At 43.1% G+C, this 69,615-nt stretch overlaps 7 protein-coding genes across 8 annotated transcripts; 2 read left to right on the top strand and 5 right to left on the bottom strand.

Moving 5' to 3' along the window:
• Positions 1-2,614: 2,614 nt before the first annotated feature.
• slc25a45 (solute carrier family 25 member 45) lies at positions 2,615-6,116 on the bottom strand. 2 transcript variants are annotated; one of them, XM_030792770.1, is made up of 6 exons: positions 6,035-6,116; positions 5,766-5,809; positions 5,064-5,135; positions 4,019-4,207; positions 3,174-3,408; positions 2,615-2,995 (listed from the first exon to the last, which is right to left on the bottom strand). In XM_030792770.1, the coding sequence occupies exons 1-6, from the start codon at positions 6,069-6,071 to the stop codon at positions 2,724-2,726; spliced, it is 849 nt and encodes a 282-aa protein (XP_030648630.1). In that variant the 5' UTR covers positions 6,072-6,116; the 3' UTR covers positions 2,615-2,723. The 2 variants fall into 2 exon arrangements, with proteins under 2 accessions (XP_030648630.1, XP_030648631.1); XM_030792771.1 differs by lacking the exon at positions 4,019-4,207.
• A 6,058-nt stretch (positions 6,117-12,174) lies between these two features.
• Positions 12,175-16,290, bottom strand: LOC115828698 (solute carrier family 25 member 45-like). The gene is made up of 4 exons (XM_030792772.1): positions 15,728-16,290; positions 14,688-14,876; positions 13,256-13,490; positions 12,175-13,080 (listed from the first exon to the last, which is right to left on the bottom strand). Exons 1-4 carry the CDS (start codon positions 15,809-15,811, stop codon positions 12,809-12,811), a joined length of 780 nt encoding a protein of 259 aa, XP_030648632.1. The 5' UTR covers positions 15,812-16,290; the 3' UTR covers positions 12,175-12,808.
• A 2,056-nt stretch (positions 16,291-18,346) lies between these two features.
• Positions 18,347-23,238, bottom strand: LOC115828695 (cytochrome P450 2J2). Its single transcript, XM_030792769.1, has 9 exons — positions 22,802-23,238; positions 22,163-22,325; positions 21,542-21,691; positions 21,252-21,412; positions 20,662-20,838; positions 20,232-20,373; positions 19,796-19,983; positions 19,313-19,454; positions 18,347-19,006 (listed from the first exon to the last, which is right to left on the bottom strand). The coding sequence occupies exons 1-9, from the start codon at positions 22,982-22,984 to the stop codon at positions 18,831-18,833; spliced, it is 1,482 nt and encodes a 493-aa protein (XP_030648629.1). The 5' UTR covers positions 22,985-23,238; the 3' UTR covers positions 18,347-18,830.
• A 2,061-nt stretch (positions 23,239-25,299) lies between these two features.
• Positions 25,300-32,489, top strand: LOC115828941 (pre-mRNA 3'-end-processing factor FIP1-like). Its single transcript, XM_030793041.1, has 16 exons — positions 25,300-25,389; positions 25,757-25,796; positions 26,155-26,218; positions 26,466-26,578; positions 26,710-26,768; positions 27,016-27,126; positions 27,912-28,042; positions 28,583-28,719; positions 29,103-29,202; positions 29,582-29,723; positions 29,854-29,877; positions 29,997-30,054; positions 30,312-30,373; positions 30,721-30,913; positions 31,358-31,522; positions 32,263-32,489. The coding sequence occupies exons 1-16, from the start codon at positions 25,302-25,304 to the stop codon at positions 32,390-32,392; spliced, it is 1,617 nt and encodes a 538-aa protein (XP_030648901.1). The 5' UTR covers positions 25,300-25,301; the 3' UTR covers positions 32,393-32,489.
• A 2,152-nt stretch (positions 32,490-34,641) lies between these two features.
• On the top strand, positions 34,642-37,479 carry si:dkey-251i10.1 (ADP/ATP translocase 2). Its single transcript, XM_030792099.1, has 4 exons — positions 34,642-34,854; positions 35,823-36,309; positions 36,610-36,750; positions 36,916-37,479. Exons 1-4 carry the CDS (start codon positions 34,744-34,746, stop codon positions 37,071-37,073), a joined length of 897 nt encoding a protein of 298 aa, XP_030647959.1. The 5' UTR covers positions 34,642-34,743; the 3' UTR covers positions 37,074-37,479.
• Positions 37,480-40,961: 3,482 nt separating this feature from the next.
• On the bottom strand, positions 40,962-44,106 carry LOC115828812 (putative defense protein 3). The gene is made up of 5 exons (XM_030792911.1): positions 43,908-44,106; positions 42,569-42,681; positions 41,489-41,601; positions 41,279-41,343; positions 40,962-41,068 (listed from the first exon to the last, which is right to left on the bottom strand). Exons 1-5 carry the CDS (start codon positions 44,104-44,106, stop codon positions 40,962-40,964), a joined length of 597 nt encoding a protein of 198 aa, XP_030648771.1.
• A 2,628-nt stretch (positions 44,107-46,734) lies between these two features.
• On the bottom strand, positions 46,735-58,894 carry LOC115828502 (U3 small nucleolar RNA-associated protein 14 homolog A). The gene is made up of 15 exons (XM_030792507.1): positions 58,658-58,894; positions 58,002-58,104; positions 57,447-57,517; positions 57,146-57,210; positions 56,552-56,700; positions 55,848-56,003; positions 55,160-55,279; positions 53,559-53,653; positions 52,503-52,626; positions 52,301-52,378; positions 51,678-52,065; positions 50,804-51,192; positions 50,235-50,419; positions 49,898-49,997; positions 46,735-47,471 (listed from the first exon to the last, which is right to left on the bottom strand). The coding sequence occupies exons 1-15, from the start codon at positions 58,708-58,710 to the stop codon at positions 47,193-47,195; spliced, it is 2,355 nt and encodes a 784-aa protein (XP_030648367.1). The 5' UTR covers positions 58,711-58,894; the 3' UTR covers positions 46,735-47,192.
• Between the last annotated feature and the right edge of the window lie 10,721 nt (positions 58,895-69,615).

Genomic DNA, 69,615 nt, shown 5'->3' with positions numbered 1-69,615 from the left:
AAACCCTACCTACACTCAAACCCTACCTCCTGTCAAACCCTACCTACTGTCAAACCCTACCTACACTCAAACCCTACCTCCTGTCAAACCCTACCTACACTCAAACCCTACCTACACTCAAACCCTACCTACACTCAAACCCTACCTCCTGTCAAACCCTACCTACTGTGAAACCCTACCTACACTCAAACCCTACCTCCTGTCAAACCCTACCTACTGTCAAACCCTACCTACACTCAAACCCTACCTACACTCAAAACCTACCTCCTGTCAAACCCTACCTACTGTCAAACCCTACCTACTGTCAAACCCTACCTACACTCAAACCCTACCTACACTCAAACCCTACCTACACTCAACCCCTACCTCCTGTCAAACCCTACCTACTGTCAAACCCTACCTCCTGTCAAACCCTACCTACACTCAAACCCTACCTCCTGTCAAACCCTACCTACACTCAAACCCTACCTCCTGTCAAACCCTACCTACACTCAAACCCTACCTACACTCAAACCCTACCTACACTCAACCCCTACCTACACTCAAACCCTACCTCCTGTCAAACTCTACCTACACTCAAACCCTACCTACACTCAAACCCTACCTACACTCAAACCCTACCTCCTGTCAAACCCTACCTACACTCAAACCCTACCTACACTCAAACCCTACCTACACTCAACCCCTACCTACACTCAAACCCTACCTCCTGTCAAACCCTACCTACACTCAAACCCTACCTACACTCAACCCCTACCTACACTCAACCCCTACCTACACTCAAACCCTACCTCCTGTCAAACCCTACCTACACTCAAACCCTACCTACACTCAAACCCTACCTACACTCAACCCCTACCTACACTCAAACCCTACCTCCTGTCAAACCCTACCTACTGTCAAACTCTACCTCCTGTCAATACCCAACCTACCCTCACTCTCTACCTACACTCAAACCCTACCTCCTGTCAAACTCTACCTACACTCAAACCCTACCTACACTCAAACCCTACCTACACTCAAACCCTACCTCCTGTCAAACCCTACCTACTGTCAAACCCTACCTACACTCAAACCCTACCTACACTCAAACCCTACCTCCTGTCAAACCCTACCTACTGTCAAACCCTACCTACACTCAAACTCTACCTCCACTCAAACCCTACCTATATGTTCCAATGTACTACTCACTGTTCTATGATGTATATCTCATGTCTTTTGCATAACATTACTGTAAGTCTATGCTGATGCTTAGATCGTCCTGTGTGCACTGACTTTTGTGATGTAGAGTTCCCTCCCTCTATGACTGGTACGTTCTTGCATTTGTAACGGGTCTGATACTGAACTTAGCACTGGCACTTATAAAACAGACATTCTCCTTAATGGCTATAAGCTTAGTTTCTACTCTGCCAGTCTTGGACATTTCTTTGGGTAGCACCACCACCTGCTAGATGAATAAGTGTGAATGTAACGGAGACGGCACGGCGATGAGCACTCTGAACATACTAAAATGAACGGAGTGTGTCAAGACCGTTTACACAGAAAACGTATAAAAGGCATGGGTGTTCTCTATAGTCTCTCTTCAACACGTTTTGAAGATCTTATAGAATGTCAGCAGATGGCTGCTGGAGACAGTGTGTTAGAGTGCAAGAGAGTTAACTCCCAAAGTATTTTACACCCAAGTCACTCTTCAATTCACTGTGTCATAAACCAGGGGCATGAACTTATCAAGTTCACTCACAGGTCATGGACACACATAGCAGCGACCAGCTCAACTTATCCCTAATCTCAGGGTGAGCTGTGCGCCTAAGGACAAACTTTTTTGCAGAGTCAACATCTATAGAAGTATTTTATTTAAAGAGAAGGCACTGATTGCCAAAGAAGCACGTCACTTTGAGGTATTAACTGGTTTCCATGTTGTACAGAAAAGTACAACTGACTCAACAATATAATGAAAAAAAAAAGTGAAAAATGTTTTCTCTTACATTGTTCTGCCTCACATATCACAGAAATGGACCGGTCCATATTAGTGCTTTAAGTGCCATAAACCATGCATATACATCAGACACTTTCTGCCTTTTCCACGGAAATGAATATTTTCGGAATGTGAACTTGCAGTAATTACACACAAATATTAATATACATCTCAGAGCTTGAATTAGCCCTACAAGTTCTGAGGTACTGGAACACTCCCAAAGGTCTTCATTTTCTTAATATTTGATTTCAAATGCATTTATTATGCTTTTTAAATGCATTTTCCAAGACTTAGTCCTACAACACATCTATGAATGAGGTCTCAGATGTGTTATTTTGATTCTCTTCAACGCTGTGATGTTTGTGTCTGAAAAAAAACAACAAAAAAAAAAACGCTTTCCTTCTCAGAGGTCACCTCCATGTGAAGAGTTGCAGAGTCTCTTGTGGACTCTGGTAATATAGACCTTCCCCCATAACACAGCCCAGCCCTTACACTACTCTCACTGAGTAATGAGTATAAAACAGAAAGGAGTGGGGCATGTCATGTGGAGGGCACAGGAGGTAAAAAAAAAATGTAGAGTAACACTGGAATGAGCTGAAGCTTCCACTCCCACTATAGTGGATGTTCACCTTTAGAATCTCAGAATGCCTTTGTGTTCTATTACCGCGCTTCTGGAACACGTGGGCCAGAGATACTGCAGGATCTCATTTGCTGCTGGATGTCATCAGTCTGGTGCAGAGCGTGTAGTTTATCGTGTAAACGTTCTGATGAGGCTCTCGTAGCTGAGGAAAGTGGCAGCGTTCACTGGGAAAGCTCTGAGGCTGTTTAAGAGCAAACCTTTGAAGAAAACCCGAATGCCTTCCTCTCTCAGGCTGACCGTCACGCAGTGTAGAGTCCCTCTGTACACTCGACCCCCTCCTCCTGACATCTGAAGGCGAGTTTTAACCACATCCATGGGTGTAGCAAAAGCCCACGTCACCACGCCCGCAATGCCTCCTGCCATTAACACAGCAAACGAACCTGTGAGAACAGAGACAGGATCTGTCACACAAGACATGCCACAAAAGGAGTGTCTGTGTGTGTGTGTGTGTGTGTGTTATACACTTTAATCCCCTGTAAACCTGGGACGTTTTGCCTGACCTGTGACTGTCACTGTGGTCCATATCTGTGTTATCTACTTCCTGCTTTACTGTCTTACCAGGCTCTTTGCCTTTTTCTGTCAACATCCTGCATGTGACCTCATATGGCAGAAAGTAGAGTCCATAACAGGGGATGTCTCGCAACGCAAGTGCCCACATTCCTCGAAACAGACCCCTAAACCCGTCCTGTCTGAAAATGACTGACAGGCAGTGCACTGGGCCTCGATACTGGTCCATTCTCGTCTGGTTTTGGAGTCGCACCTTCACCAGGTCAATGGGGGCGGTCACAAACACCTTGGAAAATAAGGGATGGATTACACGTGAGTCTGGGTTTGGAGTCGCACCTTCACCAGGTCAATGGGCGCGGTCACAAACACCTTGGAAAATAAGGGATGGATTACAGGTGAGTCTGGGTTTGGAGAGACAGGAGATGATTTAATTTTTAGGATGTGATTCCACTTCTCCATTTAGTTAGTGCACCTTTTGTCCAATCAGTTCTACCTAAAATAACCAGAGTAACCAAATGCACAGAAAGAAAAACTTGTTTTCATGCCCCCTTGGAGAAAATTTCATTTTGTGTTCTTTTGGAATCCCCGCCACTGACAAAAGATGTAAAACAGCTTTGATTTAAACCTGTGACCCCAAATAAGGGACCACATTTACCTAGAGCTACATTTTACCTAAACCAGGTGAATCACAAAAGGTTTGCTTTTTAACAACCCACGATACTCTTACACCAGTGTTCCTGTCCATCATTCTAATTGCTCTACTCCAGAAATAAAAGGATCAAATCTTATATTGGTTTTGCAACATCTGTTTCTCAACATTTCAGTACCAATGTGACAGTGCTGTTGAGGTGATAGAGCTAAAAATACCACCGATGTTCTGCTTTTGTCACGGTTACCTGTGTAAACCCAGAGAAACACCCAGCTGTGAACACAGCTGTTAGGGACGCTTGCTTGTCTTGGTTACGCTCCCTGCTTCGTGACTGTGTAAGGTAATCCAAAGCGTTGCTATAGGAGCCAAAAACCACGGCATTGCTAATGGCAACGGTGAGGACAGGAAATGCCATGCCCTTGAAGAAGCCATGGAGCTGGTTATGTGCAGGGCAAACAGACAAAAGGTTAAAGATCAGTCCAGTGTCTGAGTAACATCTCAGGCAACAAAAACAGAAATCGGGATTTTTAACAAATAACCATGTATTTGAAACAGATATCAGGATTCTGTTTCAAGTTTTTGCATTCACGCAGAGCTCCAACACAGATACGCTCAGACACTCGTAATTTCGCTCACTGTAATGTAGCATAGCTAGTTTTGGCAATTCCACTTGCCATGACCAAGTTCTGATTTCCCCATTCTTAGTTATCACCCCTGCAGATTTGGGGCGTAAACCCCTAGTCCCCTTCCTAGTTCTGCACTAGTGTCCCAGCGCTAGGTTGCCTAGTTCACAAGTTCATTGTAAAAAGTAAATTATATATTGTATATGAGTTACTGAACACCTCTGTGATGTATGTACCACTTGAAAAAAAGCTCGATTTCTAATTCAGAGTTGATTAGCACATTCTCTTTGGTTAACTTTGCTCCCACTGTTGCGTACGTTAGCATGTTTTACGCGGAACCATGAGATGATGTTCACCTGAGAGGATCCTCATTGCTTTACGTGTAGGCTATACTCCGAGTTGATCCTTAAACAACAGATGATCCAACATGACTCGTAACGTTCATTCAAAACAGCACAACGCAGAACAATACCATTATACACATAACACAGATAGATCTTACTTCAATACGAAACATTCAACATTACTCCTTAATTAATCTCAAAAGAGCACTTCCCTTTTACCATTATTAATTTACTATTTCTTGATGATGCTATTTTAAAAACACCAGAATCGTAAGATAGTTTTAATATTTTTAATTATTCCAAAGCACATTATTCTGACACTCACCCCCTCGTGTGTGTAGGTTCTTGCCACGCAGTCAAAAATCCCTTTGTACTTGGACTGGCTCTGAAGACGTACCTGCGTCCACATACATCAAATAGTGCATTTCATTTACGACTGAAGTTTATTCATTTGTAGTCGCTTTTATTCAAAGCGACTTACAAGTGAGGCAAAGTACAGTTCAAGCACATTGTCGATAAGCAGCTGGCTGTATAGGTGCAGTGGACAAGTTCAGTAATTGACCTGATCCAAGTGCAAGAATAGCTGAGGTTGGTAAAAGAGTGAACTATAGACAGATACAGGTAGAAACAGCGTAAATGAACAGGGGCAACAAAAGTGTACGAGAAGAAGCGATTGCCCAGCATGAGGTATGAAGCATCGCTGACAGATGGGATGCTACGAACACAACAAAATCGCTTTAGTGTCGCAATGACAACACAATGGGTGTGTTGCACCATAACCTAAAGCTATAATTTGCTATTCAAAGTAGAGTTTTTCAAAAGTGCTGGGTTATACCCGCTATAGAGTACCAGTAATTTACAACGTAAACAGTAAATGGACACCGGTCAGCGTAAGCATCAGTATTTAAAAGGGATGCCAAGTAATATACATACATCATAGAGACACAAGTACATTTTTACGGCATCAACATTCAAACAACAGGACATGAAATGTGCATTCATAAGACCATGACAGAGGGTCTCTGACCTTCACTGTGTCCATAGGGTGTCCCACGACCAGACCCACGGCTCCTACAGCACACACACAATAAAAATGACCTTTTCTCTTATCAAGGGGGTCTGAAGCACAGAGTTCACAGCCTTGCAAAGATTTAGGCTGAGTGAGTTATTGCGTTTAACTTACGAGGCTACACATTCCAAATGCTAACACACTATTGAACAAAACTATTTTGCTACAACATGAACACAAAATGTATTGAAGATTTGGTCTTCTGCTCAACTGGAATTCGTTTTTACCTGAAATCCATCCTGCGATGAACTCGACAAAAGGCATGACACGGTCACTCCAGCTACGCGAGAATGAGGAGAACGAGGGGAGTACATTATAACGACTGCCTAATCACTGGTCAAAGTGCACTGGTCAAACAATGAGTGACACTTTGAGCCAAAACAAGAGAAAAGTGTAAAAGTACCATATACAGCATCTTGCAAAAAAATTTATTTCAGTAAACCGATGGCACGTTCCTTATCGTATTCAAAACGGATGACGTTTTCTCCTGGTATTTAAATCACAACGTGAACAGTGCAGATTTGTGGAGGAGTTCGTGGAAACGTAAACGTTTACGGATATAGCTATAACTCCAAAGTACGTGATGTAACCTATGTCTTAAGAAACAGTGTCACGCTGTCATTTACAAATGCACGCTGTACTGAAACCAGGCCTGCAAGTAGGCTTCTGATGGATTTTTCATGTTGTACTCTTCGGACACAAACCAAATTAAAAGGAAGTACCACAGAAGACCTACAATCTATATACCTGATTCGCCGCCTGTGGTGTGAAATGTTTACTTTTTTGTGGTATCGCTGGTCGTTGTTTGCCTGGAGTCTCGGAGTCCTAAGAAATGCTCTCTACCACCACTCTGTGGTTTGAATACGCGCAGACAACCAAGACTAAACGTGCCTTAAACAGATGTTTCAGGTCTGCATTGGTTGAAGTTAACCATTGGGGGCCAGATGGGTGGTGCTTGTCTCATTCAGCAAGGAACAATAACATCTAAAACATCGTGATTATTCACGTAAATTGACCTTGATTTGTCCATGATTTAAATTGAATTCATATGTCACATGACACAGCAGTTGTTTTGCTCGGTCCTCCTCAGGGCATAACTTTTACAACTGGCAGAACATATTGCAGAAAAAAGATGTACCATTATTCTGAACCCCTTGAGCTCTTGATTAATGTCTCCTTTAGGCCACCAAAGGAAACAAAGGTCCTTGTCGGATGGTGTTACTTTAGCTTGACAGAACATGTTCTCAACGTCTGCCATAACGGCCACAGGTTCTTGCCAGGAAGCATAGCACAACACCGGAAAGTGCGTTGGTGAGCTCAGGTGTTTGAAACAGTTGATTATTTAAGTACTTGCCTTGGGATGATATTGAACAGTGAGATACAGCCTGAAGCTTGCCCCTTTTGGGATGGTACACCTCATAGTGTGGGGTGTACCTCATCTTTCTGTTTTCCATATCAATATGATGCTGCAGCAAAGGTTCTGTGTAGCCCTTTTTAAATTACATTTACATTTAAATTAATTACAGTTACATTTAAATTTCATTTTCAAACACATTTCTGGGTGCACTGCAGGATGACGATTATTTGGCATGTGTTAGACATTGTACCTGAGAAGAAGATTGAGGCAGTAGTGATCATCTTTAAGTTCAACAGTTGTTACCATTATCTCCATGAATGGTATATCTTAAACTGACATCTCTGCCTTTTCATTGTATTGCTTTTCAGGGAAGTCATGACTAAGCTACTGTGTGAGAAGTTCGAAGCTGCTACTCGATTAGAATAAATCTGTGGGTTTTTTTGCTTTTCGCTGCAAGCATTAGCTTCGCTAAGAGGACCATTTACTACCCATCCTCAAAGGGTTTTTACAGCATAGGGCTGTTAATAACCTTCCAAGGGTCCAGTAACTTTAATGTGCTCATTCCAATGACCAGTCCTATGTTTGCATGTCTTCTGTCTGGAGTAAGTGAGCGTCCTTCAAATGAATCCAGCCTTCTTTAGCCTCCTGTGTTGGACTCTGGGCTCAGGTGACAGGGATTTCCTATTGGGTATAGATCTGCGGGAGTCTACTTAACTCACTTCCATTCAAAGCCCACATTGTTACAGTCAATGAGATACCCCAAACGTCGGACACAGACTCAGCCTTAAAATGAAACAGAGTGCGTTTATTGTAGATTTTGATAGTGGAGATGAAATGGGGGTAGCGGGGGTGAAGGCAGACAACAAACGGAAGGTGGAGGCAGGTGAAGTTGACAGAGCAGGTGGATGAAGTCTGAGTTGAGAGCTTGGCTGGAGGAACGGACGGCGGAGACAGAACCGTGAACGTGGCGGGCAGGCGAGGGACAAGCAGGTGAGATGGGTCGCCGCGGGAAACGAACCCGAGCATAAAGAGATGAGGGGTCAGTTCAAACATAAACTCGAAAGAACTCGAGAGCACATTGAATTCACAATTCAGTGACCAAGAAGCCAGCTGTACCACACAGGCCGAGGTAACGATCTGACAGCGAGTGGGTGAAAAATCAGGGGTTGATACGCTGTTGAGTTTATGAGATGATGGACTGATGAGTAATGTAGAGAGAGAGTGTGGCACCACGCCCACAACGCAGACACACAACAAACACAGAAAGAACGAAACAACAGAGGGAGCACAGGAGACACCGGGGAAGGAAAAACACTAGAAACACAGGGACTACACATAGACCACGGCCGCGACTGTGACACACACACACCTCTAAACCATTTGTAATTGAACTGTTTACTAACCTTTCATGTCGCATTGCGTGCAATAAAATTCTTGTTCTTTTTTCCTTCACAAATTAGCCGCTCCTTTAAAGATTCTGTACAAAAACCGTTCAGAACTTCCTGGGTCCAGAAGGTGTATGTCTGAATTATTTTGTTATTATTTTCGTAGAGTGGTGTGCACTGAGAAGCTGCAGCCCCCACATCACATTGCGAGAGAGACAAGTGTTCCATTTGCCGACGTTTCATCTGGCGTCTTGTCCTCCATCTTTACTTTGTGCAAAAACCTTGAAAATCATGAATTTTTGGCAATTTTCACTGAGATGTCCTTTGGCCTGGCAACCAAAACATATCCCATTCTTTTTCAGAAATGTGATTTGGTCATTTTGTTCTTTCCTATTCAGTTCTTTGGAAGCTTCCAGTCCATGGTTACCTTTGCAGCAAAGACAGGGTGTACTTTCTCCAAAATGTAGGCTAAGAGGGTTTAACCTTGGTTTGTTCTGTTTCTATTATGGTGGGTGTGGCTATAGTGGCAAAACTGGTTCCTTTCTGACTTGGTGCCCTAAGTTTGGGCTTTGATGGCTTTACATTCTTTTTTAGTGGTGGATTTTGGATGTTACCATGTATGGATTCTGACATTATGCTTGCATGTCACCGTACAAGCTAAACCAATTTTTTTGAATTTCGTTCTTTTACCTGGGTGTTCATGAGAGCCATAAGTAGATGTTCTCCACTGTTCTCTAAGTGTATATGGTAGCTTAAAGATAACAGCCCTTTAATGTAAACTGAATGGTTCATCTCATGTAATACCTCGACAACCTTCACTGTATTACAATGGCCCCTTGGGAACAGTGCATACTCATGTAATAGCTTGGCATCTTGTGACACTATTTGATTCCAGTTGACTGCTTTCTGCTGGTATGCATTAGCAATCAGTTCAGCAATCACTTCATTTTCCTAAATATTTCTTTAGCAGTCGCTGAATGAATTGACAGCTCTTTACCAAAAACTCTAGGCTGCCCTTCAGAGAACTTTTCGAAAAGTATAATCTATCTCGGTTGTCATCAGTCTTTGCTTCTGCACAATGTCCAAATACTGTGATAAATCTGTAATGTTTCAAAGCATCTCTTTTAAAGACGGCAAGTCTGTGTTGTGTGCTCAGTATGCTAAGTAGGTCGCCATCATTATGTTTGATTAAACTTTGTTGGTAATGACATCTCAGGTGTTTTGAGGTTTTGAGAGTTTTGTATGACCATGAAAAGGAGCTGGATCTAAAGAGATGCTTTCAGCATCACTACAGTCATAATTTTCATCAAAATCATAAGGATCACTGTCATAGTCTTTCAGTGCATCTATTTGTCCAGATATTCACTCATCACGTCCACATGTGATGCTGCGGGAATTTGAACAAGATCATCCAGTGCATCCATTGCTTTAGTGTTGGCATTTATCGTGGCAATCTCTGTCTGAATCTCCAGCCTTTCTTTTCTTGCCTTTAATGCAGCTTCAAAGTTCAAGTTTTTTTCTCCAATGCATCAGCTCTCGTTTTTGAGTGCAACCTTTTCAACTTCTGCCTTGCGACAAACAGATGATCCAGTTGACGAACTTGTAGACGACTTCCCACTAACAAAAAATGCTCTCTCATTATTCATTCAGAGGCATGTGAGTCTGGTCTAAGGCTGCTGCGATTAGTTGATATAATCGATGACGTTGACACTGAAAATGCGTGGACATCAATATTTTAAACCAACGGATCGTGGTTTTTTTTGTTTTTTTTTTATTAATCTATCTCAATGAACTGGCGAGTAATTGTGGAAAGATATCATGCTACTGCAAGTCTACAAGCACCTGTAGACCTAGATACTGCATTAAATGAGGAAATGAGCATTTCTTTATAAAAGAAGTAAGAAAACAGTACCTGCGTGACTTTGCCTCGTTGGACGACATTTTAATGGAACGCTCTGTTAAACCTGTCTGTAGATGTGGGTTGTTAAAAGCCGATGTAAGGTAGGAGCAATAGAGGAGGAAGTGCTTTGTGAGGTCCACGCGGAATTAAGCCTCTCTCAGCAATTCACTGTGGAGGTTATATGGCCATAAACAACAGCTACTTTTTATACTGATGCAGTTGGATGATGCATTAGGTGACGGCAAACATTTGGCTGATTCGTACTCACTTGGACAACATTCAGATTATAACACATCCACACATCTCTCCTAACAGCCCGTCAGATTATAACACATCTACACATCTTTCCTAACAGCCTGTCAGATAATAACACATCCACACATCTCCCCTAACAGCCTGTCAGATTATAACACATCCACATATCTCTCCCACAGCCTGTCAGATTATAACACATCCAAACATCTTTCCTAACAGCCTGTCAGATTATAACACATCCACACATCTCTCCTAACAGGCTGTCAGATTATAACTCATCCACACATCTTTCCTAACAGCCTGTCAGATTATAACACATCCACACATCTCCCCTAGTAGCCCGTCAGATTATAACACATCAACACATCTCCCCTAACAGCCTGTCAGATTATAACACATCCACACATCTCTCCTCACAGCCTGTCAAATTATAACACATCCACACATCTCTCCTAACAGCCTGTCAGATTATAACACATCCACACATCTCTCCTCACAGCCTGTCAGATTATAACACATCCACACATCTCTCCTCACAGCCTGTCAGATTATAACACATCAACACATCTCCCCTAACAGCCTGTCAGATTATAACACATCCACACATCTCCCCTAACAGCCTGTCAGATTATAACACATCCACACATCTCTCCTCACAGCCTGTCAGATTATAACTCATCCACACATCTCTCCTAACAGCCTGTCGGATTATAACACATCCACACATCTCTCCTCACAGCCTGTCAGATTATAACACATCCACACATCTCTCCTAACAACATGTCAGATTATAACTCATCCACACATCTCTCCTCAAAGCCTGTCAGATTATAACACATCCACACATCTCTCCTAACAGCCTGTCAGATTATAACACATCCACACATCTCTCCTCACAGCCTGTCAGATTATAACACATCCACACATCTCTCCTAACAGCCTGTCAGATTATAACTCATCCACACATCTCCCCTAACAGCCTGTCCGATTATAACACATCCATACATCTCTCCTAACAGCCTGTCAGATTATAACACATCCACACATCTCCCCTAACAGCCTGTCAGATTATAACACATCCACACATCTCCCCTAACAGCCTGTCAGATTATAACTCATCCACACATCTCCCCTAACAGCCTGTCAAACAAGTGCAGCCTCCTCAGACCTAGTCTTCCACCTCGGCATTTCCTGAGAAAGATAAAACCAAAGAATAAAAGAGCAGAGTGGTTCAGAAGTTTGGACTCTTGCAGATAATTCAGTACTAATACAAACCGCACTTTGCATTGTTTCACTACAAATAAACCTCCTGTGCGTACTCTCAGATTATGTCTGACATTAAATTACTTTTTAAAGATGCTAAAACTTGAAGTGAAAAAAGTCAAGCACTTGGCATGTCTTGAGAGAATATTCCACATATCCAAAAGGTTTTAGGGTTAATTATATAAAAATGCCTTTTAAAAATGTCTTTTATTGAGTGAATTCTCAGAAACAGCTAGCTTTAAATTTATCAGCTACTCAAAACTACGGGTTTGCTAAGTTAATGGGGGAGTGTGAGATAGAGTTTGTTGTTGTCAAAATAAAATGAACTTAAACAAAATGGTCAGTTTGATTTTTGGAGGGAAATTAATCGTTTAGATTAATCGACTAATCAGTAAATAGTCGATAGATTAATCGATAGAAAAATAGTCGTTAGTGGCAGCCCTCATTCTGACGTGTAAGCATTTCCAGCCTAGACATCATGGTATTAAAGCACATCTCAGAGATTGAATAAGCTCTGCAAAGATTTTTAAATGCATTTTACTACAACACGTCCATGAATGAGGTCCCAGGTGTGTTATTTTGATTCTCTTCAGTGCTGTGATGTTTGTGTCTGAAAAAAACAACAACACCGCTTTCCTTCTCAGAGGTCACCTCCACATGAAGTTGCAGAGTCTCTTTTGGAATGAGCTGAAGCTTCCACTCCCACTATAGTGGATGTTCTCCTTTAGAATCTCAGAATGCCTTTGTGTTCTATTACCGCGCTTCTGGAACACGTGGGCCAGAGATACTGCAGGATCTCATTTGCTGCTGGATGTCATCAGTCTGGTGCAGAGTGTGTAGTTTATCGTGTAAACGTTCTGATGAGGCTCTCGTAGCTGAGGAAAGTGGCAGCGTTCACTGGGAAAGCTCTGAGGCTGTTTAAGAGCAAACCTTTGAAGAAAACCCGAATGCCTTCCTCTCTCAGGCTGACCGTCACGCAGTGTAGAGTCCCTCTGTACACTCGACCCCCTCCTCCTGACATCTGAAGGCGAGTTTTAACCACATCCATGGGTGTAGCAAAAGCCCACGTCACCACGCCCGCAATGCCTCCCGCCATTAACACAGCAAACACACCTGTGAGAACAGAGACAGGATCCGTCACACAAGACATGCCACAAAAGGCATGTGATTTTCAAATTGATTTTCTTCATACACTTTAATCCCCTGTAAACCTGGGACGTTTTGCCTGACCTGTGACTGTCACTGTGGTCCATATCTGTGTTATCTACTTCCTGCTTTACTGTCTTACCCGGATCTTTGCCTTTTTCTGTCAACATCCTGCATGTGACCTCATATGGCAGGAAGTAGAGTCCACAACAGGGGATGTCTCGCAACGCAAGTGCCCACATTCCTCGAAACAGACCCCTAAACCCGTCCTGTCTGAAAATGACTGACAGGCAGTGCACTGGGCCTCGATACTGGTCCATTCTCGTCTGGTTTTGGAGTCGCACCTTCACCAGGTCAATGGGGGCGGACACAAACACCTTGGAAAATAAGGGATGGATTACACATGAGTCTGGGTTTGGAGAGACAGAAGATGATTTTATTTTTAGGATGTGATTCCACTTCTCCATTTAGTTAGCGCACCTTTTGTCCAATCAGTCCACCCTAAAATAACCAGAGTAACCAAATGCACAGAAAAGAGAAACATGTTTTCATGCCCACTGGACAAAATTTCACTTTGTGTTCTTTTGGAATCCCTCCCAAATGACAAAATATCAGTGAAACAGTAAAACAGTTTTGATCCAAACCTGTGACCCTACTCGAGGGACCATATTACCTATAGCTCTCCAGTGCTGCCTTGGTGCCTTTTTAGAACCGGCCCACATTTCCACAGGTTTGGGATCCGAACGTTATGTAGCAAAAGTTTGGGTAATTTCAGTGGGGAAAAAATAATGTCGGACAGAACGCATCTGCTTGCTTTTTATAAATTTACTTTTACGCTAGGCTCACCTCACGAATTTTGCCCTAAAACTTTTTGCTCTGGGGGCAATATTCATAAAAATAGTAAGTCTGTCACCTAGCTAAAAAGTTTAAATGAGTGTTTAAATGAAGGTCTGCAGTGGTCTATTTGTACCAGCCAGAGCCGAGAGAGAGAGAGTTTTTTCTACCGCTCTGGGTTGGACTACGTTTGTGTAACATGTAAACAACAACCCTTGTTGATATAAACACAAAATGTTACCTATACATCTTTTAATCATATACATATTTCATGCTACATATAGCCTTTAGCTTACCGCTATCTTTTTGTTACTCCCGCCTCTCTAGAGAACGTCACGTATCAAACACATCAAACGCCGATCTGATTGGTTCTCGGTTTTTATTTGCATAGTCCCTGACGTCAGCGGTTCCAACTTTTGGGACCAGCAATTCTGCGGTGCCGTGCCGGTGCCAGCTTTTTGGCACCGGCACCAGTCTTTTTTCAGAGGAAAAGGGGTACTAGAGCTACATTTTACCCAAACCAGGTGAATCACAAAAAGGTTTGCTTTTTAACAACCCACAATACTCTTACACCACTGTTACTGTCCATCATTCTAATTGCTCTACTCCAGAAATAAAAGGATCAAATCTTATATTGGTTTTGCAACATCTGTTTCTCAACATTTCAGTACCAATGTGACAGTGATGTTGTGGTGATAGAGCCAAAAATACCACCGATGTTCTGCTTTTGTCACAGTTACCTGTGTAAACCCAGAGAAACACCCAGCCGTGAACACAGCTGTTAGGGACGCTTGCTTGTCTTGGTTACGCTCCCTGCTTCGTGACTGTGTAAGGTAATCCAAAGCGTTGCTATAGGAGCCAAAAACCACGGCATTGCTAATGGCAACGGTGAGGACAGGAAATGCCATGCCCTTGAAGAAGCCATGGAGCTGGTTATGTGCAGGGCAAACAGACAAAAGATTAAAGATCAGTCCAGTGTCTGATTAACATCTGACAATAAAGACAGAAATCTGAATTTTTAACACATAACCATGTATTTGAAACAGATATCAGGATTCTGACTGAAGTTTTTGCATTCACGCAGAGCTCCAACACAGATACGCTCAGACACTCGTAATTTCGGTCACTGTAATGTAGCATAGCTAGTTTTGGCAACTCCACTTGCCATGACCAAGTTCTGATTTCCCCATTCTTAGTTATCACCCCTGCAGATCTGGGGCATAAACCCCTACCTCCCTTCCTAGTTCTGCACTAGTGTCTCGGCGTTAGGTAGCAGAGTTCACAAGTTCAACTATTATAGTAGTAATTTATTGTAACAAGTAAATTATATATTGTATATGAGTCACTGAACACCTCTGTGATGTATGTACTGCTTGAAGAAAGCTCAATTTGTAATGCAGAGTTGATTAGCATATTCTGTGCTGTGGTTAACATGGTCCTGCTGTTGGGTACATTAGCATGTTTTACGCGGAACCATGAGGAGATGGTCACCTCTGAGAGGATCCTCATTGCTTTATGTGTATACTCTGAGTTGATCCTTAAACAACAGATGATCCAACATGACTTTTGTGACATTTATTCAAAACACATAGACCACAGACAGATCTTACTTCAGTAAGAAATATTCAACATTACCCCCTAATTAATCTCAACAGAGCACTTGTTTTTTTTACCATTATTAATTTGTTAATGTCTTTATGATGCTATTTTAAAAACACCAGAATCAAAAGATAGTTTTAATATTTTTAATTATTCCAAAGCACATTATTCTGACACTCACCCCCTCGTGTGTGTAGGTTCTTGCCACGCAGTCAAAAATCCCTTTGTACTTGGACTGGCTCTGAAGACGTACCTGCGTCCACATACATCAAATAGTGCATTTCATTTACGACTGAAGTTTATTCATTTGTAGTCGCTTTTATTCAAAGCGACTTACAAGTGAGGCAAAGTACAGTTCAAGCACATTGTCGATGAGCAGCTGGCTGTATAGGTGCAGTGGACAAGTTCAGTAACTGACCTGATCCAAGTGCTAGAATAGCTGAGGCTGGTAAAAGAGTGAACTATAGACAGATACAGGTAGAAACAGCGTAAATGAACAGGGGAAACAAAAGTGTACGAGAAGAAGCGATTGCCCAGCGTGAGGTATGAAGCATCGCTGATATTGCTATGAGCAATAATCAACAAAACCGCTCTACTGTCGCAATAACAAGAAAATGGGTGTGTTGCACCATAACCTAAAGCTTTAATTTGCTATTCAAAGTAGAGTTTTTCAAAAGTGAGTGCTGGGTTATACCTGCCACAGAGTGCCAGTAATTTACAACGTAAACAGTAAATGGACACCGGTCAGCGTAAGCATCTGTAGAGAGTATTTAAAAGGGATGCCAAGTAATAGACATACATCATAGGGACTAGAGGTGTACAGAGACATCATTATCTGTATCTGTCGCTGCATCTGTATTTGCATAGCATACCGGAAGTGGGCGTGGTTTGTACCGGAAGTCGCGTTAACAGGGCAAATTGTCTAACCTAATATTCATTGGCAGTGCAATTTTTGTGCCTTCAAGGCATCAAACTGATTTAGTATTGGCATATAATTAAATACATTTCCACATCCTCATACTGAACTTTTCATCTCTCTTTCTCTCTCTCGCTCTCTCTCTCTCAATTTCTATTTTTATTTTTAACTACTGTGATACAACATGAACACAAAATTTATCGGAGATTTGGTCTTCTGCTCAACTGGAATTCGTTTTTACCTGAAATCCATCCTGCGATGAACTCGACAAAAGGCATGACACGGTCACTCCAGCTACGCGAGAATGAGGAAAACGAGGGGAGTACATTTTAACAACTGCTTAATCACTGGTCAAAGTGCACTGGTCAAACAATGAGTAACACTTTGAGCCAAAACAAGAGAAAAGTGCAAAAGTAGCCTACAATCCTGTCCACCCTGCACTGGCTCCCAATCCAATTTCACATTGATTATAAAATACTACTGTTGACCTATAAAGCACTAAATGCTCTCGCGCCACAGGACCTGACCAAACTCCTGGTGTTTTATGATCCGCTACACCTATTTAGATTCAAGGGTGCAGGCTATTTGCTGGTACCTCAAATTGTGAAGGCTACAACAGGGGGCAGAGCCTTCTCTTATAAAGCCTCACAGTAATGGAACAGTCTCCCGATTAGTGTTCGAGACTCAGACACAGTCTCAATATTTAAGTCTAGGTTGAAAACAGATTTGTTTAATCAAGCCTTTTGTTAACAGATTTTTAATTAGGTAAAGGAGCAGATCTGGAGGGTTCTGAATAGTTGATGGCGTTCATGGAAGGCTATCTAGACGGATAGACTGATCAATGAGCCCAAAGTCAGGTTGTCATCACCACAGACGAGTTGCATTTGAATGTCCACTCTGAGGTCTACAAGGTTCCAGTCCCTAGCATCTGCTCCCAGAATGGGGTCTATACACTGCTGTCCCTCCTGCCCAGACCTCCTGCAGGCCCCTGGTCTGAGCCAATGGCCCACCTGTGACGCAACTCAACCTGACTATGAACCGAGAAACAACCTGTCCTCTACAGCCACACCAAAATCTCAGTTTTAACTATAGCGAACCAATCACTCTCAGCTTTTATACGGTTGGTCTTAAAGACAAACTCACTGATAAGAACACTGCTTGGTTATCAAATTAATCTATATCTGATACCACCTAGAGCTCCTAGAACCCTGTACATAAACTATTTCATATTATAAACAAATCACTGTACAGACTTTATATTATACTAGGGATGGTTAGATTCACCGATTATATCTATGCGCCGGCATAAATGTTCATGATGCGATTGCCCAGATTAAAAAAGTGTGCACCGATACAATTTGGGATGAACTCGGGATACATCGTTTCCAACATCTTTGCATCGGTAAAATCTAATATATATAATTATTAGTAGAGGCCCTGTGCCTTTGTTATTTAGAAATGTGACCAATCATTTGTGACCAATAACTTTATATTTAGATTCCCGTCAAGTCTCTCGGTTTTGCGCGTCCTGGCAAATCACAGATTAGCATGGAGGAGAAACGTTCCAACGAATTGCTACAAATCAAATGTTTGGGGAATCGTCGGATTTTTCAAGAGTGACGGACAATTTGACAAGAAAGACGCATGCAATTTGCAAAATATGCCGTGCCGCTATAAAGTACACCACCGCTTTCTGCTCACTGCTGAGTTAGCCTACCTGCTGATAGTGTAAAGCACACCAGTCTGCTGGCAGTAGTTACGGCACGTTGCACCATGCTTCATTGTTAATCCTGAGAATCCTAAATTGTTTAACGTTAAATGTGTGAGGTGTTATAAAAGTGTAACTGGAGACAGCGAAAAGGAAAGAAACCGATGAAGCAAAAATCATTTTTGTACAAACTTTTATGTGAGTGTTGAAGTATGTGCGTGTTTGTCTGTCCGTGACGGACGGATGATAGCTCCGTACCATTTGGACATATTAGCTCAGTAATTAACTCACAAAGCCTGTCTCTAGAAAGCGCTGCAGTAGAGCAAAGAGGGAAGGTAAGCACAATACAGAAAGGAATCACAGGTTAAAGAAAATGACACTTTTGGCAAATAAACAATTACAAAATTAAAAAAAGAAATAAATCATTTACTACACTGCTTGCAGTTGACTACATGTTTAACTGTAATCTGATAACTTCAGAATAATGCAAACTGAACTGTACTCTAATTCAAAACTACTTGCAGCTTTTAGTGTTGTCCTGTGATCAGTCACCTGGGTCAAAGTGTGAGTGGTGGGTAGTCAATTAAATGTGACAGACTGCTCGAAACCAGAGTGAGATCTCAGCTCTCACAGTTAAGGACAACAGACTTATCAGTGCTATTAGCGTAAAGACAAGTGGATGAGGAAAGGTTTGGGAGACAGGACCCCCGTCCCCTGGGGTTCCAGAGTGGGCTCCACCCCATCTGCTGGGGAGAAGGAGAAGCGCTGGAGTAGAGAGGTGAAGAACAGAAACAGCTCCATCTGTGCCAGCTGCTCCCCAAGGCACATTCTCTTCCCTGGAGAACCACAGAAGGTGTTAGGAAACTGGAGCATGTATATGAACAAACACGTGTACACACACTCACACACATACAGCATTTTCCTGAGATAAACTTAAATGACTCTTTGTGGGCTGTGCTTACGCAGTATCTCATACAACAAGACGCTATAACATCTAAAAGATTATGATGTTTCGCATAAAATTGACCTTGATTTGTCCATGCTTTAAATTATATTCATATGTCACATGACATAGCAGGCTCACAGGACACATTTATCAGTGTGCTCCTGAGTGTCAAAGGAAGGCCCACAGTAAGAGGTACCTGCTGCAAATGGAAAGAAAGCCTCCCTTTTCCGAAAGAGGCCCTGCTCATTGAGGAAGTGTTTAGGATTAAACTGGTCAGGTGTTTCCCACTCCGATTTGTCTCTCAGCACTGAGGACAGGTTAGTGATGACCATCGTACCCTGTGAATGTGGAAGAGAAGCAAAGAAAATGTGATGATTATCTTGCAGCAGCAGCCAAAGTTGTCGCTGGTTTTGATCCAATCATTTAATCAGTGTTTGGTTGCAGTCCACATTTTTAAACCTCTTTTAAACCATAGTAAATCCATGACTCTAAGACTGTTATCCAAGACGGCTCTTGAAATAACTTATGTTGTTTTTTGCATTATTTATCCTAAAGCAAACATTAAATCTCATCTTGAGAGAAATCTAATTTGAATTAAATAAGAAAAGTTATATAGTTGTAACAGGGAAAAAGCAAAGTTTGGATTTTAAAACTTTCCCTTTTCTTTGTTTTGTTTTACCTTTGGTATAAAATATCCGCACAGTGTGGTGTCTTTGCTGGTCAGACGGGGTATAGTCAAAGGGAGGAGGTTGGCAAATCTCTGGGTTTCATGAATCACTGCCTCAGTAAGGGGCATGTTAACTCTGTCTGCCAAACATGGCTGGCGAGAATCACCAATCACACGGTCTATCTCTGCCTGGACCTGCCCTGGAAAACACACGGGACATTTCACTTCAGTTTCCAGCTCAGTCATTCACATTTTAATGATGCTAACATTGTCTAATGTGTTGCGTCACTGAATGTGTTCTTGCTTGTACCGAGCCTAACGCAGGTTTTGATAACCCTGCTTTTATGGAAGAGTTACGACCTTATTGATGTCTTTCCGTTTGAGTTGAAACGACCAGGTTGGTTACTTTATGAGATGAATCATGGTGCTAATGTGTAAGTATTCCTACCTTGGACATCAGGGTATTTCATCATGAGAAGGAGAGCCCAGCGCAGAGTGGTGGTGATGGTCTCGGTTCCGGCTTCAAACAGGTCCAGAGTGCAGAACGCTAAGTTATCCACATTGAATGCTGCCTCAGTGTCCTTCTTCCTCTGAAACGATTGGTCATCAGAGAACGGAGATGGGTTTTTTTTTAGCTCTATAACACTAAGCCATGGGTGTCAACTCAAAGAAACACTGAATGGTGTTCCAATGAATAGAAAAACAGAGGAAATAAAAGGGGCCATTGACTTGATTAGTATGTAAGAGATATGTAAACAGCTTAGAGGAAAACAACAGGACTGTCAGGGTTATAATTACGGACATATTTACATACAGTAGGGAAATATTTGTAGTAACTTGGTGCCCCCGTGAAAAAATTAAAGTTGTGTTTATTTCACCTTATCAATCTCTCCTATGTAGGCATCTATAAAGTCACGATGATCGAAAGGATCCCAGTCTCTCTTGTGTTTATTGACCTCTCTTTTGATGAATGCGGCAAGCTTGCCATAGTTGGCTAAAATAGTCTCGTGAGGTCCTCGGAATCGCTTCACAAGCCACGGGAACATGTCATAGAGCTGAGGACACAAGGCCAAGGAAAACCTTTCGTTTTACAACTCACAAGTGACAGACTAACTTATGTCATTCAGTATTCATCACCATATGGTACATACTAATGTTTCATATTTGTCTGATTTCCTGAATTCTAAATAAGAAACCAAGGGCAAATACCACAGAAACTTAAGAGAAAAAAAACATTCTCAGAGGTATAAAGTGAGCAAATCCACATGGAAAAAGGACCATACACTGTTTTTGAACATTTCACTGGGTATGAATCACCAGAAGGCACTGATTACTTCTGTGTAATAAGCCTGGATTGACCCAAGCCTGTGTCTGAGTTTCGTCGAACCATGTTTTGGATTCATGGCGATATCTGAGCCTTCCAATCAGCAGGTCAGTGAACTGCACGTGGGGAAAAAAATGGCCTTACCTGCACAACTGGAGAGCCCACCAGAAGCATGGTTTCTGCACTCAGGCTGAGAAGGTTCTGGAAGTCGGTGGCATCATAGTCAAAACGCTTCCCGAACACCAAAGATCCGATGATGTTGGCTGCTGCGTTGTTGATGAGGACATGAGGGTTGAAAGCACCTCCTGTGAAGCAAATTGTTGGTTGTTTTAATTATGGCACAATTTACAAAAACAATGTAACAAACAGCGGGTTTGATTAAACTCAAACAAAGCTTTAAAGAGCTTTTTTTTTAATAAGGGTTCATTCTTTACCACATTCCTCTTGGAAGGCCTCACAGAGAAAGCTACATTCCTGTTGGACGTGAAACTCCAGGCTTCTCTTGCCCTCTCCGAAGTTTCTCAGATGGGACACAGCAAAATGCCTCTGTCTTCTCCATCTGTAGCCATTACTTAGGGAAATACCTTGAAGGTAAGAATGCAAGAAAGCTCTCATCAGGTCAAACACACCACACAGTTCCACATGTTCGTCTGTGCTCCTCCCTTGATCCGTCCTGGCGGTGATAAAGTCCAAACTCTAACTCAACTTTATACTCTTGTTTGCTTTAGACATGCAGTTGCAGAGCACACGCAAAAGCAGTAGCATACTCATGGACTGGTCACGGCTATATATATATTTTCTCACGTCTTAAACTTTGTATGTCTTATGTGGGGTTCTGGTATTTTAATTTTTACTTTGTAAATCCTTTAACCTGGAAAGCACTTTGTGCTGAAGCCTGAACAGTGCTATATAAATAAAATTGTTATTATTATTATTATTATTGTTGTTGTTGTTGTTATCATTCACCAATCACTGGCCATCGTACCGGAATGACATGTCAACGTGCACATGTTGGTAAATCAGTCATATGGGTACTCTTTATAAAGTTTGCTCACCATACCCTTGGAACGCCTCAGTGAACAGGGGAGACACAGGACGATCCAAGAAATAATCTCCCTGAGTGATCAGAACTTCCTTTACCGATTTATATCCTGACACAACCACCATTTTCTCTCCTCCTCTTCTGAGGCTGAATATGTCACCGTACTGCTTGGCCACCTGAACAAAGAGGTCTCAATCAACGCAACCCAAACAAATCACTTTTCTGTAAAACGCATCCATTCAGTATGGTTGTGTAAAGGTGTTTACACCCTCTTGTGGTGCACATCATCTTTTTGTTCATTTTAAACGTCATTGAAGTGATTGTGTTTTGACATATTTTACCTCAGGCTGCAATGGAAAGTTCATTTGCTACCTTCAGTTTGCATTAATAATTCACAAACATGTTCTGTGCAGTGATAATTTGGGTTATTTTGTTCAATGTAGAACACAGAATATGTTTGTTTTCATGTTTGTTTATTCAGTTATTTGGTTAGTTAGTTACATAGTTTTAGTAAGTTAGTGATTAGAACAACCATTAGCAAGTGGATGAGTGAACCCTGGGGCTACAATAGTCTATGACAGTAATGGACATTAAATATAGCTAAATAACTTCAATAGCATGTCATTGTATTCTTGGCAAAACAAGATCTTACCTTGTCCATAGCATGATGGTCAAAACCAACAAAGACATTTCCAAGGAAAGGTAAGGGCCATGGTCCCGCGGGGAAATTGGGTGGGTTTCGGTTCTTCAGAAGATCAAAAACAAGCAGGAACACAAAAAGTAAGAGCAAATAGCCTTTTACATCCAGCAGGTCCAAGAATGCACCCAGCAGCATGGCGGAGCTCCTTCACGACGGGGCCACAGACGCGAATGCAACAGGAGGGAGGCGGGGGGGGGGGGGGGGGGTGTGGGGGTGCACATTCCAGCCAAAGTCCAGCTCTGTTTGAAAACCTGGTCACATGGCCCGGTACAAAACAGATCCCACAATCTCGACCAAAACACTGAAAATTCAAACACAGCTCAAAGACTGCACTGTACAGAGCTGTGTTCAAAACATTTTGTCTGTATTTGCCATAGTCTCGGCCTGTCTGTGGGAGCGTGTACCTTGCCAAGTGAGAGAGGGAAAGGTGGACGGAGTTCAGCTTTTGCGCAACGACTAACAAACAAGAAGCCCAGCAGGGAGGAGGGCTAACACAATATGTAAATCAGGGCAGGCTTTTATTCCCCGACAGACCATTAAGGCAGTTCCTTCGATGGATGTGCATAGTACAATAGATTCTGATCTGCCTGTTCTCAAAGACCCCCCCCCCCCCCCTCTCTCTTTCTCTCTCTCTTGGCTTTGCTGCTGCGATTTTCAGTTGTAAATGAAAAACTTATTATTGTGTGTCCAGAAAAAAAAAAAGTTTCTTTTCAGGTCTATCAGACAAAGTCAGACCATTTTTAAATGTGAAGCGGCAAACATACCATTGGTGTTTTCCTCCTTATCTTCGCAGAGTTGCAAAATGTAATGGAAACACCAAACAACACAGAGAGATTGAGAGGCTAATGGAGGAGTCCAGTCGGCCCTCTGTCTCGAAGCAGTCCTTCTCTGAATGCTGGTCTAAAAGTTCTGCACTGTACCTGATGGGATTCTAGATCACCACTCTAGAAAAAAAAAAACAAAACCCTTCAGTTCACTAAGGATGCATGAGGAGGAACAGTACTCTGCATTCTGTCCTCTAGAACTTTCCATGAAGATCATGTAAGATTTTTAAATCTACCAGAGAGGTGTCCCTTTTTTTTGTACCAGAATATACCACAGTAGGATGAATGTGGAGGTTCATCCTGGTGGTCCTTGAGACCACTGACACTATGACGCTGGACTGATTAGGCTGTGTCATCTTAGAACATGGGAACATCTTTAGCGTTTTCTCCAAGGTGGCTTCACCTGATGGGGTTTATGTTAAGTGTCTGTTATTTTTGCGCTCAGAACAAACATGGCACACAATGACCCCACTAGCTGGCTGCTATTGGCATAACACATCCAGCACTGTATTTAACCAATAATAACAGGTCAACTGCTTTCTCCAGACATATATCCTTTGAATGTAAGGGGAAAATAAGATAAAAAGATTACTTATTGGAGGATATTTCTTTTTTTTTTTTTCCCTCCAGGGGAATAAATGTGACATAAATGTGCTCCAGTTACACTGAGTTATGTGTTCTTCTTAACTGAGCTTTGCCGTGGTTTTCGGCACAAGTCCTTCCATAAATACCAGTTTTGCGAAGCTCACAGTGTACTTTCTTTAAGAGAGTGGTCATACTCATTAAATAATTTCATGCTTTTTTGTAACCAAGGAACCTGCACTTCCGGTACCGACTTTTGGCCCCTTTCAAATCCTCTCAGACAGCTGAAAATGCAGACGTAGCAGCTGGCTTACATTCCCACATGAACCTGCTGATTTTACAGCTGAAACATAGGCTATGAATTGCATTTAGTTTAGTTCGACTGACCAGAGCAGCTGTCGGTGTAATTGTGATTGAGTTATTTCCCCGGTTTGTTTGAAGAATCTTCATGGACTGAATAACATTGATCAATGACTTGAAACTGAGATCGCTTGAACAATTAAGTCTTCTCCACATCTCTCCCTGCAAGTGTGACGCCTTTTTTCTATAGGTTATGTCAACAAAACTCCGATCAGTTGGACGCAACGTCAAGACAATAAATAATACTATATTTTTCATCGATTTTCCTTACAGATTATATCCTGAAATGCGGCTTTTCGGCTCGTGTTCTGTAGAACATCGGGATCATAACGCTATGACGGTAGCTGTATATCAAACCGTTAACAAAATCGAGTAGCGCGGTTGACTCACTTGATGAGGAACTCTATGAGCATTAGGACCCTGGAATGTCCGGGCGCATGTTAAGGAAAGCCATTGTCGGAGACAGGGCAATGGAGGGAGGATTTTCACGTTATCCTCTATACCAGAACACAATAACAATATGCGCGAAATTAGGACTATTTATAAACAGAGTGATGTATGGACCGCAGCAGTTGTTTTTTTCTGCACAGCTCAGAAATATATGAGAAACATTTTCTCATAACGCAGTCGAAAACAAAATAAACGTTAAATACAGCGCACGGCTGTATTTGTGCTGTCATTAAACCATGGCCACTAATTTGACCACTTCAGAACCAGTGGTTCCGACCAGTGCGCCAGAACCAGTGGACGACGAGGAGCACTGGCTTTATGGAGGTAAGAGTACGGAGTGCGGGTGTGTAATTACATAACAAAAATGTTAAATCTTCTGTTTCACTGAGGCCTTGGATATCAGGTCCTCGCATTTTTTTTGTCAACAACATTAATGGAAAATAACCATGATTTATGGCTATATCTTTGTCAAAAAAGTTTGAACATTTTTGATAACTTTGAGTTAATGTGACAGTTGATGTTAACGATGATAATAATGCATCCAGGCATGGTAGCGCTCGGTGGGCGGTTCTTAGAGGTGCATCTACTAAGTAGAGACTGTTTACAGTACGTCGTCGGTCAGGACGTAGAATGTAGGTTATGAGCGGTAGAGCGATGGAGTACTGAAGTCATGCCAACTTTTGTTATCCAGATGATGACTCCCAGAAAAATGCCGAGGATGAATTATCAAGGTGAGTTTCACTTTTCTCTCTCGCGAAACGACGGTTTATCTCTATGAAGCATTTGTAGTGCAGGTAACAGATTACGCCGTGCCTAAATCTGTAAACTAATTAATTGGAATTATTTTGTTATTTTTGAAAAACTTCGAATTTATAGTCTAAATCAGAAAAAAATAAAATTTGTGAAGGCTTGCGTTGAAGCTGTTCAGTAATTCCTTCAGTACTGGTCTTAGGATAGCCTATGCACGACCAAACGGAAAATGCTCCTCTGATTGAGGTTGTTAGCGTCTACATGTCCGTAGGGTCAGTAGGCGATCTTATCAAATAATTCGGTACCAATCAATATATATTTTCCGCCGGCGGTTTCCAGGGATACAGAGTCCGTTCAGCTGGAAAAGGTCACGAGCTCAGACCAGAAGGATGCTGCGAAGGAGGTACGGCGCTGAGTCCACGCATACATGTTACAGGATGCTTAGAGAAACGAACACCAGGACAGGACACGAACCAGCAAGCCTAATGCATGAACACTTAAAGAGTTGATGCACCCTTCTAGAAAGAGTTTTCACTGTTACAGTAAACCATTGGATTTTAATCTGGGGTTCCCCACACAATCCTCTCCTAACCATACATCTGTGCGAACAGAGGTTTTTCACCACGTATACATTTCTGCATCCGAAACAGGCCAGCAAAGGAGCTGAGGATGAGGAGGAGGAAGACAGTGACAGTGATGATGATGATGACGACGATGTCAAAGTCACCATTGGCAACATTAAAACAGGTCCGCCCTCCTATATGTAAGTGGAAATGGATCTCAAATAGATGGTGAAAGATTATTATCAATGTCGTACAGTAACATTGTTTTAATTTTTTAAACGGTGTAACGTTGTGTTTGTGACTTGCTGTGTCATTGTTTTGACCTGCTCAGGGGTACTGGTATGAATCTGAGTCTGAAACCACCACGAGGGTTTGGTACACCCGGGGCAAGTGAGTGGCATTTTAACCATTTTCCATTCATTCAAGATAATGAAGATCAGCAGAAAACTCATAAGTTTTCTCTCAAACACTTAGGAAAGAACATGACTGAGAGAAAATCATACAAAATATAAAAATCCAACATTTAAAAATGTTATTGCTTGGCAAAAGCAAAACTTGCTGATAAGAAGTAAATCTAACCAAAACTTGTCTTAATCGTGCGGAATAATATTTTGTGTTTGTCTTGTGGGTGTGACAGTCAAATCTCAGACGAAGGGAATAGATCTGGAGTCACTGGGGGGCTATAATGGACCCCCCGTCGTGGAAGTGGAGATGGACCTGTTTGAGGACAAACCCTGGAGGAAACCAGGTGAGAAAAACACAAACAGCCTTGGGATTTATTTAAAACTGGTTTTTGCTTTTTTTTGGTCTCCAGAGAGCAGCCAAACTCTGTGATTCTTCCTGTGTGACATACCCTGTGAAAAAGCCATCTGGTCTGTAAACCACATTCGCACAAGAGTTAATTAGCACGGCTAACGACCATTCCAAAATGTGGTGGAGGGTGTGGAAAAAGGAGTTCCCCTGTCTGAGGAGGGTGTTTAAAGACATATTTGAAACAAATGGGGGCGTAAAAATACAAACCAAGGCAGATTAATTTTGATGCGTCAGTTTACGACAAATACCCCCCCCCCCTTCAGGCTCCTCCAGAGAGCAGTGTCTTTACATGCACAGCAGGTTGTCTCCTCAATTTAATCTCTCTCTCTCTCTCTCTCTCTCTCTCTCTCTCTCTCTCTCTCTCACTCTTTCTCTCTCTCTCTCTCTCTCTCTCTCTCTCTCTCTCACTCTTTCTCTCTCTCTCTCTCCCTCTCTCTCTCTCTCACTCTTTCTCTCTCTCTCTCTCCCTCTCTCTCTCACTCTTTCTCTCTCTCTCTCTCTCTCTCACTCTTTCTCTCTCTCTCTCTCTCTCTCCCTCTCTCTCTCTCTCTCTCTTTTTTTTTAAAAAATGAATCACAGAGTTGAGGGCTTATGTTCGTGGGTTTAGCTTCCTTTTGATGGTTTTCATGACATAACCGTTTGTAGCTTCAGCGTGTTTTCATTGACTCTTTCATTATACGGACAATTTGTTTAAAAAGCGAATGCCACCTTCGTCTGCAGGTGCCGATCTCTCAGATTACTTTAACTACGGCTTTAATGAGGAAACGTGGAAAGCGTACTGTGAGAAACAGCGGAGGCTTCAGCTTGGCCTGGAGCCCAGTTTGCCACCAAGCTTTGACAATAAGATCACAGTGAGTTAAGATAACATCGCCGTGCCTACGGGCCATGATCAGAGAAGCTTATGATGGACTGTTACTGGTTTAAATAAATAAAGTGCTGGATATTTAAGGGCTGTAAGTTAAACCTCTGACTGTGGAGGACAATAAAGCGGTCTTTCCAGACATTTAGCGCTTTATTACAATAGAGAAAACATGTTTATACTAAGCATATGTAAATGTTGTCAATTACTGTTTGATGTAGGGTCATAAACCAGCTCTCATATTTTGACTGTTCTCTTAAAACAAGAAGGTAAAAAGCAAATGTGTTCTTGTTAGAGTTATTGCTTTTAGATAATTAGACAAACACTAAGATGTTTTCTCAATTAAAATAAGCATAAATGGTACTGGATATGAAGTTTGCTCTCGATTTTTCTCTGAGGTTGCATGTTTTCTTTCCAATTAGTTGTCTAATTTCAGATGTAATTAGTCATTTAAGCTTAGATTCAAACTTTGAAAAAACAATGTTTAAAAATGTTTCAAAATTCTTACATTCCTTAAATCCTGGCTGTTCAGGTCCAGCAGGGTCGAACAGCCACAGTAGAGAAAGAGGCAGAGACCTTGAGCAGCAAGCTGGACTACAAGACTGATTTCCTGTCTCCGCAAATCATAGCAACCTCCAGCAGACTGAAGGCTGGCCCTCCACCAAACAGGTCTCAGACATGTAACATTAACATCGCAGGCTAAAGCTAAAATATTTGCCTTTCCTTGCTGTTCATTGTAAACATCCATTCCTTGGTGCATGTCATGTACAGAAAAGACTCAAGTTTCTGCTAGAGTAAATGGGGGGAAAAATCTCGTTTAGTGGTGTTGCTGGGTTTTTTGTTTTTTTTTTGTTTATACTACCATTTCTTCCCCCGTCACAGTTCATAACATGTGATTTCTTTTAGTGTGAGTCACTGTGTTATGTTGCTTTTTTGTGGTGTTGATGGAAACATTAGTTATGTTGTCATTAGTTATGTTGACAGATTCATTAGACCAGTCACTGAAACGCTAATTACAGAGTATTCCATTTACACTTGCCCTCTGTTGCCAGGAAACTGGGTGGTACCATAGATGTGATTGGTGGGCAGACAGGTGCCATTCGGCGAGTTGAGGGGAGAAGGCGGGAGATGCAGGAACAAAACCCCATTCAGGTGAGTACTGACATGTCTCTGTCAACTTGGCTGACAGAATCAGAATCAGAAGCAGTTCTGGAATCTCTTTCAGTTCTGTGACTTTGCTCCAAATATAACTCCTATTAAGAATGAAACTTTAGTAAAAGCAGTGAAGTAAATCAGATAAAATAAGAATGGATGGATACTTTTGTCTTAGTGTTTTCAAAAGTATAAATCTTTAAAAAAGTGAACAGTAACTGAATACAAATCAATACCTACATACATTGGTTTTGCGTGTGTACTCTTTATGAATGCAAAGGAAATTGTTTTACCTAGTCTCACTGTATATAACAAAATTTGTCAATAAGAAAAAAAAAAAGTTGTTCAACGTTCCCGATTCCATGACATCACTACTCAGGTTCTAGGAGACCATAGCAACAAAACACAGCCCTTGGCCCCGCCCACAGGACCTCCACCTCTTCCAATGAGTGTTCCCCCTCCACACTTCTTACATCCCCCTCCCCCGGTTTCAGGAATGCCTCCGCCCATGCACCCACCAGGTGCGTACTGGCTTCTCCACAAGCAAAATATGTTCAGATTTCAATTTTTTAAAAGAATGTTTTTTGACAAAGAAATAACTGAATCATTTTTTTTTTTTAAATTCCTGGCTGTGATGTTTCTCTTTCACAGGGATACCTCCACCTGCCATTCCAGGTGAGCATTTACAGGCAAACAAACAAACAGATGAACAGATAAATGGCCATATGAAAAACTGTATTTATTTCGGTGGTCCTGTAACTTTATTGGTTAATGCGTCTTTATTTTGATTTCAGGCTTGTTCCCGCCTCCTCTCGCTCCTCCCCCAAATCTAATGATGCCACCAGTGGACAGGTGAGTAATCTGGCTCTTTATGGACTCCACTGGTCACTGGTAATCATGGTACTTATAGAATGTCAGGTCAATGTGTCTCAAGTCGCACATATATGACTCTGTGACTCAATGACTCTATGACTCTTATTTGGATTTGGCTCTGTAACCGAAATTCTACTTTTATTCTGACAGAGGCTAAAATGTAAGGCTGATTATCACAAAGTGAAGGTGAGGGTTTGGTTGGTGTACTGTTGTTCTCTCAAACATTTCCTCAGCAGTAGATCTCCAACCACAGGCTATGGCAGTAGGCCTCCACCTCCGTTTGGATACAGCGGTGGAGGTGAGTCCTGATCACATACAGGTCCTGTTTCCCATCCTGCTCTCTGCAGTTATAAACTGATTGACTGAATGAAGTAAGGGCTTAATGACATGAGATGGTTGCCGACACAATTTAGCACGCTTGGGCCGAACTTAAAGTGCCATAGGAAGACAGGACATGAGGAGTGCATTAGGAAATGTTGCTCAGCAGGAAAATATTGCATGATCTGATCTAATTCTGTAAAAACTGTGAAATCTCTGTAAGATTTCTGTAAAACTCTCTAAAAACTGTTAAGAGTCCTGGGGGGATGTGTCACAGTGAGATAATGAGGAATATCGTGGATCAAATGGAACTGTCCTCTCCTCCAGACTCAAGCTACATCAGCTACCCTCCGGTTTCCTCTGCTCCCATTCCGTGGGGCACAGTGATGGACAAGGGTGGAGTAGGGGGTGGAGGAGGAGGACACTGGGATTACCAGAGCTCCCGGAGAGAAAGCGACAGAGAGAGAGAGCGAGAGAGGAATCAAGAAAGAGGAGACCGCACTCCCACCAGTGAATACAAGTAAGAGAGAATTCTAGATGGAACAGTTCCTTTAGAGGTTCCAGCTGTAATAAGAACACAGTTTACCTTACACAGCAAAACCTGGCTCTCTTTCTGAACTGGATGCATTTTGCCATATGCTTTGGTGCAATGCATCTCTGGTTCCAACACTCGAAGGTCAAGAGAACCCTGAGTGCATCATTGACATGTTTATTTATGATCAGGGCTTTAGGAGAGCATAATGCTTTTTAAACTTACAGTGGAAAAAATAGATTTCATGAATAAGGAACTGACACAGAGGACATAGAAGTCATTGACAGGTCCTCTTGGTTTGGAGCTCTGTGTGTATTGTTTCTCAGTGGCCTTCTTTTCCCAATGACTCGTCAGTCACTGAATGGACTGCTAACACAAAGCTGTCTTTGTTCGGCCCTCATGTCTTGCGCTGCCCTGATGGACTGGCTGCAGCGAGGAGGAGCGATATCACTATTACGGTCACGAGAGAGACGCCGAGAGAGACTACGAGCGGAGTTTCCACCATGCACGTGACAGCAGCCGCGGCAGGGAAGAACATTCTAGAGACAGACGACACAGGGACAAAGAGGAATGCAGCAAACACAAGTCCTCCAAACGGTAAGAAAAATAAAATTATGTGAGAGGGAAGAGAGAGACTGAAAATTGATTCGCAATGACTGGTAAGAATAGTGATAATGGTAGCATTAGTAGTAGTAGTTGTTGTTGTCATGGTTATAACCACACTGGTAGTAGCAGAGTTAGTGACTGTTTTGGTATAAATAGAATTCTATTAATAGTGCACCTCTCTCGCAGTTCATCCAATCACAGACTTTATATTTCTGTTCAACTTCTGTACTCACTAAAATGAAAACAAAAACTTGATTGTGTAAAGACAGAACCCCCCCCCCCCCCCCCCGTTCCTGCTAAAAAAAACACCCAAACATCAGATTCATTCAAATTTTTGTGTTTTGTGTCGTCTTTGTAATTTGACCAAATTTTCGAGTTACATACATAGGGTGAAAATCTGCTACTTGGGGGGAAAAAAGAACACTTATTTAGCTTAAAAATAACTATGTTTAATGTAAATATAACTAAATTTAATGTAGATCAGGATTTCAGGCAGCTCCCTGTCTTTGAAAGTTAAGATGCTGAGTTTAGTTTCCTCATAGTGGGAGTAAACGGGAGTATATGAGCCCAGAGACTGAAGAGGGCAGATCTCAGGCTCAAGTACCTTCCTGATTTCTAAAGCAGCCTGAAGTTAAGAACGTGGCTGATAACAAAAATGACAAAAAAAAAAAAAAACAGTTTCCAGAAGGAATAAAATGCCAGAGGTAATAACAATTTTGTTTCCTCCGCAGCAAACAGCACGATGATGATGGTGATGGCCATCGCAAACACAAACACAAGAAGAGCAAACGAAGCAAAGAGGACAAAGGAGGCCTGGAGGTCCTGGGTGGTCATGGAGACGAACACGAGCATAAAGACTGACAGGAAGAGGGATGGAGAAAGTTTACCGATAGCTGACAGACAGTTTCTGCTTGACAGTCATTTGTTAGAAGAACAGAATAAAAGTTAGTCATATGTGTTTTCTCTTTTCCTCATGTATAATCATCAGTTAGGGGGATTCGATTACCATCCAACATACGCACACACATGCACACACACACACACACTAGCATTTCATGTATTAGGTTAGTACTGTATTTCCTGTTGTGAACCCACTGTCCTGCTCAGCTAGGTTTCATTTGGGTCACTTTTGAATCCATCAGACTGACTAAATGACTAAAAGTTGAACCAATATGCACTCATGTTCCTACTGAAATGACAAACCTAGTAGAACTTTAAGCTGCTTAATGTGGAACTGACCTTTCCTATCCAAGCTATTTTTACAGTATTGAATGTTTACTACTTTTATAAGGAGACAAATTTTCGTGGTATCGAGTACTCTGTTGCTATGACTGTTTTCGATGTTTGTTTATTGGTTAGGTCTATATTTCATTGGCGCGATTAAGGTGGAAAACCTGAAAAGAGCCATTAGCACCAGCAGGTTAATTAAAACTGTAAAATGGATCTCATGCTTTTGCGATTTACATTTTAACTGACGCTTGAATGAGTCTGAGTATATGATCAATTTAAACACTTATCACAGAAACACCCCCCTCCTTTTTTTCCCCTTCATTGCCCCCCCCCCCCTCCCCCGCACTAAGTTTGTTGTGTCAATTATTTAGCAAAGTAAATAAGTCTGGAGTATTCACATAAATGCTGAAGTTCATGGTCCAAATGTATTTATGATGAGATTTGTACAAAGGGAAATGTAACTGTCATATAAAGGCAAGTTTTGCACCATTACTTGTGTGATTAACACCTTGAACACAGATATAGCATATGACTTTCACTGACCTTTGTGTCACTCAGAAAAACTTTAGTGGAACAAGTTTATAGGTCGTTGAGATTGCATTACTTACATGGTGCTGGGTTTCAGAGATGGGAAAGCATATGGTTGTTTTAAAGTTATCAAGAGAGGAGAGCAGAGAATGGCAGACGTTTGGCATATCAATTTACCAGAGCAAAAACAGGTTTGACAGTTTCATTAATTGGTTGGAGCTTTGTGTTGTGTGTATGTATGTGTGTGCATGTGTGTGTGTGTGTGAAGGAGAAGATAACAGTGCTGTGTTTTATATTGTTGACCACTGTACAATCAAATAGACCTCAATGTTCTCTGTCAAAGAGCCAAAGTAAACAGTCTTTACATCACATGAATTCTGATTCTGAACCACGTGATCAGATTTCCCAATATAAAATAATAGATCCCACAGGGGATCAGACGTAGCAGAGACTGCAGTCACTATTACTGTCTGTTCTCTGGTTCTCAAAGTCCTACAACTTCCGAAGCGGGCTATAGGTCAACTCTTGATTGTACTTCTGCTGTGTAGTTTGTACAATGACAAGACAGACGTGTTGTAAGGACAGAGGAGAGCAGTCCATATAAAGGAGGCTATTCTTGGCTGACTTTTCTCCTCTGTGTCAGCTGACTCAGTTCATTCTGTCCAAAAGCCTTCAGGCCTATATTTATACAATTCTACAGAACATAAAATGAACTCCACAGTACACCATGCACGTGCTCCGTCAAAGGTTTTTTGATGAAATTCTCTCCATATCTTTGTATATATCCACTGCAAAAAAATTTTTTTCAACTTTATGGTTAATATTATTATTAGGTCGAATTAATGACATAAGTTATATAACCCTTATAATAATAAAGTAGACAATTAAAAACCGTTTTATAAAGATGGATAAGACGTGTAAGTGAATAACAGTTTTAGAGTCTTCAGAACCGTCTTCAGATTAAGAAAAATCGGAGTGACCCTGGAGTCCTCACTAAATCTAGATAGCAGCTTCAAAGACTAATTATTTTCCTCGCTGTCATAAAATAAAAGGAAGTTTAGGCCAAGTAAACTCTTTGTCATTAAATGTCACCTCACTCAAAATCAAGTTTTCATACCATGCGCATATATATCAAACCTGAATTTTTCATTCAACTAAATTTCATTCAATTTTTCAGAAGTCCCTTTTACAACCTCCATGGAGAAGGAGGAGTGTCAATTGTGTGAAGACGTCAATAAAATTCTTACGTTCTCTCCACCCCGAAATGAAAAAGCGAACCAATAACAATGGCACATAGAATTCTCGTTGTTTCTCGCGATGCGGACGTTAGAAAATCCTTAGCGTGTATAAAATCGGCCATTTCGCCCGAACAGGCTAACAGCCAGTCGAGGGGGAGAGCAGGCCGGAGGTTGTACAGAAGCACCTTGTAGAACAAAACCAGCACACACCGCACAATGAGTGATGCCGCAGTTTCATTCGCCAAGGATTTCTTGGCTGGAGGTATCGCCGCCGCAATCTCCAAGACAGCTGTCGCTCCCATCGAGAGAGTCAAGCTTCTCCTTCAGGTATGCCAAGCATCATCTTAGTTAGGGTCACGTTACACTTAACGGAATTAAAAACTCTGGTGGCCAGCTGCGCAGCAGATGCGTGACAGTCGATGTAGTCTTAATACGTCTTATGTTCAAACTAACTTTTTTCGTTGTTTATGCCTTATTTGGTTTGTCTAAGTGATATCAGAGGACGTTCTTGTAATGACCTAGCTAGCTAGCTAATGTATGTTATTCACGCGATAGCCAAGAACGCTATCCGGTTAGCATACTAGTTGCTAGCAATAGTTGTTGTTCAAGGGGACATGACATTGGAAGCATTGCTGTCCCATAAGGCTAGTGAAGGAAGTTGTGCACAACGAAGTTTATCCACTGTTTTGAAAAGGCTTAGAATACCCATTAAGTTGATGAATGACAATGTTTTACGTGAAAACTCCACTCTAGTTGTTTTTGCGAGTTGGTGCGTAACTTGGAGACTGAAGGAGCCTCTGGCGTATTATGCAATGGCACTCGTCTTGGCACTCTTAAGTTGAGTGACCTGGCTCTGCGTTGCGGCTTTGAAAAAGTGGTGACTGAAAATGTGACCGTAATATAAAGCCGAAATGGTCTGAAATATTAGCCATTAGACGGCAAGCCCGTTATTTTGCGCCAAGGTCGTGGCAAGGGGAGACCTTTGCAGGCGTAGGCCTGATAACATCATAGAGCGCCGCGGACAGAGAAGCTACCGCTAACTGAAAGTTTGAAGCGCTCAGCTCTGATACAAGGTCGTTCAACTGAACACACCTCGCATAGCAACTTTTATGGCAGCGCACACTACCATAATGGTTTATTATTTGTAATTTGTATACACTTTTGGTTTGGAAATGGAATCACTAAATACATGCATCTCATGAATTTTATGATTGAGCTGACATGAGCAACCCTTGTCTGGCCTCCTAGACCTCCATTCCCCATCTAAATAAATAATTTCTGTCTTCACTCAACAGGTCCAACATGCCAGTAAGCAGATCACAGCTGACAAACAGTATAAGGGTATTATCGACTGTGTAGTCCGTATTCCCAAGGAGCAGGGCTTCCTGTCCTTCTGGAGAGGTAACCTGGCCAATGTCATCAGGTACTTCCCAACCCAGGCCCTCAACTTCGCCTTCAAGGACAAGTACAAGAAGATCTTCTTGGATGGCGTGGACAAACGCACCCAGTTCTGGAGGTACTTCGCCGGTAACCTGGCGTCCGGCGGTGCTGCTGGCGCCACCTCCCTCTGCTTCGTCTACCCGCTCGACTTCGCCCGAACTCGTCTCGCTGCCGACGTGGGCAAGGCTGGCGCCGAGAGAGAGTTCACCGGTTTGGGCAACTGTCTGGTCAAGATCTTCAAGTCTGATGGTCTGAAGGGGCTGTACCAGGGTTTCAACGTGTCTGTGCAGGGTATCATCATCTACAGAGCAGCTTACTTCGGTATCTACGACACCGCCAAAGGTGAGTCTGTATTCAGTTGAGGTGGGGTCAGAGCCTCTTATCCTTGGGCTAGCCTATTACTTGGTGCTGCCACAGAATTGTAGGCTAAGGACGTTAGCTTGTGAGGAGAGGGCTGGTGATGGAGAAACTGCAGAGGCTCCACTCAGATAATAAAGCTTGTGCGAGAGGACGCCTTGGTGGTGGTAAGAGCATGAGCCCACACCTGCTGGGTAGTGTTTGGGCTGTGTGTGTGGCAGGCACGATTTTGGGGCTGCGCATTTTTTTTTTTTTTTTTAAAAATGTCGTGTTTGTCGTTGGCAGGTATGCTGCCCGATCCCAAAAACACCCACATCGTTGTCAGCTGGATGATCGCACAGACTGTGACGGCTGTCGCCGGACTCACATCCTACCCCTTCGACACGGTCCGTCGGCGTATGATGATGCAGTCTGGACGCAAAGGAGGTTAGTTCTCGGTCCTTTAAAAGCACCCCCCCCCCACCATTCATTACATTACACACATACAGCTTAACGACGAGCCTCGGAAGTATTTAATTCCTGATTTACGAGGGATTAGTGCGGTGAGCATAATACAAGGGCTCCCCTGACGTCCGCCTTGTTCTGTTCTAGCTGACATCATGTACAGCGGCACCATTGACTGCTGGAGGAAGATCGCCCGTGATGAAGGTGGCAAGGCCTTCTTCAAGGGCGCCTGGTCCAATGTGCTCAGGGGCATGGGTGGTGCGTTTGTGCTGGTCCTCTACGACGAGTTGAAGAAGATCATCTAAATCATTTTATATAAATATACATGTTCACTGTTTAAAACAAAAAAAAAAAAGAAAAACAAACAAAAAAATGGGAAAAGTTGAAAAGGCTAAAACTGTAACATAACGTTATTCGGCTTTGTGGACTCTTATGCCTTATTCATGGGGCTTGACTAGTACACTACTAGTTCTATCTGAGAGATGACGATGGCGGCGGTGACGACAACGATGACTATGATGGTGGTGTAAAAATGGTGTTTCTTTTTTTTTCTTTTTCTTTTTTTCTCCTTTTGCTCCGACAGCCCACCCCCCCCAGCACCAAATGTCATTCCTGTTCAAGTTTAAACACAGAACGTTGTTCTACCTGTTCTCCAGTCAGTATGTTTTTAATCATGACTTGAATAAATTCAACCTACTGAACAACCCTAAAGAGAGCTCTCTCAGCATTTTTTTTTTTTTTTTTTTTTTTTTTAAATTAATTATGTTCAGGTTTGTTCACTGAAGGGAGTGCCCATTTGTTCCTAAACATGTGGTCCTACACAAGGTCACACACACATGCCTGACTTTGGGGCATGCGTTGTCTGTTGAAATTTTGGCCCCTGACCAATCAAATCGATCCCCTCAGAGGGGGAAGCAGGTAGGCGTTTCATGCACGCTGACAGGCCATTATATGCCTGCCCGTTTAAAGGAGTGCCAGAGGTCAGGCTTAACACTTGTTTGAAATTTTAGGAGTCAAATCTGCTCTGCAGGAGTTTGGCTGCAGACCAAGTGGTGGTTGAGCGACAAGGTCGAGGTGTAGGAGTTTTACCCCACAGACAAGGGAAGTCAAAGCTTTAACACTTAACTGTAAATATGGAAGTGTTTAGTATTTTACAAAGAATTACATTTTGGGTAATGAAATCAGTCGTGTTCTGCCTTATAGTATTTTGGTTTCTGACTTCCTCTCCTAACTGGGTACTCTGTTCCATGCTGGTAGCCTTAGTTCTTATTAGATAATCAAACGCATGAAGTAGATTACAGTCATCTTACAGCTTCTAAATTTACTCCTCCTTATCTCCCGCTTAGTCCTCTTGACACACTCGTCTCTAGCGCCCAATTCTTGTCCTGTTTTCACTACTTCGACCAAGTGTTGATGTTACTTGACCGCACTGCTCGGCAAAGGTTCCAGGTGAAGTTTACTCACACTCTGATCTGCACCGTTCATATCAGTTTCAACGTCGGTGATCTTTTTCTTCCACTGGAAATTCCTTAATGGATCTGAAGAGTGTTGACGTAAGATTAACACACCTGAGTCTCGTGGAATTACGTAGGTGAGGTCAGCAGCTGATGACCTTATTTGACCACGCTCGTGTACTCCTGATACGTCATATGATGTCTGGGTCGTGAAAACTGTTCTGGCCCGGCCGGTCCTTACGTTGCCCTAGAGCCGGCTAACTGATGGCTGCCGTCCCTAACCAAACATGTAGTAAACCACTCAAACTTACTTTCTGGACCCGTGAAAAGCTCTAAACTGCGACTAATGTGACCGCAGATCTATGGAAGCCCATTTCTGCCGCTTGAAGAAAAAATCAAGGCACATACTTCTCATTATTATGATATACTATCTCATAATTACGACTTACTATCTCATGAGACGGACAAACAAAAGTCTGGCGTGTGTATTATGGTCCTGGTGTACAACTGCGCACTCCCCAGCACAATTCATAACAGACGGCTAGTGTTGCGCCAGCCATCAGCCCGGTTTCCCGCATGCAGAACTTTAATGGACAGACCACCGAGTTGTAAGTGAAGTATAGGCGTGCTCTCTCCCTTCCAAAATAACTCATCACTCGATAAGATGCCCGCGCCAGTGTGACCAGCCCCGTTTGACGCCTGTCGCGAGTAGTATAACGCGCAAGGAAAACGGGGGTATCTTGCAAGACACCAAGGAATTAGAATTTTTTCGCTCCAACGCCTCCAGGACACTAAGTTAATATTTGACTGACAAAACCCAACAATACTGGTCCATTTTGCGCTATTTGGGGTTCTGCGCAATGTACCTTCAGTCTGTTCTTTGTGCCTTGACTCTGTCCTTTAGCCACCAAGAAAAGGAATCCAATCATTTACAGAATTTAACTACGGTATAATTAAGTTCAGAGTAGGTTTGAGGGCCAGAGATGGACAGACAGTGAAACAGAGTTGATCTTAAATCACTGTGTGTGTGTGTGTGTGTGTGAGAGAGAGAGAGAGAGAGAGAGAGAGAGAGAGTGAGTGGGAGGGGGGGGCAAAGACTATCTTGGAAGGGTGTTGAAATGTTTGTGTCTCTACACCAACATTTGTACAGGCACTGCTGGTGCCAGATGCCTGCGATGCCACGTGCCCGTGGGTCTCCCAGTGGGTTTATATTACAGGAGCAACACGGATTAGCAAGACCGCTATTTTTACAAAGCGCCAAGAGCTGTGTGTTCTCGCGCCGCCTTGTTCCTTCTCTTTTTCTTTTCCTTTTTTCAGCTCTTTTACTGAGTGTGCACAACATGTTGTCCGTATAAATCTGTTCACTTTACGTTTTTGTAGGTAGTAGCCAAAACAGTGTTTCCAAGGGAAAAACCTGTTTGTAATGGTCTCACGTTTTCTCAAAATGGGTGGAACAGATCTCAGTCTAGTCATTCTGATTGATGGTGCGTATTGGTGATCCACAGAAAATTGATCCCCCCCCCCCCCCCCACGCTTTTCATAAGAACGGATCTCTCACACACTACTGCCTTACGGATTAGCCCACACCCGACCCAAACAGAGGGTAATGAGTCTCTCTCATTCACCTGCTTAAGTCTGTGACGCATTTATTAACAGTTTCTGGGTCTAGACGCCGTTTGACTCCTGTGAGCACGGGTTTACAGGATTAGGAAATTATGTCACTGTTTGCAATTACTACAGCAGCTTTTCGTAGTAAGGTTCTGTGCCTGACACTAGCATATGATTGGTTCAGTTCCGCTCAGTTTGAATGTATATTATAAGCTCACTTCTGTTCAGTTTGAATGCACTCCTCATAAATTAGTCCAGGTAAGAATATCAGGAAAATGAACTACATTGCAAATTGTATTTTTTTTTTTCTTAGAAACCCATTATGCATAGGTTACGTTGGACGCCAGAGTGAACAGCATGCGGAACTAGACCCTTTTCTCTCATTTGCTTTGTGAGTTAGTGACTGTAACCATATTCGCTATTTTTTTCTGTTTTAAAGTGATAACCCGACACTTCCTAGAACCCTATAACCGGAGAAGCCTTTCAACAAATTTGGATTTCAGCCACTTTCTCAAACTAAACTAAAACATACTTTTCAAGCCCACAAATTGCTTTAGGTTAGACATTCTTCTCCAGTTAAGTCCACAGTTAAAGGAGCAGAGCTGAACGGGAGGTGAGAGACAGAGAGATTTGTGTGGACTAGACAGTCAATGCTGTCACGTAGCATGACTTTATTAGCTGACCATTGGTTTAATACACGTTTTCCATTCTTTCAGAAGTGAGTGAAGTGAAACACAGGCATAGACCTGACACAAGAATCTTTTTAATTCCTATCAGGTAAAAACTGGTTCCACATTAGGAATAATATAGACAGCAGTGGTTGTTTGGAGTGATTGTCAGGTACCTGTGAGATTATTTGTGTGCTTGTATTAGTTGCAGCCCTTTATCATTTTACAGTAATAGTGTATTTTACATACACAATTTATCTTTGTATATATACAGAGAGAAAGACAGACAAAGAAAGAACGAGATAGATAGATAGATAGATGGATAGATAGATAGATGGATAGATGGATAGATAGATAGATAGATTGATTTCTGTCACATCTCCATTGCCTCAATGAAGAGTGGCTGGTGCCATCTAGTGGCAGATTTGAGTAAATACAAGGAGCAGGTGCATCTGTCGGTCCTTTAGTTGTGAAGTATCTGTGTTGAGAGAGGACCGAGCAGAAGGAGCAGGTACAGGGACTGACGGGCTGACCCAGAGTTGGTGTCTGTGGCCAGGTTTGTGCTTCCACCTGTCAGAGGACAGAAACAAAGAGGACATGAATGTGTCACAGAAATGAACTGAACAGGCAAATGTGAGGACGCAGAGGGAGGGCGAGAGTGCATTCCTACGACACAGTGGTCCCCTTTCTAAAGCCTTCCCTTTGTCTCCCTCTTTTCCACTGGCACCGTACGAACGGGTTGGGGAAAAACCAACTGGCAGCGGCTCAGGTTCCACTCACCTCCACTCAAAGTCTGGGACCTGACGTTTAACCAGTAGACCGTGCGCTGCTGGGCTACGGTTGCCCTGTGGGAAAAATGCCTCAGATTATAACACATATGTTTTGGGGGGTGAATGGGACTTCGGTACAAGCCGGCGTACCATGACTCAGGTTTGCATGGTAAGGATGGAAAAATTAATCACAGCATATAAAGTAGGCAAAATTCCTCACATGAAGTAAATTTGGCTGGGTGTTCCGTCAGTGGGGGTCCAGCTGTACTCTGTGGAGTTGTCCTTTGCGTTGGTGTTAGCATGGGTAATGGCTCCATTGGAGTTCCCTGAGCACTACACAACACAGACATTGAGCGTTAGTCTTGTCTGAACACTAACACAACACAGTCACCAAGGGTCAATGTTGCCTGAAAAGAGACATACACATTACATATACAGTTCCACTGTATTTAATATCAGTATGTAAAGGTTCCTTTGTTATCTGGCAACACACGGCCTTAAACTCAACTCACAGGAAAGAGAGAAAGTTCAGTGACCCTAAAGATAAGGTTCAGTGAGTCTGGATGTGACATGCTGCGTTCTAACGTCTGACTTTCTGAGGCTTGGAGACTAGACCTTCACATCATTATGTAGACTTGTATGTCTGTATCAGTGAATTCACAAGACTGGACATGGAGGTCATATGTATGATTTTTCTCTTTTTTTTTTTTTTTTTTGCAGTGGATTAATATTATGGCAACACAATGGACTGTCCTTAAAAAACCTCCTCACGTCCTTTAACAGTCACACCCCAGACCTGGCCCAGGGTCTCGCCAACATCCTCGAGTAACACGAGCGGGCACTGTCCTTAGTTATAGGGGTGAAACAAAATGCCCTGAGCGGTCCAAATCCATCTTTACGCGGCCACACGCACGTGACATACGGCGGCTGGGATAATGCAGAGGTGGAAAGGTCTTATCCAAAAGCATTATGTTTTGGGCTTTCACAGAATTCTTGTGAGTATTCCATATTTCTCTTTGAAAATGGGATGAAAATAGAAAGAAGAAAAAAAAAAAAACTTGCCACGGCAACAAAAAGAGAAAAACCTTTTATTCAAAGGAGAATCTGTGCCTTCTTTTTTTTTTTTTTCAAATCGCGTGTCTTAACATTTTAATAATAGAGGAGGAACCAGAGTTTTCACTCTCAGAGGAACCAAGGATTCCTGACTTGTAGCAACTTTTTCAGTGAAAATTCTGCTTTAAATGTCAGTGGCGTTCAGGGGAGGAGAACACAGAGGAAACAGAAACAAACACCAGGGCACCTGTAAGAGTTTGGTGTTTGCGGGAGGACTCTTCCACACCCCTAAAGCTTTAGTGTCAGATCCCGATCGAGCCTCCAATAACACACCTTGGTACACTGGACCTTTAATCACCACTGAAATACACACAGCATAAAGAGACATGTTACACATATAGATACATAAAACCCATATGCAGTAAAATCAGGAATTTCAAACATTTCATTCTTGTGTGTGCTTTGTGCATGTGTGTTTGTGTGTATTTTTTCTCTCTCTGGTTCTGTGTTTTTTTCACTGGCTGCCAGCACCATAAGTAGTGACTGGTGACCCATTCTCTGCAGTTACTGGACTAAAAGATACCAGTCAGTCAGAGATCAGTCAGTCAGTACTACCCAACTGGCCCTGGGAGACAAACTGGATGGTTGAATATCTCCTTTCATTAAAAGGCTTGTATCACAAAATCACTTCATAAAGTGAACAATAAATCTCAATAGTAACATGACACCAGACTGTAAAAATATTTTAACTCACATTGCAAATGACAGCCAACAGGAGTGTCATCATGGTCATGCCATCTGTGACCGTGTAATGTCTACAGCAAGTCTGGACCCTTAATACATATAATTCTATAAACATAATTCTATAAACCAGTGGTTCTCAATCCTGCTCCTGAGGGACCCCTGCTCTGCATGTCGTCTATCTATCCTTGCTCTGAACACACCTGATTAGTGTGATTAACATGCTCTTCATTAAATAAAGGTGTGCTCAGCCAATCAAAAGTGCCACCGAGGAGTTCAGTAAGGTAGGTAGAGCAGGGGAAGATGAAAAACGTGCAGAGCAGGGGTCCCCCAGGAGTAGGATTGAGAAACACTGCTATAAACTACAGTCCTATAAACATAATTACTACGGGTTTAATTGAAACAACTACCTTGCTGTTTTATGATGTCTGAATTTGTTGGTTTTCATAAGAAAACAAAGAAATGAAGACATTAGAAAACAATTAAAAAAAAAAAAAAAAACTAAACCGAACAAAGTCAGTCAGGAGAATCTCATGGATGTGCCCCAACCAAATTCCAGGCTCACTGTTACAGCAGGAGTCTCTATAATAGTCTCCAGAATCTCTGTGTAAACAAGCTTAATACAGTAATAATCTGAGATCCAGCTGCACATCCCCCATTTACCCAAACTAGATCTAAAACACTGTCCCTTTACAAGGCACAGTGGCTGTGCTGCTCCCACTGTTTCACTGTTAAATTGATCTTTCAGTGTTAAACTGTGGTTTGGGTCTTAAGTAGTGTTGATATGGTTTTTTGTATTGCAGTAAACTAAGCAGTCGTTGATGTACAGAGAGTTTATCTCTTACCTGTGATGGGGACTCCGGCCTGAAAAGTGTTGCTGCTGGTTTGGATGGTGTAAGGAGCTGGGTTTGGCTGGGGTACAACTCCGCTGTGCCGGGGCATCATATCTCCACACGCTGACGCTGGAGCCCCATTCGGATAACCAGACCCCAAGCACAGAACCTGGAGCAGAACCGCTCCAAACAAAAGCACGTCTGACCACATCACACTTGAAGAAGGCTGCAGCGGGAGCCGGTCACAGAGGTACACTCATACTACAGCTCACACCCACTCTTTCACACACGCAGAGTTTCTCTCTCTCTCTCTCTCTCTCTCAAGGACCCCTGACGACAGTCGGCTTTTGAGAGCCAAATATGCTGAGTCACTGTGGCACAGAAAAAAAGTAAATTTATCAGTGTGTGTGTGTGTGTGTGTGTTGCCCTCATTCACTATTCAGACGGGTGTCAGGTGAAGGCATGCATGACATAAAAAACCTTCTCAGCTGGGAGAGCCCTTTATCTCCTCTAAGGCTGAAACAATGTACGCCTTTGTGACGTTTAATAATTGCATGAAAAATATCAATTTTCCTCACCAAAACTCGTGTCATCCAACACAAATACTGATGGCACGGGAACTCATGGGAGTAGACGGTGCATAATGTCACTTTAAAACCCGCGAGGCTTGCTCTTTGACTCGATCGGTCACAGCCTCATAAAATAACACAACTTCAAAGTGAGCTCCTAGAAATTCCCGTGGAAAAGCAAAATCTTGAGAAAACTGAAATGTCAAATTATGGTAACGACATAATACAGCCTAAATACTGAAGGGGTTGTTTGGTTATCAGGGCCCCATGCAGAGAAGTTGCTGATAGCATCAATTTCCCAGTAAATTTTTCTTGTTTGTTCATATTGGTAATTTACTCTTCATTTTATTTTTCCGTCTCAGAGGAGTGATGAATATGACCGCGTGAACGAAATGCCTGTCTCTGTGGCACAAACTCCGTGGAAACTCTGACAAACCACTGATAAGCCCACAGAACGGATTACAACCATTAGGTCTATACAAATAAACAGGCCTACGTTATTCTTTTGCCCCTCTCAGACAATGCTGTCAGCACAGAGAACGTGTGTAGGAGCCATTTAAGAAATGATTATCTTTTTTCATTGTTATGTTCGCTTTATCTCTACGCAACCACCGGTGTAGTCAGATAGAGGCAAGACAAGACTGTTTTTGTGCCGTATTGTGTCGTTTGCTTGGTGATTGGAAGGGAAATAAATGACCTTATTTTAACGGAACCTCCGGCGCTGATTTGGAACGTGCGTGGACACAGCCCTTACTTCTGTAGATAACCAGTTCCGAAACTTAAAAACTTCGAGAAATCGATACAGCTTCTCGTGAGAGCATCAAAGAACAGAAACAACTATGTTTAATTTATTTCTGCACTAAACAAACTAGATTTTTGCTACGGACTTGTAACTTGCTCATCTCCTCGTCGTATTTCGCGAGTTGGTTTGTTTAGGTGGCCATCTGGGTCTTCTTGAGGTCATTACACTTGCCTGAAGAGGGTTGAATCAACATATTGTCACAAAAGCACTTACACTCACAGGACCCTTAACCCATTCCATTCACCTTCAGCCTCGTCACAGGTAAACAGACACGGTCAAGAGCCCATGACGCACTTCCCCCACAAAAAGCTAACGACAATCACTGACCAGAGCGTCTGTGTCAATATTTTCTGTAAACAGGCCTGTGTGTATGAGTTATGTTTTGTGAAGACTGGTTGTATAGCCTATGGAATCCGCTCTACTGGTATGTTCCCTGTGATTAGTCTTGTGTGAGTGGATGAAACAGATGTTTCCCGTGAGAAAGGTAATCCTAGCGCAAAAGTAATGAACCTGCTTTTCGCGCTATGGCGCCGTCTCAATATTCAGCTTCTTCTTTCGGTTACATTAATCCACTCCTTCATTTGATTCAATTTAATGAACTTCATGAATAATGACGCGGCATTTCCAACAGAGGGAGACAGAGTACACCCGCATTCCTCCGTGACGGACACAATGCCACAGTATTCTCTATACCGTATACTGTGAGAGGAGAGAGAGAGAGAGCTTTACAGAATTCTGTTGAGGTCTGACTCTGCTCGCGGACAAGTCGGAAGATTTAACATAATTCTCCAGAATTTGTCTGAGCTTTGGATTATTCCACACGTTTGTTGTTCACCAATGTAAAAACGTCATATGTAAAAACTCCAGATTAAAGGAGGGCCAGACATGCAATCAGCTACCTTCAGACACACAAATCTACAAATTTAATATTTTTATTCATGGATTAATAACGTCCACTAAATGCCCAGGGTTTACTCTGCAGAGGGAGGGGGGTATTAAATTTGTGAAAACATAAGGTCTGTCCAAAATGTTTTCATTGTTAAATTGAAATAAAAGTGAAGACTGGAATTATGTGCTGGGACAAGCTCCAAGCCCTTCGGGCACGGAAGACGCTGACAGGAGCAGAGGAATACCGCTGGAAAAATAAAAGAGCGGAGAGCAGGCAGAGATAAAAGATGTTCGGAGAGGTGTTTTATGTCTCGTTTGGGAACATTTAAACAAATCACGACGAGCCTATCTGCTGTCACCCTGTGGACAGGCAGTGAACTGCTCCTCAGGTAAATCTGAGCCAAGGCTTCCCAAACATGACACACTGTGCGTATGAAATGCATCTAAAGATTATACTTCATCAAGTTAATGATATCTACCTGCTTTTAAGCTACTGATATGACTGCAGACACACGGGTTCCAAACACACATTTTTTTAATAATGAATCAAATTACACAAACAACTCTGCACGTTCATTCACACTGAATACTCTCACAGTTGTCTCTTTGTATACAAAGGTTATTTTCAGCAGTGGATGCTGAAACAAATATGAAACAGGTATAATAGAACCGTCGAGTAAAAAAAAAAAACTCACACCAGGTTCTCTCTTCCACAAAGTTCATTTGATCACTGAATTCAACTGATTTGCTTTAAAGTAGCGACAACGGTGCTTGTGTTGTCGTCTTTTCACTAGAGTCTTATGGGTGGTCACAGTCAACCAATCAGAGTGACTCTCAGACAGAGGAGAGACGGTGAGACGGATGAGTGTCAACCAATCAGCTTCCTGCACTGAGTGACTCTCAGACAGAGGAGAGACGCTGAGACGGATGAGTGTCAACCAATCAGCTTCCTGCACTGAGTGACTCTCAGACAGAGGAGAGACGCTGAGATGGATGAGTGTGAGCAAAACGTCTGTCCTTTGTTTTTGTTTTTTTTTTTTATTCGCCAGCCTTCTCTCGTTTCCCAGATCCCTTTCTCTTCTTGTTCTCGGTCTCTGACAGTTTGATGGCAGGTTCCTTCGTGGGGCCTTTCGCAGTCTTGTCCTTCATCAAATCCTCTTTCGCCATTGGCTCGATGATGGCACCCATCCTGGTGATGACCTTTGGCGCCGTCATCTTCTTGAAGGTTGTTTGCGTGTTCCACGTGTAACCGACGGGCGTGCGGATTGTCGTCTCGAACTGCGCCGGATTCTCGAAAGGGAACGGGAGCTGGCTCACCTGACGGAGACATTCACAGGTATCAAATAATGCGGAGTGGCCAAGCTGCCTGATTATAAAACTGAAGTGGGTTTTGAGTCATTCAAAACATGCTGTTTCATTTATGCTGTAATACACACACTGCCAACATTGTTTACGTTGTTGGTAGTCAGATTTGAAAGGTTTTCAATTCATGACATGCCACTGCAAATACTCTCATCCAAAATGACCTTCAATTCAAAGAACCTCGACACAGCTGCTGTAGGGCTTTTATAAAGACCCATGTATGACTGCACACGAGGCTATGAGTAAACACACAGCATTGTGGGGACACACAGGCATGAGTAAACACACAGCGTTGTGGGGACACACAGGCATGAGTAAACACACAGCGTTGTGGGGACACACAGGCATGAGTAAACACACAGCATTGTAGGGACACACAAGCACCAGTAAACACACGGCATTGTGGGGACATATCGTTATCAGTAAACACACGGCATTGTGGGGACACACAGGCATCAGTAAACAAACGGCATTGTGGGGACACACAGGCATCAGTAAACAAACGGCATTGTGGGGACACACAGGCATCAGTAAACACAGCATTGTGGGGGCACACAAGCATCAGTAAACACACAGCATTGTGGGGACACATAGTTATCAGTAAACACACAGCATTGTGGGGACACACAGGCATCAGTAAACACACGGCGTTGTGGGGACACATGACTATCAGGAAACACACAGTGTGGACCTGAGGAACTGATAGAAAGTCTACTGATACGCAGGTGGCCTGTTGGTATACACTGCCAAAATAAAGAAAACACCAATTTCAAGTGTCATTACTGCACTATACCAACACAGGTCACTGGAACGGCTTCGAGGTTTAGGCTGGACCAGTACAAAAGTCTGCTGGGTTAATGCAACATAACTCTTCCAGAATAAATTAGGTGTTTTGTTGATGGTGAAGGAGAGCGTTGTCTCGGGCACCTTCCCAGAAGTGATGAGTCCGGTTAAGACCAGGTACCATCACATCTGGTTTAGAGTATTTTCATGTTCCCGAAACTATTCGGGGACCTCTGATCTCCTGTGGACGGGGACACTGTGACCCTGTGAGAGGTCACTGCTATCAGGACAGAAACGCTAAAGGGCAGGATGGAGGTCATCGCTCCGAAACGACTTTTGTATTTCCTGGCGTTTATCTTGAACGGACCGGACCCCATGCCAGGAAAAAAAGCACCTCACGCCATCACAGAGCCTCCAGAACCGCTCACCGTCGCCAAAAAACAACTGGATCTTAAAAGTTTCTTTTGGCATGTGACAGACAGGGTGAAAAGTGGCTAATCTAATCACGGTTACACAGGGAACCATTTCTTTTCTTTCACAAACATTATTTCAGCTGTAATAAGAGGTTTACGTATCCCTGTGTACGACACTACATGCCTCTGGCTCTACCAGTGGACTGTTCTAATGGACTGTTCCCCTCTGGCTCTGCCAGTGGACTGTTCTAATGGACTGTTCCCCTCTGGCTCTGCCAGTGGACTGTTCTAATGGACTGTTCCCCTCTGGCTCTGCCAGTGGACTGTTCTAATGGACTGTTCCCCTCTGGCTCTGCCAGTGGACTGTTCTAATGGACTGTTCCTCTCTGGCTCTGCCAGTGCACTGTTCCCCTCTGGCTCTGCCAGTGGACTGTTCTAATGGACTGTTCGTGCTCTGGACTGCGGTTGGCCCTAACTGATGGGATCGTTCTGTCAGACGTCCATTTCACCATCTCGTTAGCTGTCCCCACAGTGAACTCGAGGAAGCGGAACAGTCTCCAGTTCCAAGCACGCTCTAACAGTCCGTCCTCTTCACAGGCCTCGACGGAGCCACAGCAGGGGCGTGAAAGGCCCTGTTTCGATCTGTCTCTACATATGACTAGATATTAATTTCTCAATTTTCTCAGGAACCACTCCTGTGTGGAAACACCTGTGTTAAATGTGGAAGGTGTCCCAGATTTACAAAAGAATTTATTTCGCCTGAAACGTGATTGGTGGAATACATGTGTGTGCCTCTGTATGTTTGAGAGCGTGGGTGTGCGTGTGTGTTAGAGCATGCATATCAGAGCGTGTGTGTGCTTATATGAGTGTAAGAGCATGCATGTGCGTATGAGTGTGTGTGTAAGAGCACATGCGTGTGTGTGTGTGCAAGAGTGTGCGTGCGAGTGTATGCATGTGTGTGTGTGCAGGCGTGTGTGTGCATGAGAGAGAGCTTGCATGTGTGTGTGTGTGTGTGTGTGTGTGTGTGTGTGTAAGAGCATGCGCGCGAGTGTGTGCATGTGTATGTGTGCATGAGAGAGAGCTTGCATGTGTGTGTGTGTGTGTGTGTGTGTAAGAGCGTGCGCGCGAGTGTGTGCATGTGTGTGTGTGCATGAGAGAGAGCTTGCATGAGAATGCTGTAAGTACCTGGTGAGAAGCGACAGAGCCATCTCTCTTTTCAGAGATAATGACCGCCGGGAGTTTCTGGTCTTTCCTTGGAGGAGGGGTAGCAACCTGAATCTGAAATCTCAACAGAAACAAAGAAAAACGCAGGATTTACTGAATGTTCCTTCACTACCCCCCCCCCCCCCCCCCCAAATCACTGCTTCCTAACCTCTTTTTCAATACTCTCTCTGTTACTATGACGATGCCCTGTCACACTTTTCCTGTGGAGCTGTGTGTCCTATTCAGAGCCTTGTTTTTACTCTGGTGTTTTTTTGTGTGAAAGACAATGGCCTATAACGTCCTTGGAGGTGGTTCTTACTTCCTGCGTTTGTGGCGAGAGGGTTTCAGGCCACCGCCCCCCCACTCCCCCCAGCCCGGCAGCGTGAGGTCCACCACTTTGGGCTTCCCCGCCTCTTCCTGTTCTCTCTTGTCCTTCAGGAAGTCCGAGATGACGTCATCTCCTGCGAAAGCTTCCTTGATGATGTTTGTCTGCTCGTCATGGTCCTAAAAGTCAAAGAGGCATTTCAGAGAGACATTCTGACTACTCACAGAGAGATTTAAAACTACATTTCCCCAAACTCATCCCTGTTGTTGCACGATTTAAGAATGCCGGGCCCTCGTGACAGAAACAAAGTAAGGATTCTCCAGTTTTCACCGTTTCATGTTCCAATCTTAAAGCCTATAAAACTGTCCCACTGTGTTCAGCTGTGAGGATGCTAATGTTAGCGTCTCAACATTCAGCTCCCACAGCTAACAGAAACCCGCAGCAACCCAGCTGCAATTTACCTATAAACTGCTTATGGGTAAGAACATATGGGTAAAAAAAAATTAAAATTAAATGTAACTATATTAACTGTTTTTTTTGCCCCCCCCCAGTCTGTCATGTACCTCTTCATTCTCAACGACCGTGGGGGTCAGGGGAACTTTGATGCTTGTCGCGTCTTTGGTCAGCACCGTGTTGGGGTCAATCTCCTTCTTATTCTTCTTGCTGGGCGGTTCTGACGGTTCCTCCGATGGGCCGGGGGTCTCTGTGCTGGGTTTGGACGCAGGTTCACTAGGCTCCACTGCTCCTACGTCCTCTGCCAGGTCTTCCAGATCTTCCAGGGTTTGAACCCGAACCAGACCTTCCTCCAGCAGGCCCTCTGCCTCCCCCTGCTCCCCCGCCGAGGCCGCTGGGCCTTTACTGCTGTTCATCAACCTGGTGAAGAGGGTGTTGAACTCTGAGACCTCCTCATCCTCAGAAACCCCGCCCGCCTCCTCCGTGTCTTGGGACTGGGCTGTGATGGGAGCAGGAAGGAGAGTTTGGGTTACATTAAGGACACGAACAGAATATCATTTCACATGTGGTGTGCGTGTTAAATACAGAATGATAAAAAGCCTAGTGGAACTGCTATGCCCCCTGCAAACAGAAGTAAAGAATGTTCTAGGTCAAGGAGAATCTAGATCCAGTTCTACAACTCCACAGATCTGATCCACAGCGCGAAAGCTGAGTATTGACAGCCTAAACAGAGTACCAGGACTGGTCTACCAGACCGCCGACAGACAAGGGAAATCAACCAGACAAGAGAGAACAGGATCAGTGAAACACTCCTCTGAAATCTGACAGTTTGGTAAATGAACCAGACCTCACGTCCCAGACTAATCTCACTCCACTGAGTTCTGTCTTAGACTGACTCAAAAAAAAAGAGATCCCAAAAAGAAGAGATGTAATGGCTTTATCAAAAAAAAAAAACAAAAAAAAACAAACAACTCTCTTTCTTACTTTTGCTTTCCTCTACAGGGGCTGGGGTCAAGTCCTCCTCTTCTGCCTGTCGCAGCTTCCGTCTGTTTTCAAACTCTCTCAGGAGCTTTTCCTCCTCCGTCTCTTCCTCATTCTCTTCATCATCTTCCTCTCTTACCTCTACAGCGCCTTCTGTCGTCTGAGACTCGGTTTGGGCACTGGGGGTGTCCAGCTCTGAGACTTCATTGGTCAGTTTTCCTCTCATCCAGGGGTTGACAGGGTCAATGAGTGGCTCAGGGTCGTTCACGAAATCAGGCAGAGTTGTTGGATCTTCCTTATTTCCCTCATCATCCTCATCGTCAGAGGGCAACACTAACTTCTGAGTCAACTCCTTATTCACCTCCAGCTGCTCCTGCATGGCCTTACGAGCCTACAGACAGACAGAGGGAGAGAGAGAGAGACACACACACACACACACACACACAGAAAGAGAGAGAGAATTGTATTGTAACATGTACTGTAATGTAAAGAACACTACATCATGCAGTAAGTGAGCAGATCTTTTGTGTGCCCCATAGTGACAACTCTAACTACTGCAGTGCAGATGCAATGCACAGCTCTAATCATGTTCTTTCAATATGTCGTTCAGATGGTAGCGCTCTTACCGAATCGTCATATTTGGCCATAATGGCTTTGGTTTTGGCCCATTTTCCGCTGTTCTGATGTTTTAGAGACATTCTTTCCTACAGAGACAGAGGGAGAGAATCACAAGAACAACCACTCAGTTTCTAGTTTTCTGTTCCCCCTTCAACGCATCTCTTCTCTTTCATTTCAACTCCTCCTCCGTTCCTCTCCTCCACCACACACCTCCATCCTGGCCAGCTCCATCTTTTTCAGCTCCTCCAAGGCGCCCGTGGGATCTGTTTTCACCATCTCATCAAACTGCTTCTGAAACTCTTTACGTTTTGCTTTCTTCTGTACTTTATGGTACCTGCATCAGAGAGAGAGAGAGAGAGAGAGAGAGAGAGAGAGAGAGAGATTTTGTGCAGTTCCAACGAAGCACACACGAATTTATGCACTCAAGTTAATGCACTTATTTTTTTGGAACGACCACTGAGGCGTGATCTTGTGTTCCTTGCCCCCGTGGTCAACTCAGTGGAGCTGGGGGGGAGAGGGGGGGGGGTGTGACTCTGTGGACCCTTCTGGATCTGATACAAGAAAGGATGTGCAACTAGTCACTTAACTCCACCTGTAATCACACAGGCTCCTTTCCACTGCTGAGAAAGGGTGTGGGGAGACACTCTGACCGACCCTAAACCACGCCCAAATACTCACACCTAGTGTGTGTTTTTGACTTTTAGAAATGATTACTGAACTACTGTGACTACTCTGGTTTTTAGAAATGACTACTGAAAAAAAAAAGAAAAAAAGCCAGTCTTTCAAGCGTCAGTCAGGCTATATCAGCGCCTAGGTTCTCACTTTAGATATCTTATAACATTTCATCCTCTCTGAGTTCTACTCTCAGACTCTCCAACATCACATACATTTGGAATAGAGTAAAAGAATGGACCTCACAAAGCAGATATTCCAGGAAAAACCTTCAGTTTGGGCATATGATCTGTAATCACTTATTCACGTGAACGACTACTCACGAATTTTATCTGAACGTTTTTTTCAGATGACATTTTTTGTTTAGATTTCACTTGTTTGTTTTTTTGCTGTTCAGTTTAATAATACAGTAAAGCCCCATGGTCTAGATTAAATCTCACATTTTGATAGTCTTAACTCAGTGTTTAATGCCAAGCACCCTGTGGTTGTTTAAGGAAACGGAGTATATCAGCCTTTGTCTTTGCCCCCGTCTGACCTAAACAAGCTTTAAAACTTGATTGTTTGGGTTTTTTGGGGTAATTTCATTTCACTCACTTTTTGCTCTTGATTTTTCGTTCCCGTTTCGCTTTGGCCTCGTAATACGACTGGAGAGCTCTGGCCTTCTGAAGTTCAGCACGGCGAATCTTAGCCTGCAAAAAAATGAAAGAAAATAAAATTAAATTAAATGGGGGGGGGGAGACGAAAAGAGGAACACCGTCCCACTCTGGTCTGGAGCAACGGCTTTCTGTTGTTAAAAAACGACTGACTGAGAAAGAGAGTGAATGTGTGTCATTAACAGGGATACGCTTCTATGGCACTCTCAGTGTCATAAAAGCCATTTTTATATTGTTAGTTGTACAATATAGAGAGAGAGAGAGAGAGAGAGAGAGAGAGGAGGGACTGAGAATGTAGAGGAGACAAAGTAAGAGAGAGAAGACAGGAACAGAGCAGTAGGGAGGGAGAGAGAGAAAGAGACACGCAGTGGGAAAGAGAGAGACAGGATGAGAGAAAGACTAACATACAGTCCTGTCTCCAGGGATTTTTTCTTTTTTTTTTGGAAATGAGAGAGTGACAGTGAACTCTGGGAAAACAGTAGACTGCATATTTTGGCTAATGCCCAGCTCCAGTAGCTAGCTGGAGAAGTTATGGGTTCAGTAATGAGAGGACAACGTGATCGGGCAGTGGTAAATAAGTAAATATGTAAATCAATAAAGAGGCTGTCCTGAGATGCCACACAGTCAGAACTGAGAAGCACAGCGGTAAACAAACAGCACATCCTCGGCCCACATATAAAATATTAACTGTGTGGGAGAAATAAAAAAAAATATGGGAAATTTTCTCTCAAAATTCAAACTTAACATGTAGACTGGCCTACCCTAAACATGTTTAGCCTGGTTCTGAGTGTAAGACACAGAGAATAAACATGTTTAGCCTGGTTCTGAGTGTAAGACACAGAGAATAAACATGTTTAGCCTGGTTCTGAGTGTAAGACACAGAGAATAAACATGTTTAGCCTGGTTCTGAGTGTAAGACACAGAGAATAAACATGTTTAGCCTGGTTCTGAGTGTAAGACACAGAGAATAAACATGTTTAGCCTGGTTCTGAGTGTAAGACATAGGGTCGAATTTGTCAGCCAACCTTTATTCTCTAACTACTGAGGCATCTGTGTATGCAGTAATCTACCAGAAAATCAGATCACATTTTCACCTGACAATCTCATTGACAAACACATTACAAAACACAGAAAATCAGATCACATTTTCACCTGACAATCTCATTGACAAACACATTAAAAAAAAAAAAAACACAGAACAGCCCATTTTTATAGGCTGCCTTCTTCTGTTTGGTGTGAGGGTCTGTTCTGTGAACTTATTGAAAGTTGAACTTATACATTTGCTGTGTACTGTTTATACTTCATCAGTGCAGTAATTACTCTGGAATGCTGTTAATGCACTTCAGTACTCTAAACTGCATCAATCTGTATATGAGTAAGTCTGTATGTATGTATGCATGCATGTGTGTATGGGTATGTGTAAAACATCCAGTGTGTGTGAGGTGAGTGTTAAGGAGAGAGTGAGTGACTGAGTGAATGACAGAGAGTGAGTGAGTGTGAGAGAGAGCGAGAGAGAGAGAGAGAGAGAGAGAGAGATCTGACCTCCTCCAGGCTCATGGCTTTGAGGGAGGCCTCCTCCACAGGGGTCAAAACAGGGTCATGAATGGGCTGTTTATTATTGTGTAAAAGCTTAAATATCTCCTGCTCCAAGGGGGTCTGGGCCTGAGAGAGAGAGAGACAGAGACAATCAGACAGACAGACAGAGAGACACACACACAAACAGACAGACAGTCAGAGATAGTGAGAGAGAGCATATTAACAATACACTGGTTTCTTTACCAAAAAATGTGTTACCTGGTGTATTCACAAAAAGGTGCACACATACAACCCACACATACAACCCGCACATACAATGCATTTTTCATTCAACACATACAACCCATACATACAACACATCTGTTATTTAGCCACCACTTGTCTCTCACACACGAACACAAACACACACACACACACTACACGTACACACACACATACACACACACACAAACACACACACTACACATACAAACAAATGCACAAAGTCACACAAACTACACATACACACACACAAACATACACACACACACACACAAACTACACATACACAAACATACACAGTCATACAAACGTGCGCACACAAACACACACAAACGTACACACACACACAACACATACACAGTCACACAAACATGCGCGCACACACACACTACACACACACACACACACACACACACATTCAGTCAGGACCTACCTTCCACCCCACCACCACCTGCTCCACGCGTTTGGGTGCTGAGGACTCCTGCTGGAGGGGAAAGACAAGCTGCTCTGCTCTCTGGTTCTGATTAATCACACTCTCCCACTGAGACACTTCCTTAGCCGTCTTCTCATAGGCCAAGCCCCGCTGGATCTGTAAAAACCAAAGGACACGCGGCCGCTCACAGACAGCTCACAGGACAAAGGTTCACAGAGAAATGGCGGGACCACTGACGCACCCTCACAGATCATATTAGACTCCACACACTCTCTTTTTGGTCGTTTATAAGAACCGGGGTCATATATGGACGAATTTGTAATCATTTTAATTAATGCACTCAGAGACATAGGGCAGAGGTATACAGTCACAAAAAGAGTGAGAGAGAGAGAGACTCTATCTACTGATGCTCCATATCTTAACTGACCCAGTGACATGGCCGTGTTGTGTTGTATCACACAAACTAAACGTTCACGCCTCAAGCTTATCAATACAGTTGGTCTTAAGCTGAGGTCAGACTGCTCGACAGTGTTTCTCTAACAGAGGCTTCAAGTGAGGGCATGTCTGGGGAAGCTTCAGGATAAATTACAGATCTTGCATGTCTGGTGTCAGGGAAAGTTCAGGATAAATTACAGATCTTGCATGTCTGAGGTTTTGCAGAATGCCGCTTGTTTTCATACGGTAGGTTTTTTTTTCTCTCTTACCCGCTCTGTCTCCTGTTTGCTTAGGGGAAGTTCCAGAGTCTTTTTACGCTGTTGGAGGTTCTTCAGCTGTTTCTGGGTCTTATTCAGAGTACCTGGAGTCTTAGTCATGGTCCCCAAGAGTTCTGACAGATTAATTTTCTCCCCAGCACCTTCAGTGAGACACATGCAAAAATACATATGATCCATTCAGCAGGTCAGAGTATCGAGCACATGCTCTTTCTAGCGGTGTAATGGAGAACGTAGAGAACTAGATTCAAACTGTCTAAAATTCAGCACCAATGCTTTACAAACCAGCGTCTTAGCCTCTGCCAGACTAAAGGCAGAACACTGTTAGCTCCACAGCTAACAAAGCCTTTATAATCTCTGAGAGTGAGTGATGTTAACCTTACAGCAGTCTGAACTACTTCTCAAACTGTACTTCACTGTGTGATTGAGCCAATCAGGAGTCTGGCTGTTCAGTGAGCGGTCGGTTAGTTTGCTCTTGTTTAAGGGACTTAGACCCAAGGTTGCTCCGGAGGTACGAAACTTCTTATGTGAGTGGGAAAGGGAGGGGGGGGGGGTGAAGCACCACAGCTGCGTTATTCTGGGACTCACCGTCAGCGTTGACAGAAAATTCAGACACCTGCAAGCTCGCCTCTGATCGCTCTGCCAGCTTCTTCCTGCGTGAGAGAGAAAATTGTCGTCTTTTTTCTGCCAAAAACGTCCATTTTTACTGCCTCCAAACAGCATGTCTGCATATATTCATTTAAATGGTGCTGTTACCCCAGAGTGAATTACAAGAACGTGGTTAATTAGCAATTTTCATGTATTCGGTTTCCAAATAAAGATATATTTTTCAATACGGTGAAAAAGCATTTCCAGGTCACTCCCATTCCCAGTGTGTGAACACACTCACTTCTTCTTTCCTCCCAGAGCACTGATGGCCTCCAGGAGCTTGGTGTGTCTCCTTTCATCCTCACTTCCCTCCTGCACAAAAAACACACAGCAGTACAGAACTAGTGTCAAACAGGCCTGTAAACCATCAAAAATACATTCACAGAGAAACACACAGAACTAGTGTCAAACAGGCCTGTAAACCATCAAAAATACATTCACAGAGAAACACACAGAACTAGTGTCAAACAGGCCTGTAAACCATCAAAATACTGATCACATTCACAGAGAAACACACAGAACTAGTGTAAAACACGCCTATAAACCATCACAATACTGGTCATAATTACACACAACTAGTGTTTCACATTATCAACAGAATGATCATATTCATAGAGAAACACACAGAATCTCCCATGGTAAATGGCAGAGCAGTGAAGGGGGATTGTGGGAGAATTATCTTTGGGATGCGGGGACATATGAAGCACTGTATGTATTGTCTGTCTGTGATGATGCCAAAAGTGGAGAATAGCTGGTGTTAACTTGAAGGCAAGGTCAGTTGGCATGTTAGTGTTACCTCATCTTCACTGGCACTGATAACATTTTCATCCTCCAGGGACAGATCATCGTCGTCATCAGCAGCAGCAGCGGCCACTGGTGGGACAGCCTTAACACTCTGACTGCAAAACAAATAGTACAAATAAGGTGTAGTTTTTATGGAAACTGGAAATAGCAGGCGTAACCTGACTGGGCTGAAGAAAGGAGACAGGAGAAGGGAGACAGGACCAGCTGAAGTCTAACTCTTTGTAACTGCATCAATGTTCAAAGGAACTGCTCTGTTCAAATGGATTGCTTTGTCAAACTACATTTAAAAAGCATTTAAATGCATGACTTTACATATAAGTGAAAAAAGCATAAAACCCACATAACATTTCAACATAATGTAAAAGGAATTGATCGAATAGTCACACATGGCTTTTCCGTTACCTACAGCTGATTTAGAGGCAAGGTTAGCTTTGACATCAGGCATGCTTGTATAAATTCAGCGAGTTATTGTATAAGCTACTGTTAACAAAGTTACTTCGTAATGAGTTTCATTAGTTTGGCATTCACCCACTAAACAAGGGAAGTCTTGAATACTTGTATCAACCGAGCAAGAGTGACAACCGCAGCAACAAAATAAAGAAAAACATGTCAAGAGAGAAGCGTGACACCTCAGGGAACGAGACAAACCTTGCTTTTTTCAGTTTAGTTCCTTTCTTGGATGCAGTCTTGGTTTTAGCCATGTTGACGCTAACCACGTGTCATTCAGGAGACTTGCGGGTAAATACTTTGTAGGAAAACCGAGGAACCTGGTTGTTAACGTCTAAAAAGTAATTGATATAAACGCCAACATCGACAGATTCCTATGGATCGCTGAACGGTTTAACGGGAGATTTAAAGGGGTGCACTCACGGTTCAAACCAACAATTCTCTGTTCAAACTCACAACGCTGCTTATTTTCCTAGATAGTTGATGACGTGTGGCGCATGGAGATGACGTAAAGCGCCGTTTACCCTCATGTCCATCGCCTACGTGAAAGTCAACTAAGCTAAAAGCGAGCCAACATCCCAGCAGGAGATGGAAAAAAATGACACCGTAAAAAACTCACCCATCTCTGCCTTTGAAGATCATTCGAGCGCTTGTTACTTTACTTTACCTTGGAAATCACAGGATGCATTCTCAAAAACTCAAATTTAGGTGGTGTTGGAATGCTTGGTTCCTGTGAGGTTAAAACTTTACAACAGTCTTTAAACGTTAAAGTAACACTGATGTCATAAATCTCGATGCTGGCAATCAAAATCTGTAAACAAAGTCTGTTGCTGCCTCTAATATTAAAGTACATGACCTTGAGATTTTCCCCCCCCCTAGTTTTGACCTTAAGCGGTATGTCTTCCATGCAGATGTTGAATGTTGTAAACTAGTGTTGTGTTGCCTTTACTTTGAGGGGACAAGGGGTATGACTGAACAGTAAAATTAAGTGACCAGGTTATATCTAACACCACTACAACACCTTTCTACTTTTACACATTTCCACAGTCTATGAGGCCCACACAATTCTGCAGTTGTCATTGCTTGTAGGAGTGACAGAAATAACACACAGCTAATAGGAGCACTACTGCATCACAATTATCACATAAACTTAAGGCATTACATATTTGTTAAATGTTACTTTTGTGAGATTTTGTAATTATATCTCACTGCCAAAAGGGGTAAAGAGTAAAACAACAGCGCAGTCCTCAAATTCTTAAGTAAAGTTCATTACCCTCTGTGAACAAATCACCACCATTGATGACCAGTAATAAATACTCTGATTATTATGGTGGAGTATATTTGAACTTGTAAGTACTAATATGCTGAGGTCTGGACTCTGTCATCCAGGAAAAAAGCTTGGTGTAATTCTCTATGAAATTTAAAATTATATATTATGTTTTATATATATATATATATATATATATATATATATATATATATATATATATATGTACACACACACACACACACAAATATTCTCACTTTTAACTCACATTTGATTTGAATACAGTTTGAATTCTGTCAGTTCAATTTCAAATCTTTGGCCTATCTAAATTCATTTTTTTAAAAATGGCACAACTCTAATTTTGTATGTGAAATCACTGTATATAAGTTGCTGCCTTGAAAATTCATACAGACTATAGGACCTTGGACAAAAAGGCCAAATGATGAGTAGTTTAGGTGAAATGATGAGAAGTTAAATGGAGATTTATGTGCAAAGTGATGATCCACTCTTTCAAGACAAAGGATTTCACCATGCTACATATTCTATGGGTATTACCCGATTAATCCTGAAATCCTTACAAAAGAATATTCATTAGCAAATGGACATTGTTATTATATACTGTACAGAATCAAGTCCTCAGAGAGTTTTACTTGGGGAGGGTGTTGACATGCTGTTGCTCGTAGTCATATATGTGAACCTCACACACAGATGCAGGAGTATGCTCATTATCAATGATGCATTTTTACTTTACTGCAACATAAATTGAGCTCAGATACATCATGTTTGTTTTAATCATCCTTGAAATGTCTCTATAACTTGATTTCAGTTCACCTTTGGCAAATTCACTTGATTGGACATCATTTAGAAAGGCACACGCCTATCTGTATAAGGTCCCACGGGTCACAGTACATGGCAGTACAAAAACCAAGCTACTAAGTTCAAGGAAGTCTCCATAGAGCTCTGAGAAAGGATTGTGTCAATGCATAGATCTGGAAAAGGTTATAAAAAACTGCCAATGCTTTTTTTCTCAGGAGCACACTGGCCTCATCAGAGCAGGATCTAGGTAAGACTTTTTAGAGTAGCTGTGCGTTCTGTTTACCGTGTTATCGTTCGTTGTTCATAGAAAAACTTCGTGGTAGGGTTTGCTTGTTTGGTTAGGATTCATTATCAATTTATAACTATGTGTCTTGTTGCGTTGCTAGTTTATATTACTGGGTAGTTTTAGTTACTGTCGCGTTAGATGTTGAGTTGCTAATTTGTGTTTCTTTGTTAGTTTGTTCGTTTTTTGCCACAGTTCCTGAGGGGCCCGTAAGCCGCAAGTGTTGTGAGCCACAAGGCTCTTTAGTTGTATTTCGGTGGCAGCCGGAGTGGTCTTGTCTTCCTTGTCTTGTCAAATGAAGACTCAGTCTAACAAAAACAAGGGAGTCTACCTGGGGGAGTCCACCGAGGAAGGACGAGGGGCACTACTGTGGTCTGCTTGCTAGCTACCCTGTGGTTGGTTTTTCTCTCAGTCCCTGTGCACTAGTTGTGATGTTGTTTTTCTGATTCATTCATCCATTTGTATATCTACCTGCGTTAGTGCTACTTAAGCCCAATTTATACCTCTGCGTCGAATCTATGCTGTAGGTACGGCGTAGGCGCTGCATAGCCGTGTACCCTACACCATAGCCTACGGTGCACCTCCCTAGCAATGTAACTACATGTCGCTGCGACACATGTCGAAGCAGACCACAACAACTGTGATTGGTCTGCTTGGTAGCATCACCCTCCTTCTGCTCAATCGGTTCAATGGTCGTACACACTATCTCCTCCATTGTCTTCTCTCTTTTCTGTGTTGCAGTAATTTCAGTAAAAGTAACTCCAACATGATCCACTGAGTTTCAGTTGTGCCTGAAAATTTTCGGCAAAATGGCAAACTGAGCGCTCGTTATTTTGAGAGCTCCGTTTGTTTGTCCCCCAAAGTTTAGAAACTCCTTCTTTTGAACGCGGAACTTGTTTTACAGATATTGCTGTGCAAGGACTGCATTCCGAATTTTATTTAACACTACTCCATTGTTTGTGATGCGTGAGGAAATCAACACAGTGGCATAGAAATCCTACCGCAAACTAGCATTTTGAAGGTTTCATTACAGAGTGACGCAGACACACCAACACAGGAGTATAAATGCACACAACGGCCTAGGCCACTCGTGTATGCTACGGCATAGGCTCCGCGTAGAGCCTACGCAGAAGTATAAATCAGCCTTAACACCTCTTGTTCTGCATCGTCTTGTCCCTCTCCCTCTCATACACTAATCATGTGCCGTCTGCCCATTTCTGTCTGAGTCTCCTTCTCAGGTGACAAGCTATGCAACTTTGTAACCTGTCTAACCTTATTCATCCACCTCGTTCTACTGATACTACTGTTGTCATTTCCGGTGGCCTCTGGAACTGCCAGTCGGCAGTACAGAAGGCCGACTTCATGTCTGCTCAGGCCTCTATACTGTCCCTACACCTCCTAGCCCTCACTGAGACGTGGATCACACCAGAGAACACAGCCACACTCCGCTGCCCTCTCCTCTGCCTTCACCTTCTCCCACACCTCCAGACCCTTGGGGAGGGATGGAGGAACTGGATTCCTGATCTCCCCCTCATGGAGTTTCCGTGTCGCCTCTCTCCCTTCCATCTCCCCCACCTCTTTTGGATTTCACGCTGTTACTGTTTCTTCCCTTTTTAGACTGTACATGACTGTTCTCTGTTGTCCACCAGGCTCTCTGCAGTCATTTCTAGATGAACTGGACCCCCTCCTCAGCTCCTTCCGTGAGGATGTCACTACCATCCTGCTGCTTGGGGACTTCAATCTTCTGCTGAACTCTACTCAGCCCGCTGGTCTCCACCCGTCCTTCGACTTCACACTAATGGAGTTCCCACCAACACACAAGGCTGGCAACCAACTGGACCAGGTTTTCACAAGAGGCTGCCCTGCTCATGATCTCACAGTCACATCCCTCCACGCCTCTGATCACTTCTTCCTATATCCTTCTCTCTCCCGCTCATACCCTCTCCTAGATCCTCTGCTCCCACCCTGTCAGTGTCAGTTTGACGCAACCGTAGCACCCTCTCCTCAAATGCCTTCTCTTCTGCTGTTTGCTCTTCTCTCCCCTCTGCTGAATCCTTCTCACTTCTCTCTGTTGAGGAGAAATCCTCTACTGTCCTCTTTGCGCTGTACTCCTTCCTGGCCACCCTCTGTCCCCTTGTTACCAAACCAGCTCGTCTGGCCCCTCCCAATCCCTGGCTGACCGACCGCATTTGTGCTGACAGAGCCAAACTTCACACGGCTAAAAGGAGATGGCAGAAATAAAAACCTCCAGATAACCTATCCCATTTCCACTCTTTTCTCATTTCCTTCTCCTCTACCCTATCCTCTGCTAAGTCTGCCCTCTTCCACTCCAGGATCCACAGCGCCTCCTCTGGCAAACTCTTCTCTACAGTCTCCTCCCTTCTCTCCCCTCTTCCTCCTCCTCCCTCATCCCTTTCTACTGATGACTTTATCTCCTTTGAGAAGAAGATAAAAGACATCTGCGACTCCTTCCTCTCATCTCCTCCCATTCTGGATCCTGAACCCACTGTTTCTCCCACTACCTTCTCCTCCTTCTCCGCCTTAACTGACTGATATTCTACAACTAATAAAATCCCACTGTCCCACTACCTGTCCTCTTGATCCTATCCCTTCCTCTCTCTTTCAGTCCATCTCTGAGGACATTCTTCCCTTTATTTCTTCCTTAATCAACAGCTCCCCATCTACTGGTATAGTTCCCACTGCTCTGAAGAGGGCATGGGTCATGCCACTGCTAAAGAAACCCACTTTAAATCCAGCTGATTTCAGAAGCTACCGTCCACTATCTCGTCTACCATTTCTCTCTAAAACCCTTGAACACGCAGTCTATAACCAATTCTCTCGCTATCTCATCCAGAATAACCCCCTAGACCCGAACCAGTTGGGATTCAAAACTGGCCACTCCACTGAGACAGCCCTCCTCGCAGTCACAGCGCTTCACTTGGCCAGAGGGAAGTCGCTCAGCTCTGTCCTCATACTACTTGACCTTTCCGCAGCATTCAACACTGTGAACCGCCAGATCCTTCTCTCATCTCCTGCTGGGATGGGCTTCTCAGGATCTGCAATGACATGGTTTGAATTATACCTGTCTGACCGTTCCTATCAGGTATCTTGGAGGGGATCAGTCTCCTTCCCCCGCCCTTTCCAGACTGGGGTCCCACAAGGTTCCATACTTGGCCCACTCCTTTTCTCCCTGTACACTCTGCCCATGAAGACCACTGAATCCAACAATCAACCGCCACTGCCACTGTGTGCAGTCCATCTTCATAGCACTAGAGACCTAAAACTTTCCCTAGTCATTTTCAGTGGGAAAATAAGCAACTAAAAACAGCAATAAAAAAAAATGAGTGGACCGATCAAACAAACATCAGTCAATAATCATAATACTTAAACAAGAGCAAATATTCCTATTACAAGCTCTGTACCTTTTGCAAAAAAACAGTGACTCTCTGCCAGACAGCAACGCGCTGGCTGCATTAGGTTGTTTGCCCAGCAGATCACGAGCTTGGCTGACAATCGTCAGACTATGTACATTCAGCAAGCACATTAATATCTGAAAATAAAATAGTGTTGTTAAAACAAAAACACATTAAGAGAGTTCCATTACATTGGTTTAACAATACATTACATCACCTCAGGTCACTGCTTGCCTGATACTGCAGTGTTCCTACAAAATACCAAACATGCATGTCAACCAATCATTACAACAGGAGCTATATGATGTGTTGCGTCTTGTTTTTCTGCTGGGTCCTAGTGACCCCCAGATACAGTCTCAGTGGAAAATTAAAGCGATTAAAAATGACAATTTTTACTATCCATTAAGTAGTGTAATTGCACTTTTCATATGCTTTTGCATGGTTATGCTTACAGACCCGCCACCTCACTACACTCATATTTTGAGTGTAATTCATTTGCCAAAAACAAGTCAGAACACACAATAAACAAATTTAAAGATGAATTTGACTGATAGCATTATTATTATGTTCAAAATTTCCATAGATATTGCGATAATATCATTATCGTCAATTCTTTTGGCCACGATAATCATGTAGTGAAAATCTGATATCGTGACAGCCCCAGTAGGAATGAAAAGATAGGGATAGGTTAGTGTTTCAGACAGGGAAAGTGTTTCAGTGACAGATCCCTCTTTGTGTGCAAAACAGCTTAAATCCTGTGGGGCATAGAAGCTACAGAATGACAGAAATACCTCAGAGGGATGTTGATCTATATTGGCACAACGGCATCACTGTGTGTGCTGCGGATTAAAGGATGGTACATTCCTGCTGTACCTGTTCTAACTCATTCAGCAGGAGGAGTTCGGTGCTAGGGTAGCCACCTGTGCAGCCAGGAGCAGTCTTCAAATGTTTACTTCAGCCAAGGTCAGCAGAACACCAACTTGAACCTGTGCCAGTACGGAAACAGGCTTTGGAATCTGATACAGGAGACCTACTTTGGAGTTGTTAGGTTTACGAGTTGGCTGACCTGGCAATCTTGGAGCTAAACTGATACTTTGGACCACTAGCGTTGCCACAGGTGTGCCCGGATGTGCCTGTGCCATCTAAATCTAAAGCTGGCACTCCCAGCATAATCATAAAAAATGTACGAGTTAGCTGCACATTAAAAGAAAAATCTTAATATTATTTCTTATTGTTTCTTACACTATTGAAATTAATAGGAAAAAAACAGGCTAATTGACAGAGACCTCCCATCACTTGTAGTAAAAGTTCAAAGTTCAAATGGTGCATGTGCTACCTTTAAGCTAGTTAAACTGTGGTCAGTGACAAACCATGGCAAGTCTATGTAAGTGGCACGCTGTCAGTTCGTTTGTTTTTTGCCATGTAGTGGCATTGTGCAAACAGCTTATACGCTTAGCCTGAAAAGAAAAAAAACTTATGGTTGTGTGGTTACCCGTGCTATTAGGAAATCTGATGTGATGTAGTTGCATGTTCAACGCTGCAGGTGTTCAGTGAGTAGACCTTTGCAGTCGCCACAACTCCAGGTTTGCTTTTATGCAGCAGTTGTACTGCAATGTTTTGGGGAAATCGTTGCCGCGTTAAATGAAGAAATAATGTCGCAGCTCATCTCCACCCCCTTATTTCTTGAAACTATCACATGTTGCTAAGCAACAGTAAACAAAACCAGTAGCCTGCTATCGATACAATGTATATAACCAATAGTAGGCAAATACTCTGAAAGTTTTAATGACATCTTAAAATAAGAGTAAAAAAAAACGTTATGGTTGATCTACAGATCACTTTTTGCTTTGGTTCTTGCACACCTTATATCCCACAGGGCCACCTAAATTAATATCTCTGGCTACGCTACTGCTTTGGACTGAAAGAAGTAAAAGGTGCCAACACAGCTGGTGTTGACGCTGCCATGGAAACGTTTTGGAAAATGAAATTTCTGTTTGATTGCCTGAAAATGTTGACAAATTTTCACTGACCTTGCAGCTCAAAATGGTCAGAGACCTCTCAAGAGATAAAGAATCCACTATTCATCAAGGTTTCTTTATGCACTTTGTTGGCAAACAAGGTTGCTTTTTCAGGAAATGGAAAAATATATTGAAGTCTGTTTATATCTTCTGGCATCTGTTGCTTCCTCTGAGAGGTCTTTCGCAACACTTCATTGATAAACAACCTGGCTGCAAAGCCCCATGACTCAGAGCTGGTTAATTCACATGGCTGCAATTCTGTACAGACTGGGTAATCAACATCTAGTGACTAAATTCATCAGCAATACAATGAAGCACAAGAGTATAAAGTATACTGCTGTAAAGTATTGTATTCATAGAGTGTGAAACATTCTGAGAGATTGAGGATGAATATTGAGGGTGTACACTATGGTTAGGGTAAGTTTGGTTGCCACTGAGTCCTTGAACAGGCTTAGAAGTTGTGGGGCTGTGAGGCTGTTGTGAGCTGATCAGGTTCCATGGGCTGTAGACCTGTAGAAATGATGGAGCTTACAATGTTACATTATTTTTTGGCAGTCATTAGTTCTCCACCCTGCTTTTTTTTCTTTTAAATTATACACTGGATGTACAGATGAGTGTATCTGTGTTTATTCTGTGTTTATGTGTTTTTAATATCAAGATCCTCTTTTTGTGGAAAAAGTGAGGCAATTGTAGCAGTGTAGTAATGACTCGTTTGGCTCAGTTTCCATGTTGTGCAGTAGGTCTGCATCATTGTCTTTGAGATTGTTTTATCTGTGTTTACCTGGTTCTGCAGTCATGGTTCTGTTGGTCATGAAAAACAATATATATTCTGGAAAAAAAAAATCAGACAACTGCAACTAACATCATGATTTTCATCACGTTTTCTTTCTTTCTTTCTTTCTGTCTTTCTTTCTTTCTTTTTTCTAAGTTGGCGGCACCCCCTTCTCAAAACCTTTTCCTGCACCTATGATAACCCGGACATGAGGGGATGCACCAGGTCAACAACAATGTTTAGATCAGCTGATACTCAGTTCAGAGCCTGCCAAGTGTCACTTTCTACAAGCTTAGATGTCTGAGCAAGTTTTCTATTGTGATGATACCCAACACTTAGCACTGCTGACTGCATGATGTGTCTGTGCAGTCATACTCTTACACCCAAATACTGACTCTGCCCTTGGTATGATGCAACAGGAGACTGGGATTCATTATAACATGCAATATTTTGCCATTTACCAGTTGTCCAGTTTTGGGGGTGGCCTATCCATGGCATCCATGTATTCTTGATCCTAGCTGAGAAGAACTGATCCAGTTGTGGTTTTCTCATGCTACAGTACATCAGGACCAATGACCTGTGTATTCTGCGATGCTGTTCTGCTGTCCACAGTTGTAATGTGCTGTCACATGCTTGCTTGTGGCCTTCCTGTTAACTTGCAGTTCTGCTTCAAGCTGCTTTTGCTTTTTGATCACTGGGCTGTTGCAGATTAAACATTCTTTTTTTACTTTTGTCACACAATTCTGTCATTTCTGATATACTGGAGTAAGGTTACCTGGCACTTGCTTGAAGTTCCTTAAGTCACTCAGGGTGTTTTGTGTTATGGTTAATGGCACCATCATAATAACACATAACTCTGTCATGGGCTGAAGGAGATCCTGGATGCATGTGCAGGTTCTTCAGTTTATGATAACAAAATAGGCTTAACAAAGGACTTCTCAAGATCTTACAGGATTCTGGACACTTTGACAATAAAATTCCACACATCAAATAAGAGAGAACCAGGAGTATTTATGCCGAACAGAACGGAACTAGGTGAACTAAAAATAGGAGCAACTAACGATTCAATTACCAAGGCTGACTAAAGGACCAGGAAGTGCATATGCAAATCTAATGAAATGGCCAGTAGAGGGGGAAAGAGAAAACCAGGGTGCGAAACACTTTATTTACAATGCTCCCGAAACCATATGACAGTGTCAAAAGGAATAAAAAAAAGTATGATTAAATAATGTTCAAAAATGAAATGCTATGCAATCCTGCCACAGGACGGGCCATCTTGGAGAAACTGTGGTGCCAGGCGGACCAGGAGACTTGGGGAGCACACAGACACTGTAGTGGGCAGGAGACAGGGTTGGGTGGTCCTGTGGCTCTGGAGGTGGAGCAGGCAATAGTGGGTCCAGAGGGTCCAGAGGCTCTGTAGATGACTGCAACAGAGGGTCCAGACAGTCAGGTACTCCTGCAGGCCCAGAGACTGGAACCATGGCAGTGACAGTGACCTCAGCTGGAGGAGGAGCCTCTGTAGCAACAGGAACCAGAACAGGAGCAGGAACCTCCGTAGCAACAGGGACAGGAACTGGACAGGAGGAGGAGCCTCTGAGTCATGGTGACAGGACCAGGGAGCCCGAAGGTGGGCGCAGCTTTTGTGGTGATAGGAGTAGGACCAGGACCAGGGAGCCCAGAGGCAGGCACAGCCTCTGCAGGGACAGGGCTGGGAGCAGGGACAGAGAACCCAAAGGTGTGCAGCCTCTATGATGACAGGACCTGGCACCAGTGTCCCCAAGGTGACTGGATTGAGGTGAGGGACCATAGATGGGCACAGCCTCTGTGGCATCCAGAGGCCCAGAGGTAGGCAGAGCCTCTGTGATGGCAGGATCCAGGACTGGAGACCCAGATGTGGGCAAAGCCTCTGTGGCCACTGAATCCGACAGCGTTCCCATGGGCACAATTGAACTCTCAGGGCAGGGGCAGGAGCAGGAGCTGGATCTGGAGCCCCTGAGGTGATGGGAACAGTGACCCACTGAATTGGCAGGTAGCAGCAATGAGGGGTTGGACACTGAGTGTTCAGGGCCGCCACAGCAGGAATTAAACCCCGCTCATCTAGATCCCAGGTGGCAACTCCTCTCCCTTGTGGTTGTGGGGTTCCCCCAGTCCACCTTGACCTCCCCACTGTCGCCTGTAGTGGGGGGTTCAAAGGTGGCGCGGAACTGGGAGATCAGCTTGTTATAAGAGGCCTTAGGGAAGGTAAATGGTGAAGAACCAATAGTGCCCCCCTCTCTCTGCGACCAGTCAGCAGCTCATATCAATGTTTGTCGTTCTAGAAGCTTAATAAATGCTGCCATCTGGGTATTGTCATCGTGGATTCCCCCTTGTGCAAAATACTGGGAGCGCTGAGATAGAAATTCCCATCACTTCCAAGGGGATTCATCATACCTTTTTGGTCTCTGCGTGAACTGAGGCCAACTTGCTGCAGCCATGGTAGGGTATGATAGGGTAGGTCTTTTTTTTTTACTTTTTATTTTTATCAGTGTTTCAAGTTTAATATACAATAAACATGTGGGGTAGAGAACAAGAGGTCTTGCTTTGTATCAGT

The sequence above is a fragment of the Chanos chanos genome, chromosome 15, assembly GCF_902362185.1.
Source record: "Chanos chanos chromosome 15, fChaCha1.1, whole genome shotgun sequence".
Lineage (NCBI taxonomy): Eukaryota > Metazoa > Chordata > Actinopteri > Gonorynchiformes > Chanidae > Chanos > Chanos chanos.
Note: the sequence above shows the minus strand (reverse complement) of the source record. Positions and strands in the feature narration are given on the sequence as shown.

Coding starts and splice junctions, on each gene's coding strand:
- LOC115828695 (XM_030792769.1), bottom strand. CDS start 22,984: ATGCTGCTGGGTGCATTCTTGGACCTGCTGGATGTAAAAGGCTATTTG. Junction 20,374..20,661: donor ACATAGGAGAGATTGATAAG/GTGAAATAAACA, acceptor CAATCGTTTCAG/AGGAAGAAGGACACTGAGGC. Junction 19,007..19,312: donor TTTCTTTCCATTTGCAGCAG/GTACCTCTTACT, acceptor GTGGTTCTCCAG/GGAAGAGAATGTGCCTTGGG.
- LOC115828941 (XM_030793041.1), top strand. CDS start 25,302: ATGGCCACTAATTTGACCACTTCAGAACCAGTGGTTCCGACCAGTGCG. Junction 28,720..29,102: donor GCTGGCCCTCCACCAAACAG/GTCTCAGACATG, acceptor CTCTGTTGCCAG/GAAACTGGGTGGTACCATAG. Junction 29,203..29,581: donor AGGAACAAAACCCCATTCAG/GTGAGTACTGAC, acceptor ATCACTACTCAG/GTTCTAGGAGACCATAGCAA.
- LOC115828812 (XM_030792911.1), bottom strand. CDS start 44,106: ATGTGGTCAGACGTGCTTTTGTTTGGAGCGGTTCTGCTCCAGGTTCTG. Junction 42,682..43,907: donor GGCCGGAGTCCCCATCACAG/GTAAGAGATAAA, acceptor TGTGTATTTCAG/TGGTGATTAAAGGTCCAGTG. Junction 41,344..41,488: donor CCCAGCCAAATTTACTTCAT/GTGAGGAATTTT, acceptor TTTTTCCCACAG/GGCAACCGTAGCCCAGCAGC.
- slc25a45 (XM_030792770.1), bottom strand. CDS start 6,071: ATGCCTTTTGTCGAGTTCATCGCAGGATGGATTTCAG. Junction 4,208..5,063: donor GAACCTACACACACGAGGGG/GTGAGTGTCAGA, acceptor GCACATAACCAG/CTCCATGGCTTCTTCAAGGG. Junction 2,996..3,173: donor AGAAAAAGGCAAAGAGCCTG/GTAAGACAGTAA, acceptor CTGTTCTCACAG/GTTCGTTTGCTGTGTTAATG.
- LOC115828502 (XM_030792507.1), bottom strand. CDS start 58,710: ATGGCTAAAACCAAGACTGCATCCAAGAAAGGAACTAAACTGAAAAAA. Junction 57,211..57,446: donor GCTCTGGGAGGAAAGAAGAA/GTGAGTGTGTTC, acceptor TCTCTCACGCAG/GAAGAAGCTGGCAGAGCGAT. Junction 52,066..52,300: donor TGGCCAAATATGACGATTCG/GTAAGAGCGCTA, acceptor GTCTGTCTGTAG/GCTCGTAAGGCCATGCAGGA.
- si:dkey-251i10.1 (XM_030792099.1), top strand. CDS start 34,744: ATGAGTGATGCCGCAGTTTCATTCGCCAAGGATTTCTTGGCTGGAGGT. Junction 34,855..35,822: donor GAGTCAAGCTTCTCCTTCAG/GTATGCCAAGCA, acceptor TTCACTCAACAG/GTCCAACATGCCAGTAAGCA. Junction 36,751..36,915: donor GCAGTCTGGACGCAAAGGAG/GTTAGTTCTCGG, acceptor GTTCTGTTCTAG/CTGACATCATGTACAGCGGC.
- LOC115828698 (XM_030792772.1), bottom strand. CDS start 15,811: ATGTGGACGCAGGTACGTCTTCAGAGCCAGTCCAAGTACAAAGGGATT. Junction 13,491..14,687: donor GTTTCTCTGGGTTTACACAG/GTAACTGTGACA, acceptor TTATTTTCCAAG/GTGTTTGTGTCCGCCCCCAT. Junction 13,081..13,255: donor AGAAAAAGGCAAAGATCCGG/GTAAGACAGTAA, acceptor CTGTTCTCACAG/GTGTGTTTGCTGTGTTAATG.